We start from the raw sequence: 72,089 nt of genomic DNA, 5'->3' as shown, positions 1-72,089 counted from the left end.
ACCATCATCCCGATCACCAGGATAAGCACCATCATCCCAGTTGCCAGGAGAGGCACCATCATCCCAGTCACAATGAGAGGCACCATCATCCTAGTTACCAGGAGAGGCACCATCATCCCAGTCACCAGGAGAGGCACCATCATCCAAGTTGCCAGGAGAGGCATCATCATCCCGGTCACCAGGAAAAGCACCATCATCCCGGTCACCAGAAGCATCATCATCCTGGTGTCCAGGAGAAGTATCAGAAGCACCATCATCCCGATCACCAGGATAGGCACCATCATCCCAGTCACCAGGAGAGGCACCATCATCATAGTTACCAGGAGAGGCACCATCATCCCAGTCACCAGGAGAGGCACCATCATCATAGTTACCACGAGAGGCACCATCATCCCCGTCACGAGGAGAGGCACCATCATCATAGTTACCACGAGAGGCACCATCATCCCAGTCACCAGGAGAGGCACCATCATCCCGATCACCAGGATAGGCACAATCATCCCAGTTGCCAGGAGAGGCACCATCATCCCGGTCACCAGGAGAGGCACCATCATCCCAGTCACCAGGAGAGGCACCATCATCCCAGTCACCAGGAGAGGCACCATCATCCCAGTCACCAGCAGAGGCACAATCATCATAGTTACCAGGAGAAGCACCATCATCCCAGTCACCAGGAGAGGTACCATCATCCCAGTCACCAGGAGAGGCACCATCATCATAGTTATCAGGAGAGGCACCATCATCCCAGTCACCAGGAAAGGCACCATCATCCCAGTTGCCAGGAGTGGCACCATCATCATAGTTACCAGAAGAAGCGCCATCATCCCAGTCACCAGGAGAGGCACCATCATCCCAGTCACCAGGAGAGGTACCATCACCATAGTTACCACGAGAGGCACAATCATCCCAGTCACCAGGAGAGGCACCATCATCATAGTTACCACGAGAGGCACCATCATCCCAGTCACTAGGAGAGGCACCATCATCCCAGTCTCCAGGAAAGGCACCATCATCCCAGTTGCCAGGAGAGGCACCATCTTCCCAGTCACCAGGAGAGGCACCATCATCCCAGTTGCCAGGAGAGGCACCATCATCCCTGTCACCAGGAGAGGCTCCATCATCCCAGTTACCAGAAGAGGCACCATCATCCCAGTTGCCAGGAGAGGCACCATCATCCCGGTCACCAGGAAAAGCACCATCATCCCGGTCAACAGAAGCACCATCATCCTGGTGTCCAGGAGAAGTATCAGAAGCACCATCATCCCGATCACCAGGATAAGCACCATCATTCCAGTTGCCAGGAGAGGCACCATCATCCCAGTCACCAGGAGAGGAACCATCACCATAGTTACCAGGAGAGGCACTATCATCCCAGTCACCAGGAGAGGCACCATCATCCCAGTTGTCAGGAGAGGAACCATCATCCCAGTTGCCAGGAGAGGCACCATCATCCCGGTCACCAGGAAAAGAACCATCATCCCGGTCACCAGAAGCACCATCATCCTGGTGTCCAGGAGAAGTATCAGAAGCACCATCATCCCGATCACCAGGATAAGCACCATCATTCCAGTTGCCAGGAGAGGCACCATCATCCCAGTTGCCAGGAGAGGCACCATCATCCCAGTTGCCAGGAGAGGCACCATCATCCCGGTCACCAGGAAAAGCACCATCATCCCGGTCACCAGAAGCACCATCATTCTGGTGTCCAGGAGAAGTATCAGAAGCACCATCATCCCGATCACCAGGATAAGCACCATCATCCCAGTCACCAGGAGTGGCACCATCATCATAGTTACCAGGAGAGGCATCATCATCCCAGTCACCAGGAGTGGCACCATCATCATAGTTACCACGAGAGGCACCATCATCCCAGTCACTAGGAGAGGCACCATCATCATAGTTACCACGAGAGGCACCATCATCCCGATCACCAGGATAGGCACCATCATGTCAGTTGCCAGGAGAGGCACCATCATCCCGGTCACCAGGAGAGGCACCATCATCCCAGTCACCAGGAGAGGCACCATCATCCAAGTCATCAGGATAGGTACCATCATCATAGTTACCAGGAGAAGCACCATCATCCCAGTCACCAGGAGAGGTACCATCATCCCAGTCACCAGGAGAGGCACCATCATCATAGTTACCAGGAGAGGCACCATCATCCCAGTTACCAGGAGAGGCACCATCATCCCAGTCACCAGGAGATGCGCCATCATCATAGTTACCAAGAGAGGCACCATCATCCCAGTCACCAGGAGAGGCACAATCATCCCAGTCACCAGGAGAGGCACCATCACCCCAGTCACCAGCAGAGGCACCATCATCCCAGTTGCCAGGAGAGGCACCATCATCCCAGTCACCAGGAGAGGAGCCATCATCATAGTTACCAGGAGAGGCATCATCATCCCAGTCACCAGGAGAGGCACCATCATCCCAGTTGCCAGGAGAGGCACCAACATCCCAGTCACCAGGAGAGGCACCATCATCCCAGTCACCAGTAGAGGCACCATCATCATAGTTACCACGAGAGGCACCATCATCCCAGTCACCAGGAGAGGCACCATCATCTCAGTCACCAGGAGAGGCACCATCATCATAGTTAACACGAGAGGCACCATCATCCCAGTTGCCAGGAGAGGCACCATCATCCCAGTTGCCAGGAGAGGCACCATCATCCCGGTCACCAGGAAAAGCACCATCATCCTGGTCACCAGAAGCACCATCATCCTGGTGTCCAAGAGAAGTACCAGAAGCACCATCATCCCGATCACCAGGATAAGCACCATCATCCCAGTTGCCAGGAGAGGCTCCATCATCCCGGTCACCAGGAGAGGCACCATCATCCTAGTCACCAGGAGAGGCACCATCATCCCAGTTGCCAAGAGAGGCCATCATCATAGTTACTACCGAGAGGCACCATCATCCCATTCACCAGGAGAGGCACCATCATCCCAGTCACCAGGAGAGGCACCATCATCCCAGTCACCAGGTGAGGCACCATCATCCCAGTCACCAGGAGAGGCATCATCATCCCAGTTGCCAGGAGAAGCGCCATCATCCCAATCACCAGGAGAGGCACCATCATCCCAGTCACCAGTAGAGGCACCGTCATCCCAGTCACCAGGAGAGACATCATCATCCCAGTCACCAGGAGAGGCACCATCATCCCAGTCACCAGGAGAGGCACCATCATCCCAGTCACCAGGAGAGGCACCATCATCCCAGTCACCAGGAGAGGCACCATCATCCCAGTCACCAGGAGAGGCACCATCATCCCAGTCACCAGGAGAGGCACCTTCATCATAGTTTCCACGAGAGGTACCATCATCCCAGTCACAAGGAGAGGCACCATCATCCCAGTCACCAGGATAGGCACCATCATCCCAGTCACCAGGAGAGGCACCATCATCCCAGTTGCCAGGAGAGGCACCATCATCCCAGTTGCCAGGAGAGGCACCATCATCCCGGTCACCAGGAGAGCCACCATGATCCCAGTTGCCAGGAGAGGCACTATCATCCCAGTTGCCAGGAGAGGCACCATCATCCCAGTTGTCAGGAGAGGCACCATCATCCCAGTTGCCAGGAGAGGCACCATCATCCCGGTCACCAGGAAAAGCACCATCATCCCGGTCAGCAGAAGCACCATCATCCTGGTGTCCAGGAGAAGTATCAGAAGTACCATCATCCCGATCACCAGGATAAGCACCATCATCCCAGTTGCCAGGAGATGCACCATCATCCCAGTCACCAGGAGAGGCACCATCATCATAGTTACGAGGAGAGGCACCATCATCCCAGTCACCAAGAGGGGCACCATCATCCCAGTTGCCAGGAGAGGCACCATCATCATAGTCACCAGGAGAGGCACCATCATCCCAGTTGCCAGGAGAGGCACCATCATCCCAGTTGCCAGGAGAGGCACCATCATCCCGGTCACAAGGAAAAGCACCATCATCCCGGTCACCAGAAGCACCATCGTCCTGGTGTCCAGGAGAAGTATCAGAAGCACCATCATCCCGATCACCAAGATAAGCACCATCATCCCAGTCACCAGGACAGGCATCATCATCCTAGTCACCAGGAGAGGCACCATCATCATAGTTACCAGGAGAGGCACCATCATCCCATTCACCAGGAGATGCACCATCATCATAGTTACTACGAGAGGCACCATCATCCCAGTCACTAGGAGAGGCACCATCATCCCAGTTACCAGGAGAAGCACCATCATCCCAGTCACTAGGAGAGGCACCATCATCCCAGCCACCAAGAGAGGCACCATCATCCCAGTCACCAGGAGAGGCACCATCATCCCAGTCACTAAGAGAGGCAGCATCATCCCAGTCACCAGGAGAGGCACCATCATCCCAGTCACCAGGAGAGGCACCATCATCCCAGTCACTAGGAGAGGGACCATCATCCCAGTCACCAGGAGAGGCACCATCATCCCAGTCACCAGGAGAGACACCATCATCCTAGTCACCAGGAGAGGCACCATCATCCCAGTCGCCAGGAGAGGCACCATCATCCCAGTCACCAGGAGATGCACCATCATCCCAGTTGCCAGGAGAGGCACCATCATCCCAGTCACTATTCCAGTCACTAGGAGAGGCACCATCATCCCAGTTGCCAGGAGAGGCACCATCATCCCGGTCACCAGGAAAAGCACCATCATCCCGGTCACCAGAAGCACCATTATCCTGGTGTCCAGGAGAAATATCAGAAGCACCATCATCCCAGTCACCAGGAGAGGCACCATCATCCCAGTCGCCAGGAGAGGCACCATCATCCCAGTCACCAGGAGATGCACCATCATCCCAGTTGCCAGGAGAGGCACCATCATCCCAGTCACTATTCCAGTCACTAGGAGAGGCACCATCATCCCAGTTGCCAGGAGAGGCACCATCATCCCGGTCACCAGGAAAAGCACCATCATCCCGGTCACCAGAAGCACCATTATCCTGGTGTCCAGGAGAAATATCAGAAGCACCATCATCCCAGTCACCAGGAGAGGCACCATCATCCCAGTTGCCAGGAGAGGTACCATCATCATAGTCACCAGGAGAGGCACCATCATCCCAGTTGCCAGGAGAGGCACCATCATCCCAGTTGCCAGGAGAGGCACCATCATCCCAGTTGCCAGGAGAGGCACCATCATCCCGGTCACCAGGAAAAGCACCATCATCCCGGTCACCAGAAGCACCATCATCCTGGTTTCCAGGAGAAGTATCAGAAGCACCAACATCCCGATCACCAGGATAAGCACCATCATCCCATCACCAGGATCGGCACCATCATCCCAGTCACCAGGAGAGGCACCATCATCTCAGTCACCAGGAGAGGCACCATCATCATACTTAACACGAGAAGCACCATCATCCCAGTTGCCAGGAGAGGCACCATCATCCCAGTTGCCAGGAGAGGCACCATCATCCCAGTTGCCAGGAGAGGCACCATCATCCCGGTCACCAGGTAAAGCACCATCATCCCGGTCACCAGAAGCACCATCATCCTGGTGTCCAAGAGAAGTACCAGAAGCACCATCATCCCGATCACCAGGATAAGCACCATCATCCCAGTTGCCAGGAGAGGCTCCATCATCCCGGTCACCAGGAGAGGCACCATCATCCTAGTCACCAGGAGAGGCACCATCATCCCAGTTGCCAAGAGAGGCACCATCATCATAGTTACTACCGAGAGGCACCATCATCCCATTCACCAGGAGAGGCACCATCATCCCAGTTGCCAGGAGAGGCACCATCATCCCAGTCACCAGGAGAGGCACCATCATCCCAGTCACCAGGAGAGGCACCATCATCCCAGTCACCACGAGAGGCATCATCATCCCAGTTGCCAGGAGAGGCACCATCATCATAGTTACCAGAAGAAGCGCCATCATCCCAGTCACCAGGAGAGGCACCATCATCCCAGTCACCAGGAGAGGCACCGTCATCCCAGTCAGCAGGAGAGGCACCATCATCCCAGTCACTAGGAGAGGCACCATCATCCCAGCCACCAAGAGAGGCACCATCATCCCAGTTGCCAGGAGAGGCACCATCATCCGAGTCACTATCCCAGTCACTAGGAGAGGCACCATCATCCCAGTTGCCAGGAGAGGCACCATCATCCCAGTTACTATCCCAGTCACCAGGAGAGGCACCATCATCCAAGTTACTATCCCAGTCACCAGGAGAGGCACCATCATCCCAGTCACCAGGAGAGGCACCATCATCATAGTTACCAGGAGAGGCACCATCATCCCAGTCGCCAGGAGAGGCACCATCATCCCAGTCACCAGGAGAGGCACCATCATCCCAGTCACCAGGAGAGGCACCATCATCCCAGTCACCAGGAGAGGCACCATCATCCCTGTCACCAGGAGAGGCACCATCATCCCTGTCACCAGGAGAGGCACCATCATCCTGATCACCAGGAGAGGCACCATCATCCCAGTCACCAGGAGAGGCACCATTGTCCCTGTCACCAGGAGAGGCACCATCATCATAGTTACCAGGAGAGGCACCATCATCCCAGTCACCAGGAGAGGCACCATTGTCCCTGTCACCAGGAGAGGCACCATCATCCTGATCACCAGGAGAGGCACCATCATACCGGTTGCCAGGATAGACCTTTTACCCCACTCCCTTTTTCCCCGCTGAGCAGTCACCGCATCCCCCGTTTCTTGGCGCTGGTGGGGGTTTCGATTCCATTGGGGGAGCCACTGGCATGGGTGGAGACGGCGACAGTGTGGGAGTCCCTGGTGTGGGTGGAAACGACGCCAGCGGGGGAGCTCCTGGCGTGGGTGGAGGCGGCGCGTGTGGGGAAGCCCGTGGTGTGCGTGGAGGCGAGGCCAAGTGGGGTTCCTTTGATGCAGGTTGAGGCAGAGCCAGGGGTAGAGTCCCTGGCGTGGGAGGAGTCGGCGCCAGTGGAGGAGTCCATGATACAGTTGGAGGCGGTGCCGGTGGGGTAGGAGCTCCTGACGTGGATGGAGGCGGCGCTGGTAGGGGAGCACTTTGTGAGCGCGGAGGCGGCGCCTGAGGGGGAGCCCTTTGTGTGCATGGATGCGGCGCCAATGAGAGAGCTCTCGGGTCCAAGGAAGATGTTAGTCGGTTTGAACACCGGCCCACTGATGTTAAAAGCCGGCCCGTTCGCCATCTGCAGATTAATTAGACACAGACACAAGGGGTTACTCACTGTTGTGGTGGTAACCCGGGCCCCCGACTGAGTTGTGTTGGTGCTCCTTTTCCCAGCAGCCTGATTCAGTACTTCATTTAACCTTTCATACATTTCTTCCCTTTTTAGTTTTCTTTTAAGGAAAAATTAATCTTGCAATACTGTCGCGAAACGCTATTACTGGACAAGACGGCAAAATTGAGATCAGAGATGAAACAGGGATTATGTTGATGATGATGATTCTCTCTCTCTCTCTCTCTCTCTCTCTCTCTCTCTCCCTCTCTCTCTCTCTCTCTCTCTAATTTTGCTTCCTCCTGACGATTTTTTCCACCACAGGAGGGACTTCTGGAACGTCTTTAATCTTTCAAACCCCTTCTGTCCAAAGACACGTTTATTTATTTGTTGCTCCTTACAGACGATTTTATTAATCTCTCAAAGGCCTCTTGCCGTGTAGGAGTTGAATGAAGTCCATATCTAACCCCTCCAGTTCGAAAAGCGTCCCCTGGGCTGAATGAAATCGTCTTCAGATGGGGGGGGGGGAATTAACTGGAAAATGCGTCATCAGGCTAAAGGGGTTACTGCAAGAGGTCTTTTCCAGGTCATATCAAATCGTCTGAAAATACTAAGAATAAACTAAGCTCCTGCGTCCTCGGATGGAATGGGTTTAGGTAGCTACTTTCCGCTCCCGTAACTGGCTGGTGGACGTCACAAAATGGCTGTTGTGCTTGTGACTCTGGATGGGGACTTGGAAACCCGTGTAATGCAGTATAATACATCCGTTATTATTATTATTATTATTATTATTATTATTATTATTTTATTATTATTATTATTATTATTCATTATATTATTAGCAGTAGTAGTAGTAGTATTGTTGTGTATATATATATATATATATATATAGTGGTAGGTGAGGGCGCTCACCATCCACTCACTCGATGTATTGCTGCTCTCGGGTGTCTGCCCTTTCCTCTCTTCCATCCTTCTTTCCTTCCATCCTCTTCTGTCTTTCTATCCTTCATTCTTTCCTTGTCCTTCTGCCTACGGGTGACTACACTCCCTCTTCTGTCTTTCTTTCCTTCATTCTTTCCTTTTCCTTCTGCCTGTGGGTGACTCTACTCTGAGTGACAAGCCAAATTGTTTCCTGTACACCAGGAAACCATTTACTACTCTGGGTGGTAACCATATATCCAGATTTTGGCGCCTGGTGGTTTAGTGGGTAATTATTGCGCTCCAGCCGGATTGAGCCGGTGAAGGTTTATATCCAAGGGATGGTTGGGGTTGATTGCTCATGTAATGCCACTCAGGGATGAGTGAGGCTGGTCACTCTCATCTTAAATGTCGAGACCAACTGCCTAGCCCCAGGTTCCTACGCTTCTCATGGGGCAATGTAGGATTGGATATATATATATATATATATATATATATATATATATATATATATATATATATATATATATATATATATATGTATGTATAAGTGAAGGGGGACAGAGTTATCCCCGTACCCTGAAGATTGGGTCTATCAATGTGCGTGGATGTGGTACGATTGAGACTAAAAGGGAGGAGATTGGGAGAATGTTTGTGAGAAGAAAGCTGGATGTGTTAGCTTCGAGTGAAACAAAGATGAAAGGGAAAGGTGAGTCTAAGTTTGGAAGTGTGACGGGAAGGATGTCAGATCTTGATAAACGAAGAGAGAGAGAAGGAGTGACCTCGTTTGTGAGTCCGGAAGTGCAGCAGTGTGTGACTGAATGAAGGGGGTGTCATCGAGATTTATGTGGGTGAAAGCGAAATTTGAACGTGAGTTGTGGGTATTTGTGAGCGCATATAGGCCTGGTAGCGAAAGGGATGAAGAAGAGAGGGAGTCAGTGATGTTGATGAATGTCTGCAGAGTTTTGGAGCAAATGTGAATGTGGTAATAGTGGGAGATCTGAATGCTAGAGTGGGAAATCTAGCAGATGAGGGTGTAGTTGGTATGCATGGTGTGCCTGGAAGGAATGATGATGGGGAAAGAATGATAGAGATGTGTGTCGAGAGAGAGAGGGCGATTTGAGAAGATGTTTTTAAGTATACATAGGTGAGGCAAGAGGGTAGAAGGGTTGTTGATAGTGTATTGATTGACTAGGTGGTTGTGTCTAGGAATTCAAGAGGAAGATTGTTGGATGTGAGAGTTTTGAGAGGGGAGGGTGGAGGTGTCTGACCACTACCTGGTAGGAAGGAAAGTTGAGAGTAGGTATGAGGTGGGTGAGAGCTAGAAGAGTTGGGTGTGGCAGGGAGATTTTGAAAGTGAGTTGGACAATAGAGAGAGAATGATGGATTATCAGGAGAAGCTGAACGATGAGTGGAACGCTGTAATAGATCAGGAAAATGATGGTGTACAGGAGGAATGGCAGTTGTTCAAGAGTGCCGTGGTGGGGCATGCAGAAGAGGTGTGTGGTGTGAGACGAGTGGGTAGTGGTGTAAGAAGGGGACGTGAATGGTGGTGCGAGGAAGTAAGTATGGCTGTAGCTGAGAAGAGAAGGAGAAGAGTCACTGCGTGGAGGGTCACACAGAGGGACCCGCGAGGGTGGAGTCGGAGGATGAGAGAGGCTATGTGCCCCGCAGAGTTTGCCCCTTCTTGATTGATTGAGGAGAGACGTGCATATGAAGTGTACTCGTAGCTCCAGAGGAAGGATAGGGTGTCATACGAGAGGTATAAGGGAAAGAGGAATAGAGCGAGAAGGGCTGTGCGCGATGATAAAGTGGCAGCACATGAACAGGCTGTTGACTGGGAATTTTCAACAGAATTGGAAAATGTTTTGGAAGGAGGTGAGAAGGGTATGAAATGAAGAGTCTGGGAATGGAGGGCGAGTAAAAACAGAAGATGGAAGGATGTTAACTGAGATGGGTGCAGCAAGGAAGAGATGGGCAGAGTATATTGAAAGATTGTTAAAATAATGTAGAGGAGGAAGGGGAGGCTGAGATTGTGGCAGACGGAAGGGAGCAAGGAATAAATATAATGGGAAAGTTGAGTGATTCTTTGATCTCGGTGGAGGCAGTGTAGGAGGCCGTAAAGGAGATGAAAGCAGGAAAGCTGCAGGTATGGATGGGTGTGCTGTGGAATGTTTGCAAGATGGTGGAGCGACTGTTATTGAGCGGTTAGTAAGATTGCTGAATGTATGTTTTGTGAGCGGTATGGAGCCGACTGACTGGGCAATTGCGTGTGTGGCTCTGTTTTATAAAGGTAAGGGTGATATGTATAAATGTACTGGCTTTAGGGGTATAAGTCAATCGAGTCCTGTAGGTAAGGTGTATGGTAGAGTGTTGATGAAGAGTATTAGACAGGGTACAGAGGGAGTGATTGGTGATCAGCAGTGTGGCTTTAGGAAAGGGAGGGGATGCGTGAATCAGGTGTTTGCTGTGAGACAAATGTGTGAAAAGTATTTAGAGAAAGATAAGGAAGTGTGTCGTTCATGGATTTAGAGAAAGCATGTGATAAAACTGATAGGGAAGCCTTGTGGACTGTTTTGAGAATGTATGGACTTGATGGTAGGCTGTTAAAAGGAGTGAAAATTTTTATGTAAATAGTAGAGCTTGTGTAAGAGTGCGAAATACTGTGAATGATTGGTTTCTCGTGAGAGAGGGGCTTCGGCAGGGATGTGTGATGTCGCCTTGGTTGTTTAACATTTATATGGATGGTGTTGTAAGGGATGTGAATGCGGGAGTGTTAGGTGGAGGTTTAAGTCTGGTAAATGCTGATGGTAGAGAGTGGAACCTGAATCAGCTGCTGTTTGCACATGATACTGCACTGGTGGCTGATTCGGAGGAGAGATTGAAAATGTTGGTAGAGGAGTTTGGAAGGGTGTCTGAAAGGAGGAAATTGAGAGTAAATGAGGAAAAGAGGAAAGTGGTGAAGTGTGCGAGATTGGTAGATGGTAGAAGGATGAATATAGTTTTGAATGGTGAGTTGCTTGAGGAGGTAGAGTGTTTTAAGTATTTAGGGTCACTTGTTGCTGTGGATGGAAGAATAGACGTAGAGGTGAAGTTTAGAATGAATGAAGTAGGAAAGGTGCTGGGAGGATTGAAAAAGGCGTTTAGATGTCGTTTGCTTCGAACGGATGTAAAGAGAAGGCTGTATGAGGATGTAGTGGTACCGACTGCATTATATGCGACTGGCACGTGGAATATGGGTGTAGCAGACAGGAAAAGTTTGAATGTAATGGTGATGAGGTGTCTGAGTAGTATGTGCGGATTGACGCGTATGGATCGAGTGAGAAATGAAGTATGAAAGAAAACGAGTTATGTGGGAGATGGCTGATCGAGTTGAGCAGAGAGTGTTGTGATGGTCTGGGTATATGGAAAGAATGGATGATGAGTGATTGGTGAAAAAGATAATTGGATCGGATGTGAGACGTGTAAGGCTGAGACGTAGACCACAAATAGGATGGATGGACAGTGTGAAGAGAGCGTCAGATGCGAGAGGGATGCCTGTAGAGCAAGGAAGAGTGGCTGTGCATGATTGGAATGATTGGAGAGAAACTGTGAATGATAGATATAGATATAATTAGATAATCTTTTTATTTGGTCCATAGAAATACAGTTACAGAAAATTCCTAGTATACAAGATATGACCTAGCTCTTTGATGAAAAATTTCATCTTATAAGAGCCAGTGAATATTTTATATATACCGTATATAAATGTTTTCCATCATTGGATTATTCTGGGACACTGAGAGGCAATAGGCAATACATACATACACATACATATACATATACATATACATATACATATATACACACACACACACACACGCACACACGCATATATACATATATAAACATATATAGTTTCAAGTTTTGTTATGTTGATTGTCAGCTATATTAATTTTATTTACTGGCTTTTGATAACTAATTATTGTTGAGAATGTTGTACGGGACTATGAGCTACATATGATTTTATGAGGTACTTTTTTAGACTGCTTTTAAAGTTATCTACAGTAGTTTTTTTTACTATGTCGTCTGGCAGGGAATTGAATATTTTTGCACCATGATACCTAATATTACTCTGAGATTGTAAAGACGGCATGAAAGGTACAACTAAACGTTCTGTATTTCTATAATGGTATCTTGTAGGTGGAGTGGGTACAAAGAATGAGTTATTGTAAACAAGTCTATTAATGCATTTATACACATATACTGCACATACCAGTTCATTGATTTCTTTCATCTTAAGTATGTTATTATTATAAAATATATCATTCGTATGCTCGTAGCGGCCTACTCGTTCGATTGCCCTTATGATTTGCTTCTGAGCTGTTTCTAAAGGTTTCAGAGCTGTTTTACTTGCCGCTCCCCACACTGCATGACAATATACTAAATGAGTATACACTAATGAATAGTATATCAAAATCATTGACTGTTTGTTTAATTTATTCCTTGTTTGATATATAATGCCACAGTACCTTAATACTTTATTTCTAATTTGGATGATATGCTTATTCCACAGTAATTTATTGTCTAATACTATACCCAAAAATTTGGCTTCTGTTACTTCTTTAATGCTGTTATTATTGATAACTACTTGAACACTGTGATTTATTTTCTTATGTCTGTGGAATACAATAAAGTAAGTCTTATTTATATTTAATGTTAGCTTATTGGCTGAAATCCAGTGTACCACCTTAGATATTTCTTCAGTTAAGGTATTTGTAAGAGTGTTTATATTACTGTGGCTTAAGTAGAAAGTATTGTCATCAGCAAATAGTACATGTTTTAACCTTTTTGTTGCGTTTGTGATATCGTTGAGGTAGATTAAAAATAATACAGGCCCTAAGATCGAGCCTTGTGGCACCCCTACAGTTATTTCAGTAGTGGAAGATGTTTGATTATTAAAATAAACAAATTGTTTACGTTTAGCCAGATAACTCCGGAACCAGTCAAGTGCTTTCCCTGTAATACCATAGGGTGTCAATTTCTCAAGTAATATTGTATGGTCCACGGCCCTGAGAGGATATTCTGGTCTGAGTGACCAAAAAGTAATCGGATTATTCGAAACCTGTTCCTATTATAACTATGTATGAGTCTTGTCTTTCATTCGTGTTCTTATTCCTTTACCCCAGTCTGTCTGGCCAAGGCGACCTCTCGACCATAAATAAGCATCGGCTTCTGTGGTGCTGTCCAACAGGAACAATACAGTAAACACACCATTTGAGTAAACAGCATTACACTTTTCGTAGATGGCGCTTCGTTAGGTCCATTTCCCATGGTGAGGTGCAAAGAAATATGAGGACGTATGGCTCCCGGGTGGACACCACAGCTTCATTGCTCCACCAGGGTCCACAGTGCCACCACGTGTAGGCTCCTCGTCGGCACCATTGCTAAGAAGTGTCCCAGGCCAACGAGAATACTGGCCAGCGTCTAAACCAGTGACTCTCAAACTATGGGTCGCGACCCAAAGGTGGGTCACGAGAGGAATTTTGATGGGTCGCGGGGACATAGAATAGGCCTAATGCTTTCAGTGTATTTTATTTACTTAATTGAAATTGTAATTATCCTTATTACAAGATTAGCATATTCATAATAACTACGATAGGCTATATACTGATTACTCTCTCTCTCTCTCTCTCTCTCTCTCTCTCTCTCTCTCTCTCTCTCTCTCTCTCTCTCTCTCTCCTTTTTTACCCTGCGGGTCGCAAAGTCTTGAAATATTCCAAATAGGGTCACACACTAAAAAGTTTGAGAATTGCTGGTCTAAACATTCAGCCGTATTGTCTCTGGTTTCACAGGCTTTGTATCGCGTCTTCCTCTGATAATTTTCAGATGCGGGAGCCTCTCAAGGAGCGGCTCGGCAAGTCAGTCACGCTTAAGGGTTTTCCCATGTAAGTTCGCTCACTTTAGCGAAACCTTATCTCGCATTTATCTGGTACAACTGAGCTTGTTTGTCAATGCCAGTTTTTCTATGCAGCGTGGTGTTCTTTCTAACTATTTCCTGCCGGCTTCGGCTGGAGGGTTTGGAGGACGGAGGGCGCGAGAGAGCCTTCTTCTTTGTTACCCTTATCTCATTCTAGTTGTTCAGTTACTCCCTTACGAGCTGCCTAGCATGGTCCAACCAGCCTACTGCAATTATCATCTCTTCTTATGTTCTTATGTTCTTGGTCTGAATTTGGTTGTGCTAATGACTTTCTTATTATGACGAAGTTGTACAGACACAATAAACTGAATTATAAGTAATAAAATAGAGAGAAACTGGCTAGAAGAGTATGTGAGAGACGTGAAAAGGGAGAAGGGGAGGGGGAGACAAAGGATGAGACGGAATATTGGAGTAGAGAGATATATGAGAAAGGGGTGTAAGTTTGATCAAGGAGAACCAAATGGCAATGGCAAGGACGACATGGAGGGAATCTGAAAGTGGCCTCCTCTTACTGGACGAAGGCATCAGACCATAGATTGAGAGAAAATAAGAGAGATCAGGAAAAAGAATAACAGACACAAGGCACGACCTCTGACTCACTGGACGGCAAGCGTCACCGACCCATCTCAGCCGTATGTACAAAACAGATTCTCACAACGGGAACTTCTACTGAATAATGTGAAAAACATTCCTGATAACTTATAACCCGTTGGATGTTCTCAGAGTGGTGATTATAGTTCTTTTACTATAACTCGGCGTATATTTGCCGTTTCTTCATTTTGAATGTTTAAATATCGCAAGAGTATGGTGCTGGTCATGAGGAAGTGTTATGGAAAGGACGTGGGGCTGTATTATCGTCTTTTTCTGCCACTGTGCTGCGTGAAATAAAAAGGCAAAAGGACGGAAAATCTGCGCAACGTTAAGGTGAAAAAGGTGTAGTTGTATTATTGAACCAAACTACAGACGACTGCTTAAGAACACCTTTATGGATTGACAGTCCAGTGGCACTACTAAGTCATCACCATCAGGTAGGATTCAGCTTTTGTGATATATTCTTTAATACTGAAGTAGTTATTAGATTTTCATGTAAGGCCGCTCGCTAGAGAATCTCTCCTGAGAAAAATCGTGATGAGATGGCAAGAACTAAATATGAGAACGTCAGCGTACTGAAGGAGTAAAGTGGGTGTCGGTGTTAGAGTCACGGATCTCAGTGACGGTATCATGACTGGATGCAGCGGTGTACAGTGATGGACAAAAGTTGCTGTGCTATTCCACTGCGTGTGTTACACACGTAGGTCGTGTCTGACTCTTTATGACTTACATCAAACAGAATCATCTGAGGGCGGATAAACATATCATGCCTTAAGCCTAGGACCATTTACCCGCCGAGGAACGTGAGAAGTAAAGAAAATTAGACAAACTTGATTCCTTTGCTGTAATGAAGCTGAATTACTAGAAATACACTTGTACTTCTAAGGTAAGAGAAATGTAAATAATTCACTGTTTTAGAACGGTTTTGGATACTCAGTTTTATATAAGAAAATACTTTGGAATTATGAACACAATAGAATTTTCCTAATAATCCTGTTAATGGCTATGCACATAAAAAAAAAAAAAAAAAAAAAGTCACTACTTGATATTTTATCAGTACAAAACTACTGTACTTCCCTAAAAGTATGGGTGTACGGTTGAACAACCAATACATATCTAGCGAGGCTCGGAATATGACCTTGACCTTGACCTACTTTCACCAATTTCGAATTCTTAGATTTTCAAATCCTACTACACACCTGAAAAATTTGGTGATGATCTCTTGAGCGGTTGCGAAGTTATTATGGTAACAGACATACAGACCTTGACCTACTTTCACCAATTTCGAACTCGTAAGAGATTTTCATCCCTACTACACACCTGTAATATTTTTTTATGATATCTTGAGCGGTTGCGAAGCTATCGTGGTAACAAACACTGACCTTGACCTACTTTCATCAATTTCGACCTCGTAGATTTACATCCCTGCTACACGCCTGTAAAATTTTGTGATGATATCTTGAGAGGTTGCGAAGTTATCTTGGTAACACACAAATAAACCTTAACCTGCATTCATCAATTTCTAACTCGTGATTGATTTTTTTCTCCTTACTACGCACCTGTACAAGTTTGTTATGATATCTTGAGCTGTTGCGAAGTTATCGTGGTAACAGACACACAGACCCTGACCTACTTTCACCAATTTCGACCTCGTAGACTTTCATCCCTACTATACAGCTGTTAAATTTTGTGATGATATCTTGAGCGGTTTCGAAGTTATCGTGGCAACAAACAGGCCTTGACCTACTTCCACCAATTTGTTGCTCATAATTGTTTTGTTTTTTTCCCCCTACTACACCTGTACAATTTTGTGATGATATCTTGAGCAGTTGCGAAGTTATCGTGCTAACAGAAACACGGACATACGGACAGACGGACAGACTGACAGACGGACAAATTGAAAACAATATCAGCTTCGCCATTGGAGCTGATAATAACTATAATGTAATTATTAAACCACTAAATTACAGAGTTGCCAATTCGTGCTAAATGAAAGCTGCTAGGTCGGTTTCTAAAAGTCGCTAGAAGTCGCTAAACTAAATATAAAGAACACGTTAAAGTTAACAATGAAAACAGCTATAAGTAAATAATATAGGACGAATGCATGATTATCAAAGTAACGATGGTAGGAAAATGCGGTGTAGCGTAAATTCTACGATTAATAATTAAGTGAGCATCAGCACTTACTTTGAAGATGATTAAAATAAATCAGTCAAGTCCCATTCTGTTCGTGGGCTTCGACCTTACAATGATCATTTGGCTAAATATACGCCTAACATCAGCATTAGCGTGTGGTAATGAGATTACCGATAGAGCGAAACCCCTATAGTCCGGAAGCTAAAGCAACTCTGAGGACAGATTCAGCCTCTCTCTAAAGGTGTGTGTGTGTGTGTGTGTGTGTGTGTGTGTGTGTGTGTGTGTGTGTGTGTGTGTGTTATCAGCTTTCAGTGTTTTCATTTCTTAATGTTTTGTGAACAAACTGTTCTGGGATGCATAATTCCAACTGAAAATTTGTCTGTTACAAAAAGAAGCACCTTGATGTTTTGTATCGTTACTCTGTTACATCAATAGTAATCGTCGCTCGTTAATGATCAGTCTTTTGCATGATAAACGTAATTTTAAAACCAAGAGGAAACATTTTGTGTCGGGTATTAATATATATATATATATATATATATATATATATATATATATATATATATATATATATATATATATATATATATATATATATATATATATATAGGTTATGATAATTGCGTTTCTTAATCCTAAATGACGTGTGCATTAAATATCCATTCTCATTCGCTTCATGCCACCTGACACGAATAGCTGGTAAATGGTTCCGGACGAAATGAAGCTTCTCCGGGGAATTACTGACTTGTGAATTAGTAGGTGATTTTATACATGGGTACTAGACATCAGAGTGTCCATGTAAATATGATATCATGCTGCATCATATATTCATTGTGTGCAACTCTCGTCTGGGTTACGAACTCAGATGTGCCAAATCATTATCATTTTGACAACAGACTATTTTCCTATTAGGCCACCATAGTACAAATTGCTTTTTATTGCAAATTAATGATACGGGTTTTTTCTTTTCATGTTTAATATGGTCTAACACTTACATTAATAAAGGTTGTGTAGGATTTGAGAAAAACAGTATTATACACAGCAGCAGTCACCTCTGACCACCTATCATGGAGGGTGTTTTATACCCATTCTTGGACTTCCTACGTATCCAAACACGTAGTGCCACATCTATCAAAACTCGATATTGTTGCCACATCTACTGTGTTTGCCATAAGAGTCCCGACTACATTGTGCAGTAAAATGTGGTGAATGTTATGGTTGTGGTAATATGTGAACAAGTCCCCACTTCCTGAGTTACGGACTGCGCTGGGATAAGGACTGCCCTGAGATACGGACTACCCTGGGATACTGAAGCGGGTATCACACGGGGACCCGTGAACAATTTGTGCAGCACAAAACGGACGTCCAAACCGAGCTTGGACGTCCATACCCTATCACACGGTGGACGTCGACGGCCACCTTCTTTATCGAGTTCACCCCACGCGACTGGGAGGTCACTTTCAACTCCCTAGCAGACGACGTGTTTATCAGCAACAACAATGGACATGAACCAGATTGTAACTTTTGCAATGGGTGCTGCAGTCCTAACCCTGCAGGATGAGGAAGAAGCCTCTGCAAGAAGACAAAGGAGGGGGAGAAGGAGGGCATTGTGGATGAGAGAATGGCTCCCACGGAGTGAAGAAAGCACCCAGTATAGAAATCTGCACAGTAGTGCTTTCTTCCCGAGTATGCCTTTCGAACGTGCGTGGGCCTCTCTTGGAAACAATCAATCCACATTCCATCATATTTACATTTTGGTATATATGAAAAGTTTCTATGACAAACAGAAATAAACGTGCGCGGGCCTCTCTTGTAAACAACATTCGACATTCCATCATAATTAACACATTTTGGTGCATCTTACAATTTTTTGTGACAAATAGAAATATTACACAGCTACTTGTAAACTCCATAGAGAAGAAGGAGACTACCGAGTCGTGGACGTCCACGGTCACCGTGGACGTCCACGAATGGGTCAGGCGGCCTTCCATCCGTGGACGTCCATGACCCTCCCGCGGGGGCGAATTTGGACGTCCACGGTCAGTTTGGACGTCCACGAGTCTCCCGTGTGATAGCCCCTTGACACACCCAGGTTCCGGACCCCAGGTGGCATCTTCTCCTCACAGTCCTTCCTCGTTCTGTGGTGATTAAGTGTTATAGACTGTTGCTGTGCATGGTGTTTGGGCTATTGTTGTGCATGGTGTTTGGGCTATGGTATGGGCTATTGTTGTGCATGGTGTTTGGGCTATGGTATGGGCCATTGTTTAGTCATGTTAAATCGGTCTAGTCCAGTCAAGTTCAGTTAAGTCCAGTCCATAAGGGGATATACCTGTTCAGACGACGTTTTCGTTATTGACAGAGCTAGCACAATGAAAATTTAACACAATATAGGGGACAAAAACGATGACTTTTGAGCGCTTGTAATTGAAAATCGGTCAGTTGGTATTTGAATTAGAGCAGAAAATTAGGTTTCGTCCCTAATTTTCAACCTCCCCCCTTTTTTTCTAGCCTACTTCTCCAAGACTATTAGACCTACAATATTGGTTCGGGTCTCGTTGAAAGGGGTTGAAACGTAGATAATAAATATAGAAAATAATTGTTATATCTGTTCAGGTTTTGAAGTTTTGACCCTCTAAATGTCGATGACCCCTTTTGACTATTTTTGTCCTCAGAAGTCCATAACTTTTAAACTAAGACAGGTAGGGAATTTATTTTCAAATAAGTTAGTCTACATTCCACGCTCTTTCCCACGAGACGTCAACCAATATTGTAGACCTAATAGTTTTCTAGTCATAGAGCTCTAAAGGTGAAAAAGTTAAATTTCGAAAAATAGCATTCAAAGTTTTAGAAGTGATTTACAAACAAATAATGTTGCAATTTGATGGTTATAACTCTGGCACCTGGTCCCCTCTTACTGGCTAAACCCCAAACTCAATAAATCTTACAAAATATTAACCCCAGATATTCTACCAGTAAAATACTAAAAGGGTATCATGAAGCGCCACTCCACTCGTGTCGTCAGGATGAGTTGCCTAGAAGCTGCCAGGTAACATCAGCAATCAACCTCTCCCTGTCGTCAACTTCAGCAGGTTGAAAAAATCCTTGAAGATCTGCTGACGTTGGATAAAATGTCGAAGTGGGCGACGCTTCAGCACCTGTGGATGGCTTTGGCGAGGTTGAGTGTGAGGTAGAAGGCTTTGGTGACGTTGAGTGAGAGGTAGAATGCTGTGGTGAGGTTGACTGTGAAGTAGAAGGCTGTGGTGAGGTCGATTGTGAGGCAGAATGCTGTGGCGAGGTTGCCTGTGAGGTAAAAGGCTGTGAGGTAGATGGCTGCGATGAATGTGGGAGTGTGTCGGCTGGCCTTGTGGTCGCAGGTGATGCATGCCTCTGCACTCACTTCGGGGGCGATAAAAGATTCTCTCTTATGCGAATTCTGGCGGTCTTCTTGATCCATTGCTTCCTCCTCGGCATCTTGAAATGATTGAATGTTTGAAAATAATACGGAAAAAGGTGCCGAAAGCGGTGAATGGGAGCGAGGTGCGTGAAAGGCACCTGGAGTCTCATTCAGGTGCGGGATGGCACTGGGCAGTAGAGTCTGAGGCGACTGTCACGATCATGGTCTCACCGGTCACCGCCCTCACCATACATGATATGCCAGATAGAGCTTTCTGATTTATCTTTTGGTTATTTATTCTTAAAAAAAAAAAAAAAAAAGGAGGTATTTTCTTTGGATTTCTTCACCACACAGATGATGACACGTCATGTTCTCAACCTGTACGTCGAGAAGCGGCGTTCTGGTGCCCGGAAATTTGTGCAAAATGAGTCCATTTTCACCACTTTAGGGATGTTGGATGGGGAAATTTTGCCTCGGGGAATATTCTCAGATACTTTTGGCGCGGTTCTTGCTCGATTACGAAAAATGCTAGGACGGGTGGATTTTCGACCTCATGAACAGGTCTCAAGTCCTGGTAAGTCAAGTCCGGTCAAGTAAGTCCCACCCTCTGCCACCCAGTTAAGGGCAGCAGGTAGGGTCAGCAAGTTCTACCCTCTGTCACCCAGTTACGGGCAGCAGTTTGCCTCACCCTCTTTCACCCAGTTAAGGGCAGCAGTTTGCCTCACCCTCTGGCATCCAATTAAGAGCAGATGATACTGTGTTGTTGAGTGAAGACGAAGGGGAGCTGCAAGGCTTGGTGGATGAGTTTGGGAGAGTGTGTAAGAACCGGAATCTAAAGGTGAATGTAGGTAAGAGTAAAGTGATGGTCTTTGAGAGGAGTGAAGTCAGTGAATGTACAGCGAGGTTGGATGGTGAGGAATTGGAAAATGTGGGTACGTTTAAGTACTTGGGTAGTGTGATGAGTAAGGATGGAGGTTTAGAGGGTGAAATGCTTGAAAGGGTACAGTAGGGAAGAAAGATTGCTGGTTCTTTGAAAGCAGTGATAAGAAACGGGGAAGTGAGCATGGAAGTGAAAAAGTTACTACATGACAGTATTGTGATACCAACTCTAACGATTGAAGTGAAGCTTGGACGTTGTTGGAAGGACACAAGTCAAGAGTGAGAGCAGTGGAAATGAGTTTTTTAAGAGGAGCCTGTGGAGTCACATGGAGAGACAGGCTGACGAATGAGGATATACAGGAGCGTTGTGGTGTGGATGTGGTTGTGATAGGAAACGTTATGAGGAACACACTGAGGTGGTTTGGCCATGTGGAGAGGACGGAGGGTGAAAGACTGATGAAGAGAGTGTATGTGAGTGAGGTGGAGGGGGCAAGAGGGAGGGGGAGGCCGAGGATGAGATGGAGGGATGGGGTGGAGAGGTATATGAGAGAGGGGGGTGTGAGTTGGGAGCAGGGCAGTGAAATGGCGGGGGACAGGGCGACTTGGAGGCGATTTGTTTGTGGCCACCCCAAACGGGAATGAGGCGTCTGGCAATAGATAGATAGATAGTTTCTCCCACCCTCTGTCACCCAGTTAAGGGCAGCAGTTTGACCCACCCTCTGTCACCCAGTTAAGGACAGCAGTTTGACCCACCCTCTGTCACCCAGTTAAGGGCAGCAGTTTGACCCACCCTCTGTCACCCAGTTAAGGGCAGCAGTTTTACCCACTTTCTGTCACCCAGTTAAGGGCAGCAGGTAGGGTCAGCAAGTTCCACCTCTACCATCCAGTTAAGGGCAGCAGTTTTACCCACCCTCTGTCACCCAGTTAAGGGCAGCGGTTAGGGTCAGCAACTCAACCCTCTGCCACCCAGTTAAGAGCAGCAGCTGGTTCTCAATATCCCACCCGGATGATCAGTTGGTAAAGTCATGTTGGTAATGCTGATTTGGTAAAGTGAAGTTGGTAATGTTCAGTTGGTAAAGTCAAGTTGGTTATCCAGACTCTCTTGACTTGACTGTATATATATTTTCAAAGAGGCAAGAATATAGGCAGCAGCCAGGTAAGCAGAAACATACTCAGCACAGCAGTTAGGCAGGGAGGTATGATAAAATATATACAAACATTTCCCCCAGTTGTCATACTTACAAGCATCTTATCAGGCAAACACTCGTCCAGGCAGAAGTAACTAGCAGTCAAACACGCAACCAAGCAGGATCCCTAGAATATGCGCAGTCAAGCATTCGTGTATAAAGTTAAGCCGACACGAACACTGAGGGAGCAGTAACGAACATGTACGTTATGCGTCATCATCTTGAGAGTTAGGATAGGTTAAGGCTGCCGCTGGTGTTCCCCTATGCTCTGTTCACTTTACCTGGGCGAAAAACTGCCATCTGTCTCTTGAATAATAAGCTATGACAAGAGATTGACACTAAAATTTGGCGCTAATCACGAAAAAGTGCTATGGAAAGGATACGGGGCCGTAGTAATGGCTTGTGCTGCCATTGGGCAAGGGGAAATAGGGTGCCAAGGGACAAAAATCTCCGCCAAGATAAAGTGGATGGACTGTAGTGTAAACAGGTAACTATAACACATTGATGGCCAGATTTAGTCAGATTAGAGGGTCGAACTGACTAGTAACCAAGGAGACTCATTCCTTGCGCGTAAGGCAATTATATCCCCCCCCCCCTGTCTTTTCTGACCTGACGAAGATCCGTAACCCCTTTCAGCTTAGTTGATGGCCAGATGTAGTCAAATTAGAAGGTCGAATTGACTGGTAACCAAGGAGACTCATTCGTGCCTCATAACTAAAGCCCATCGATCTTCATGCAAACACTACTTACTGTTTGAGTTGTGGGAATGGTCCAGTTCATTTAGGTGAAAACAAACAGACTGTAGTTTTATTTCTTGCGTAATTTAACCACCAATTAATATATATGGATAAAAAATGTTATAATAGAGCAAACGATTTTTTTTTTACATGCTTGGTATCACTGCTGATTATTATCCGAAAAGATAACTTTCTATAGCATCAGTGAAGTTCCCCAATACTCTTGGTGATCGTGAATACCTATACTCTTTTCCCCTTAACTTGGCAGCTTATTTCCCGTTGTTCAGTGGCAGAAAAAAATGAAAAGAAAAGTATTACGGCTCCACATCCTTTCCATGGCACTTTTTCGTGACTAGCATCATATTTTAAAGTTTTGTTCCAACATTCAAGACGCTGAGATGGCAATTTTAGACCAAGTTAGAGTAAAAAAATAAATACGTATTGGAGAGGTGAAAGTATGCGTTCTTTGTGATCATATTGGCGAGATGTAAGCCACACAGATACACTGATCATACAGACCTTACGACTACAAGAAGATCCCGGTTTAGTAATACACACACACACACACACACACACACACACACACACACACACACACACATAGATAGATAGATAGATAGATAATCTATTGACCACAGCAGTACATAACATAAATATAAATATCACATGAGCAATACCTTTAGACTGTAGTCCAGCAAACAACGATCATTTATAGTGGTAGTCAGTAGTAAACATTCAAGATATTGTGTATTATTTTACAGGTCATCTCTGGTACAAATTGATTAGAGAACAACTGATCCATGGTATTGAACTGATATGTTTCTCTAACATTCTGGGTCAACGTACACTCTTCTACTACATGCTTCTCTGTCTGTATCTCACGACACAAACACAGCCGCTCTTCAGGAGACAAACAGCCTCGACCTCTCCTATTCCACCTCCCTGTCTCACACACTAACCGATGACTACCTGTTATGAATTTGGTAAATGATAACCAATGCTTTTCATCAATAGTATGTCTCGCAGTATAAATACTATGAACAGCATCATCGGCTTCAAACTAAAATATTTTGTTGTTCTTGATGACGTCCCATCCGTGATTCTACTGTAGTTGTTATCTTCTGACAGTCATTATTATTCGGTATATCCTCATCCAAAAACTCTGTCATTATCCTACCAGTATCAATGCCCATATCCCTAACTAATTTCATATAATGGGTCGTCATCATACATTGCTCTCTCCTACCACATCTTGCGAAAAAAAACTATGCTGTCTAGAACGAACCATAGTTGACAAAGGAGGGTAACCTGATTCTACGTAACATACATCATTGCAAGTTGCTCGTCTCATACCCAGCAACTGCTTTAAACACCAGTTATAAAGTTTAGTCATCGGTTTCAAATTGGCTCCAATCCATGACTCAGCACCATACAAAAGTGACGAAATTAATGCAGCATCAAAAGCGCGTTTTTTTACAACAAAGGTACATCATTATTCTTCTCGATAAATAAAACAAATTTATGTGACATTTTTAACTTGGCATGTAACTTGACAGCAGAGGACGCCGATCCGTCGCAGGTAAACGGCGACCCAAGGTACGTACCATATAAAATTCGCATGCCTCAACGACTAAACCATCCACCACCAACGGAAGAACGTCATCTCTGCTGCCATTTATCACAAAAACTTTCGTTATGGACTGATTAATTATCATGCCATACTCTTGACAGTATAACTGTAATAGTGATAATTTATTCAACATGTTTTTACGTGACGTAGACAACAGTACTGCATCATCCATCAAAACCAGAATATGTAACCACTTCAAGAACCCATCATAACAACTGTTTCTCTTAATCATACGTATTAATTCATCAACAAAAATAACAAATAACATACATGACGTAGGAGAACCCTGTCTCATCCCCAATGCAATACGGTACCCACCAAGGCGGTTCCTATCCTGTTACACAGTACATCGCAACCAGAGCCGACAACAGCACTGATCCACACCCTAATCGCCGAAGCACACGAAACAGAACATGTCTGGGAACTCTGTCGTAGGCTTGCTTGAAATCAATAAAAGTTACAGAAAGAATAAACTTCTTTTTCCTAGCCAAATCACATAACAAGCGCAGGCAAACGATTTGCTCGAGACACCCTCTGCCCCTTTGCGCTCCGGCCTGCTCTCTACATGCCTTAAACCACAAGCAAGTCTCGAACACAACACCATGTCATATAATTTTGCCATACTCTTTATAACATTTATCCCCCTATAGTTCATTATATCTGCTTTGCTACCCTTTTTATATATTGTACATAATTTAGCTCTGGTCCAACTTTGAGGATAATTTCAAACACAAATACAGAATTAGAGATACATGTAACATACAACATCCACTGCATTGGCAACATTTTCCTAACACCTTGTGGTATCCCGTCGGGTCCACTTGCTTCCTCAGACGTCAATACTTTTACCTGTTCATGAACCTCATTAGGAGAAATTGGGTCTTCTAATATAGGTACATAAACATTAGTTAAGAAATCCTCTATATTAGACACACACACACACACACACACACACACACACACACATACAAGGAGGAGGTTGATGATGATGATGATAATGTAGTTGAGAGGAAGGAGGATATTGTTAATGGTGATGAGGAAATGCTGATGATGACGGAAATAACAAAATGATGATGATGGTGAGGAGGAGGAGGAGAAGGAGAAGAAGGAGAAGGAGGAGGAGGATGCTAATATTGATGATGATGATAATGATAACCCCTCTCTCTTTCTCTTCCTTTCCCATGTTGATCAGAGGCGTGCCAGGGAGACTGTGGCACCTCGAGAGAGACTGCTGAAGTTAGGAGGGCGCCTTCACGTGGTCACACAGGCCCCGCTTATGGTGCTGGACAGACAGGCACTATCCAGACAACTAATAGGTGTGTGTGTGTGTGTGTGTGTGTGTGTGTGTGTGTGTGTGTGTGTGTGTGTGTGTGTGTGTGTGAGAGAGAGAGAGAGAGAGAGAGTCGAACCTGTTTGTGTGTGTGTGTGTGTGTGTGTGTGTGTGTGTGTGTGTGTGTGTGTGTGTGTGTGTGTGAGAGAGAGAGAGAGAGAGAGAGAGAAAGAGAGTCGAACCTGTTTGTGTGTGTGTGTGTGTGTGTTTCGCTGCATTCATTCTTCCACACATTGTACATCATGTTAAGTGCTTTCGTCTGTTACTGACAAAAAGGAATCCAGGTCAATGAATTCAAAAGTTGCATCATGTTGCAGGTGTGAATTCAAATGTTGCATCATGTTGCAGGTTTGAATTCAAAAGTTGCATCATGTTGCAGGTGTGAATTCAAACGTTGCATCATGTTGCAGGTGTGAATTCAAATGTTGTATCATGTTGCAGGTGTGAATTCAAAAGGTGTCTTATGCTACAGGTGTGAATTCAAAACTTATTGCATCACACTGCAGGGTTGGACGGTCACACAGCCTGTCTCCTGTCACATGCACGCAAAAGCAAGGTGAAGGGAAAGAAGAGCATCAGACAACACTTGCATACACCCATTGGCAACACCTGTACCGAGTTGGCTGTGTAGGTGGGTTGTGTTGCTGCGTTGAGTTGCTGTGTTGTGTTTGTGTTGTTGAGTTGCTACGTTGTGTTGTGTTGTGTTGGTGCGTTGTGTTGCCGTGTTATGTTGTTGAGTTGCTGTGCTGTGTTGTTGTATTGTGTTGCTGTGTTGCGTGACTCCTGTGAACAACCTGTATCTCGCAGGTTGTCAGGTATGAGGGTGACCTTCCCATTCTCAGTAGCCTTGGAGATTACTTAGGACCTCTCCCTTTGCGATTCATTCAGCACGGTACATTTTCACATCGTTTTGTAGTAAAGTGACATGATACAGGAGAGAGAGTTAAGGTATAATATGCCAAATAAATCGCTAAGGAAGAGGTGTGACTCAGCCCCCCCTGCCACCTGCTACTTCCAGATTGGGGAAAACCCGAAAGGTGGATCCCAGAATGACCCTCCCTTACCTGTCCCCGTATGACGTTGGAGAGGGGCGCCTTCACGTGGTGGCTCCGATATTATGTGGGTGGTTCCACTGCTCGTCTATGCCTGTGTCCCTCAGCTCCCTCCCCGCTGCCTGAAAGGATAATGGTGGACTGTGGGAGTGAGGTTCAACTCGTATTTCATAGGTTTACATTCAGATGAGCCGGAGAACACAACAACAACAGCAACTCCTTTTCCTCCTCCTCCTCCCACTACTACCACAACTGCTACTGCTGCTGCTACTACAACTACTACTACTACTACTACTACTACTACAATGAGATTTTAAACAATAAAATCCCTAGATAATAGCAAGAATCAACTAAAATACATCGTAACCGTGTGGAGGAATTTAAGGCACAAACATCGGTAAGAAAAAAAAAAGGAAAAATAAAGGAAAGAGAGAAAATAAAAATGAAAACTAGAGCGCCGTTAAATTGTCCAAGAACAATTTTGATAAAGAAAAACTTCCTATAGCCAATGCCTTCTACAAGCCGAGCTATAAAGGGACTTTGAGGTCAAGGTTACTGATCTTATGCACGTCACCTTAGGTCATCACAGTCTATAAGTCCACTAAGTTTGGTGCTCTAGCTTTATTCTTTCATGTAAAATCTGGTGACTTCCGTGTCTTCTGGAGCAGTCCAAAATATTGGAGGATGGGCGATCTCAGAGAATAATGATCCTATTTGAGCTATAAAAAGCACGGCATCCTGGCCACGTCCCAGGTATATGCCATAAAATATTCAGCCATCTACCTTACGTGGTTCGTGAGCTTTAGGGTTATTTATTTATTTTTTTTCTTTTCGGATCCAATCCAGGTTCCGGTAGTCGGATCAGAAGGATATTTGGTCAGATGAAGCGGCCAACCAGTACTATGGCAGCGAAAAGAATGGAGGCTGTAGCTCAACAGGTATGCGAATGGCAACGGTTTAGATCTTTCCTAGACTAATAATAACAGTGCTGACAAAAACTTCCCATAAAAGAACACTGAATGGGGTCAGCTTCCTGCAGTGATAATACACCCTTGTCCCTGCTTCCTGCCTCAGCCCCCTCAGTGATGGCACCTTCTCTTTAGTTATTCCTACTGTTTCACGCCGATTATATTATTCATCTTAAGTATTCGAGCTGGAGGGGTTTGATGCAGCCTTCATGAACCCCCCCACCACCAGGAGGTTCACAAAAGCTGAATAAAATCGTCTGGAGGCTGCAAGAATAAGCCGGAAAATGACGTCATCTTTGTGAATGGGGAAAATCCCTTCCTTTTGGCTTTGTGTCCAAAACTTGTTCCTTCCTAGATCAGTCCTCTCTCTCTCTGTCTCTGTCTCTCTCTCTCTCTCTCTCTCTCTCTCTCTCTCTCTCTCTCTCTCTCTCTCTCGTTTTACTTAATTTTTCTCTCACTTTCTTCTACCTTTCTCATTCGTATCTTCCTTCAGTCATCCTCTCTCTCTCTCTCTCTCTCTCTCTCTCTCTCTCTCTCTCTCTCTCACTTTCTGCCTTTCTCATTCGTACCTTCCTTCAGTCATCTCTCTCTCTCTCTCTCTCTCTCTCTCTCTCTCTCTCTCTCTCTCTCCCTCTCTCTCTCTGCGCTACTGCTTCACCTTCAGAACCACGCTGCCTGCCGTACGATACATCCTGCTGCGATCATTGTTGTTGTTGAAAGTAATTTAGGAACAGTACTGATACGGTACATGAAAATTACAGCAGAAAACAGTAACAGCAGGAAGAAATGTGAGTAAGACTGGGATATTATAGTGTTTTTACTCCATCTTGGCGTACAATTCCCCTTTCCCTTTCAGTATGCAGTTATAACAATATATAAACAGTAAAATGTGATGCTCATAACGAAGAGGAGCCGTGGAAACGATGTACAACTGTGGTAATATCTTTTCCCTCCACAGGCCTGCGTGAATTATGCTTTAAAAGAGTAAAACTCTGGCCCAAGTTAAGGTGAAAAGATTATAGTTGTAATAACTGAAGTAGTGTTACATTCTAGCTTACCATAACAGTACAGTACGCATGCAACACGTGTTATACCCTATTTACTCTAACATGGTCTAAAATTGCCATCTCAAGGAATACCGAGTTGTAACAGGATATTAACGCTAGAATATGATCCTAGTCACGAAGATGTGCTGTGGAAATGGTGAAAAGCCGTAGTATTGTCTTCTACCACTTTGCTGCGTTAGATATTACTGTGTTAGAAATGGTTATGGTTTGAAGACATTTTCGAAGTTTGATTACTAACGCAAAAATTGGTGCTCGGTTTGGCAATAGGAAAAATTTGCTCTACGCCGAGCTCTCCAGTCTCCTCCCTGCCCGCCTCTAGCGTCATTATCCGCTAGGTACAGATATCATATTTATAAAGAATCCTGCGCTTTAGGTGCGTTCATAATTGCTTCTTTATACTTTTATGTTGTCTCATACGGCTACCAGATGCTTCAGAATTAAATAAGAGGCAATATTAGGCGAAAAACTTTGAAAAAGAAAAGGATGTTTGGTACTAGCTGACTGTTATGGGGGTTTGTTTATCATGTGAAGGGGTTAGGATCTTTTATACATACGCTCCCTAGTGTAGAGGACACCCTTACCTCCACGTGACTTCCCTTCTCCCAGCTCTCCCTCCCCCTCACACCCCCTCCCCATCCCCACCACCTCCACATCACATTATTACTCACAATCGTTTTATTTCCTAGTAAAGCAGGTGGTGTGAAATGATTAACACATCAAACCTGTAACTGGAAAAACAGTGAGTTCGATCAGGACTGGTTGAACTCTAGGACACAGTTTGTTTTCCCCTGCGTCCCTACTCAAAGCTGCGGTAACCGAGAAGATAGGGTCGCTGGCTGGCTACGAGACTGCCGGTCTTACACAGCCAGGGTTCGAATCCTGGTGGTGGCAGATGATAAAATGAGTACCCAGAGGCGCAACTGCGCTAATCTGAAAAAATGCAGTAGTTTTGTTTGAGATGGAGGGATGGGGTGGAGAGGTATATGAGAGAGGGGGGTGTGAGTTGGGAGCAGGGCAGTGAAATGGCGGGGGACAGGGCGACTTGGAGGCGATTTGTTTGTGGCCACCCCAAACGGGATTGAGGCGTCTGGCAATAGATAGATAGATAGATAGATTTTGTATCAATAACCCGGCACAGGATCAAAGGCCAAAGTTACAGACCTGATGACGTGTGCCTTCTTTGCCCATTACCTGTTCTCCCAGAAGTACAGTTAGGGAGCTGGATGTATGTCTGATTGTTGCGTGTTGTATGCTGGTGAAAGGTGGTGACTTGAAAATGACTCCTTAATGATCCTCGTGGAGCTGATAGGTGTTAATTCTAAGCCTCTCTCTCTCTCTCTCTCTCTCTCTCTCTCTCTCTCTCTCTCTCTCTCTCTCTCTCAAACATCCATAACCCTAGAGTCAGCCTTATCCCCCAGTCGGACGGATCAGTGTTCTCTCTACGGAACATCAAGGTGGAATGTCGGCACCACAGGCGGTCGTTGCACCAGCTGTCGGCGCTCAGGTGGAGGCTGGGTGGAAGGCAGCCTACCACCGATGTTTCTCGTGTGGATGTGACAGCCCTTGTACCCTCTGCAACCCTCCACCCCCATTGCAATACCTGGTGAGTTGACTTTGTACCATCTGCAACCCCACTGTACCCTTTGCAACCCTCCTGCACTCTCTGCAACCCTACTGTACCCTTTGCAACCCCACTGTACCCTCTGCAACCCTACTGTACCCTCTGCAGCCAGAGAGAGAGAGAGAGAGAGAGAGAGAGAGTGAGTTAACATTTTCTCTGCTAGGGGTCTCTTCTAAGCTAAATAAAATGATCGAGTGGCAGCGAGATAAATGTATGAGTGGCGTAGTCGGGGTGAAGTTGATGGTCTTAGCTAACACACACACACACACACACACACACACACACACACACACACGGCCACGTATGTCACAGTGGTGGTGTAGGTGATTACGACACATAACACAGTAGCAACGCCTCCCCACTGCGGTTACCAAGCTCAAGGACAATGGTTTTCTTACATGCACCCTTCACTCCTCTACTTGCTGCACACACACACACACACACACACACAAGTTATACGTGTGTGTGTGTGTGTGTGTGTGTGTGTGTGTGTGTGTGTGTGTGTGTGTGTTAACACTAAGATATTCTCACAACTAACTCATTTTCATCCCAGACTAACCTAATTTTAGTCCCTGTGTTTGCCTACCCGTGGCCAGCAGAGGACGAGCGGATAGGAGGAAGACGACGACTATGACGACGACTAAGACTACGACGAGGAACGACCCAGATTGAGACAGAGAAACAGGAAGTGACAGCTAGGTAGGCAGCCATATCTCCCACCCCCACTATTATCCACACCCACCCACCCCCACATCTGCCCCTTGAATCTCCACCCACATCCACATCCATCCCTAACACATCCAATCAAACCCACACTTAGCACACGCACACTCGCTCCTAGCACCCACATCCACATCCACTTTGCTCCCCAACTCACACCCCTCACTTGTACCCACACCGACACCCATCCCATGCACCTCTACCCACATCCAAACTTAGCACCCCCACCCCCCACCCACCCCTCCACCCCCACTACATCCCCACTTAGCACCCCACCAACTCAACATCTCCACCACCATTTAGGATCCCTACTTCGCACTCACACACACACTACGGTCATCCTATCTTTTAGCGATTTATTTCGAGTAATTCTCCTCAGTCTTCTCATGTATGGTATTGATATTATTCTGCTATTAGCATACTCGGTATAAATTACACAAAAATACTATCAACGTGTCAAATGCAGAAATAAATCGGTAGGGAAGAGGTGTTATAGGAAGTATACCTGACGGGAATGCAACCTTAAATTAGTATTCTTATCCCACTCTGTCCTCACTCAGTTGCTGTCGTGTTCATTAACTTTATTGATTTTAACTTGTGTATAAGATTACTTGTCTATATGTGTTCATGAACTTGCCTATGAGCTTCGCAACTATGAGCCGATAGGCAGAAGGCGGTGCGCTAATTAGGCCATCCTTCCGGCAAAATCCAACACACACAAACCTTAGGCACTGAGGAAAATTTTTTTATGAAGAGTCATTACGAAAAGTCCTTATGGAGAGTCCTTAGGAAGAGTCCTTAGGAAGAGTCCTTATGACCAGTTCTTACGAAGAGTTATTATGAAGAGTCCTTACGAAGAGTGCTTTTTAAGAGTCCTTTACGATGTCCTTATGAAGAGTCCTAAGAGTCCTTGTAGAGTCCTTACAAAGCCTCCTGTATGCTAACCACAAAGCGGAAGTTAGTAAAACTAGCTACTCACGTGATATCATATATATATATATATATATATATATATATATATATATATATATATATGGAGCCTTTATGGTGCAGTGGTAGAGGGTGGGTTTCATACACGGGTGAGCCAGGGTTCACGCCCCGCCAGGGTAATAAACTTTGGGAGTGTTCACCCGACCACGTACTGCATTGGCGGACACAAGGGGTGCTGTGGCTGAACCAGTGTAGCTTACTATAAAGTATGCTTGCACCCAGTCGGCTTGCGCGGGCCGATTACACGTGGTTCACAGACTACACACACATCCAAAGCCACTCCAACACTACTATTACACTTACAAACACTTCTCACCCTACATACAATCTCAGCCAGACAGCCTAAGCCACTTGGTAGAGATACATTGGCTGTATCGTCCCCACTTGGTTGGGATAGGCCGGTCCTGCAGTGGATACTCAAACGGCTGATGATATATATATAAATATATATATATATATATATATATATATATATATATATATATATATATATATATATATATATATATATATATATATATATATATATATATATATATATATATATATATATATAGCTGAAGTTGTACATATGGCTACTTTTTTATTGTGTTCATATCTTTTGCTTGACTGTCACACGTACTACACATTGAAGTCAGAGTGAATAACAAAGTAAACATTGACAATATACGACCAAGCTATTTTTTCTTTCATGTATTTCCTTCCTTCCTTCCTTTCTTTTTTTGCTCTCTCTTTTTCTGTCCATCTATCCTTCTTCTTTGTTTTTCGCTTTTCATTTCCTTTCTTCCTTCCATCCTTCCTTCCTTTCTTAATCTTTATTGTATATACTAGGAAATGACGTCCACACTGAAGATGTGGAACGTGTCCGAGCTCGCCCGGTGCGAATTTTGACACAAACTAGTAACATTTCACACCTTAATGCTGTCAGAGATCTCCCCAAATGGCGATAGTAGCCCACAGAGATCTCCCCAAATGGTGAGGGATACTTTTTTACAGCCCAAGCTGAACATTTCTTAACACTCTTAAGTGAATTTCGGCTGAAGTAAGTTGTGGAGGCTTTCTTTATAGTTCAAAAATAATATGCCAACCTCCAGTTATCGGATGTTACCAGTAAGGCAAATCAAAGGCTTTTTGTTTTCTGTAAGTATAATGCTTTACAAATTAAAAATAAATATATTGCAGTTTTTTAATGAGCTGGTGTAATATACTCGATTCAGATGAACCAATATTTATGTCCACAACTGTAACACGCAATATGGATGTCTTAGAAAACATTGGGAGAAGCATCTTGAGATGGGCTGGCCACGCAGGGAGAACTGAAAGCGAGAGACTGACTATGAGAGTGTATGTGAGTGAGGTGGAGGGGAAGGGGCTGGGGGAGACCGAGGATGATGGAGGAGAGGGGTGGAGGCATATGGGGAAATGGAGTTGCAAAGAGGACAGCCTCGTGACGGAGGATATGGTTACATGAAGGCGATTTGTTTGTGGCCACCCCTTTGAGGATTAAGAAACAGATACACATAGATACTGCAAATAAAACTGTATAATACCTTCAGCTAGGTATGCATCAGAAATAGTTATTCTTTTCTAACAAATACAAAACCCATGACTTACTGAAATTTGACGGTCACGATATGATAGAGGCATTAAATAACAGAGCTAGTTTTATATATCAATATATATAAAAATATAAATATATATATATATATATATATATTTTTTTTTTTTTTTTTTTTTTTTTTTTTTTTTTTTCCCACTAGCATAACTAAGCGATGAAGTCAGCCTGAATAAGAACTAATGACAAAATTAGGTTCCATGCCACACAGTCGATCTACCCTGACAGAAAATTGGGGTTTAATGCAGATGCAGGAGCAATACAAAATAGTTACAAGGAAAATTGACTACACGTTCATTATGGACATATTAAAGCATTTATATTTTCTAAACCAAATATGATCTCATGTAAGGCAGGTATCATGGCGAGTGCAGTACGATACTCTCTCCGTTCAGGTAAGTACAGGTATACGCTGGACTGCAACCCGGCCCATCCATAGCTCAGACTGCCTCAACCTCAGTGGCGAGGCGGAAGGTGGTTGTGGTTATCTGAGGCGTCCTGGTGCAGTGGTGTATTGGACGGCCCGTGGACTGTCGAATGGTGGACCCAAAAGCCCGAGGGCACTTTGACAAGTACCTGATGCTGAGCGGTACATCCTAGTGAAGGTGAGTAACTGTTAGCTGGCCCGAGGGACTGTGATAACGATATGGTCTGCTGATCATTACAAAGGCTGACAGGGATGTTTTATAATGTTTCTAACTTATTCACGTATCGCTGTGTAGGTGCCTGCCGTCACTCCGTCCTTGAGCATGGCACACCACAATGGTGGGAATTGAAAAATAGTAGAACGTGTGAATTTGTTCCTGCTTTTCATTATTCGATGCAATACACCACCAAGTTCCATGGAACGACAGGTTTGCAGTTATAGCGTAGCGTAGGAAATTTTCCCGTATGTTGCTGTTGCTGACTCATATTTTTTTGGTTGTGATGGAGAATTAATCCCAAGTCTGTGAATCTGTCAGTGATGGCATATAAACATAGTAGTTATCGTACGCCATCCGTGGCGTTATTTTTCTTGCAGTATCTTGCTTGCAACCAACTTTGACACCAGCTGAAACTCAACAGTAGATCCTAAGGAAATGAGTTGGGTAAATAGTATGTGAATTAAAGAATAGCTTTGGTTTACTTTTTGTCTGCAACATCTATGAAATACTGTTGACAAAACTGCTGCAGTGAGGCTTAGCGGGTGCAGGCTACAGCTGTTGTGAGTAGAATGTCAATCTTTGTGTGCGCGGGGTGGGAAAACCGGAAAAATGGGTCTTCCCCGTCATAGCTTATTCTAAACGGCCTTCATATTCCCAACCACCATCTCGACCACCGTATTAGCCCGTGGTACAGTCAGGGAATCATCTGTCATCCCAGAACTGCTTGAAGATAGCAGAAATTCCTTCAGTTTGTTTTCTGTATTTTTCTGGCTACTTTCTAGGTGGTAAAGTACCTTCTCTTGCTGAAAAATTTTTCCGCTGTTATTATCATCACGTTCCTTAAGCCTACTTACGGTTGTTTGTTTCCGGTGCAATGGAAGAAATTTACTCAAAGTACTGAAAGGTGGATTTCGTTTCCCAGTATCCCAACTATAGGTTAGGTTGCTTTAGGTTAGGTTATATTATTAGGTACAGCTAAGCTAGGTGAGGTTAGATTTGGTTAAACACTTAGGTTAGGACAGTCCCCTCTGCCATTACGCTGACGAATCAAACAAGTTGTCACAGCAAAACAGCTAAAAACAATTGGGAAACAGATTCAACAAGAAAAGTTTGTTTACCATCCCGGAAATAATCAGGAAAATATAACAATCAGGAAGAAAAACTGACTTAGTAAGGTGCTTCTACTGCCTCAAATAAAGCATATGTTTACCGAAGATTATTTAAAACTACCGAAACAAGCAAATTCTTAAATGGACTAATGCATTCCTCCAATGGTAAAAGTTCAAGTATTATTTCTCCCAGTGCTCCTCCCTTGTCCTGGTGATGGGAGATTTCAATGCTGTTCTCACCGACGGGACCCCCATGCACCCACCTGCTCCTCTATTGTAGGCAGCTGGTTCCTCTCTTTTCCAGTGCTATGCTCACTTCCCCTTCCCTGTCTCTCCCCCCCCCCTCCTGATCTCCCCACCCCTCCTGATCTCCTCAACCCTCCTGATCTCCTCACTCCACCTGGTCTCTCCACCCTCGCTAATCCTTACTCACCAGGGGGTCTTCTCCCCCGGATTTAGTCATAGGGAACTCTACCTTTGGTGGTGGTGATGTTAGCCGTGGACCTTAGCTGACATGGAGGTCCGGATCCAACACTTTGGAAAAGGAGGGATGTGCTTCCTAGCAGAATTATCACTTAGTGCATTTATGCAGTGAAAAACCAAAAGCAGTATTAGTTTATTTTTGATTATAGGAGTACCATAATTTAAACACAAATGCAATAAGATATTTATTGGATGTATTTTTTGGTAAAGAACATTGTTCTTTTATTACAAATACTCATTAGTCTGCTGAAAATAGGGATGGCATAAGTCTACCAGGCCCCTCCCCCACATATCCGCACCTGCATAGAAAGGTAGTGACCACGTGCGTGTCATAAATATAATCATTATCTTTCCCAACACATCACCCCCGGCTTTGTCACCTAGCCATATAGGAGACAGGAGGTCCTTCAAGGATGCTTTCATGTCAGCTTTCCCCTCTGCTCTTTCCTTTCATCAGTATACTGAAGACCTCTCCAAATGTATGGTGGCCACCAGCAGGGTGGCATTCCATCTGTTATCATCACATTGCTCCTCAGTGCTATGGGTTCAATGATGGAATGTGAGACGGCTGTCCATGATCACAGCCAAGCATGGTGTGCATGGAAGACACGGCATATTGAAGGCTAAATGCTGTCTACACCAGGGTCCTCTTCATGACCAAACAACGGGCATGGTTCATCTTTTGTGCCAGTCTTACTTTCTCTACCTCGTCTCTTCACACCTGAACGGTTCATACACAATGCTGACAGGAAGGTCACCCCCCCCTCCACCTTTTCTATCCCTAGTGCAGAAATGGTCTTGAAATCCTGGAAAAGATGGATAAAGCCACTGCCCTACTCTTCCACTAAATTCTGGGAAATCTCTCGCCTCTCCTCCTTCTTCCAGTCAACCCAGAGTCATTCCACCAGCGACTACCGTTCCCTTACATCCTTCTGCTGCCCTTTCAGTGTGCAGGAGCTGACACAAATAATCTCCACCTACGCCCTGAGGAGGCGGTCGGCCTAGATCTGTACCTGAGTTCTTGTGCCAGCTACTGACCCTGCAGTTGGAACTTCTTCTCACCTTATACAGTGAACCCTCACTGTATCAACCAATTGGAGAAGAGGCTGACAATGTATCAGATAGTTTAAGATAGTTGACGTTCAGTAGGACTGGCTATACAGAACCCATGTTTTATATACGCAATATCTTGTCCAGTGGATACCTAATGGCATGATGCACGTTAAGTTTTATTTCAATTTTGTCTGGCTTCCTACTCTGTACCATGATACTATATAGATAAATATTATATACATTATTATCTCTGTCTAACTTTCTGTCTATTGTCAGATGCCTCAATCCCGTCAGGGGTGGCCACAAACAAGTTGCCTCCATGTCGCCCTGTCCAGCGCCATTTCACTGCCGTACTCCCAGCTCACTTCCCCCTCTCCCATATACCTCTCCATTCCATTCCTCCATCTCATCCTGGGCCTCCCCCTCCACCTCACTCGCATACACTCTCCTCGTCAGTCTCTCGCTTTTTATCATCTCCACATGGCAAATCCACCTCACCGAATTTCTCCTAATGCCTTCCATCTCATCCACATCCACACCACAGCTCTCCTTCACTTCCTCATTTGTCAGTCTGTCTCTCCATGTAACCACATGCTTCTCTCAAATAATTCATTTCCACTGCTCTCACTCTTGACTTGTGTCTTCCAACAAGGTCCAAGCTTCATTTCCATACGTTAAAGTTGGTAGAACAATACTGTCATGCAGAGACTTTTTTACTTCCATGCTCATTTCCCTGTTCCTGATCACTGCTCTCAAACAACAAGCAACTTTTCTTCTTTGTTGTACGCTTTCAAGCACTTCTCTTTCTAAACTTCCATACTTACTCATCACACTACCCAAGAACTTAAGCGCACCCACATTTTCCATTTCCTTCTCATCCAGCCTCACTGTACATTTAGTGACTTCATTTCTCTCAAAGACCATAACTGTACTCTTCCCTACATTCACCTTTAGATTCTGTTTCTTACACACACACCCAAACTCATTCACCAATCAGTAATAAACAACAGTAATTAACAAAAAATAGAGAAAACGACAATGATTACTTTTTGTTTGGCTTGGAGGACATGTCCCCGCCCTGTATCAATCCATGATTCTGTGTACTGTATAACAAAGTTCGGCTTAACAAGGGTCTGTCCAGAGAGGGTTTACTAACCGGAGCTGGCTCAGTTGTGTCTTCTGTGCACGTTGGAAACTAACTACCATTCTGTCATTCCCCAAACCTTCCATTGACCCTAACATTCCCTCCTCATACAGATCCATCCATCTCCTCTCCAAGGTCAGCAAGCTCATAGAGAGACTTTTGGCATCCAGACTTTCATGGTGGTTAGAGTTTGAGGGGAATTCGTACGAGAACCAGTGTGGTACCTGGCCTGACCAGGGAACATCAGTTGTATTGCTGCAACTGGACCATCATATCCATGGGACTTATTACAATAAGCAAGTAATGCTTACTCTCTTCCTGGCTATTAAGAGTGCCTTTGACAGTCTTTCACAGTTGCATTCTCCACCAACTGTACCAAAGTAGGGTTATAGGATCCTCTGTCACCGATCTGTGACTGCATCACAGGCTGTATATTTCAAGTGTGAGTCGGTATTGCCACTGTCCTTTCCCAGTCCATCTGTCAATAAGATCCCCAAGGGGTACCAGTTGGTACCAGCTCACTCAGGGATCAGAGGCAACGAAACTGCTGACACTGCTCCAAGGATGGCCTACACCTCATTGGTCCCTCTAGGACATAATGAGACAAGTGTGCTGCAGTTGTGGGACTCCTCACATGGCCTTTTACAGTACAGTACTTCTGACTTCTACCTCGGGACAATACTGGACGGGTTTCTCCCCTCACCACTGGGCCCAATTCCCGGACAGAGGTACTGACGTCTTTATGACCAGACTTCACACTCAATACACTCCCCTAAGTTTCCATTTAAATTGTCTGCGACTCTCCTCTGACTTTCTCTGCCCGTGGTGCTAAAATACTGGCAAGATTATCGCCCACCTCCTTTGGTGCTGATCTCGGTTCCACTCACACTGCATGATCCTCTGTACCAGGCTTCTGGCTTTTCAGGATAACATCGTTCGCTCTCCCAGCTTTACTGTCTGCTTACAGGCTTGACCTCTCTCAGTGGACAGCTGCAGTACACTTCTTTGGTCTCTTCCTTCGGAGCTGTGACTGTACGAGTATGTGGTCCAGCCATGCTGTGAATTAAACACCAGTTGTTTGACTGAGTACAGTTGTCTTTACCCTTAAATATCCCACCAACCAACTCACCAAGAACCAAAGTAATTTGGATATGGGAGGGGTGATACACATGCTGCATGGTTAAATTTTGTGTTTATCTGCATGACTGATGCATTGGTGGGGAAATTTGAATGACTTGTTGTTTTATATACTCGTGGTTAAAATGCAGTTGACATTTGTTATGTGTTTCCTAGCTTTTTCTCTCACCCCAGCCTCACCATCTCTGTCTACTCCTAATGTCCATGCAACATCACCCCACCATCCTTGTCCTTCTCCACCACTCCTGCTTCACCCCATCATCCTTGTCCATCTTCACCACCCCTGCTCCATCCCACCAACTTTATCTCAACCCACCGTCATCCTCCACCCACACCATCCCTGTCCCACCTCACCACCCCTACTCCACCCTTCTGTTTCTGTTGAACGCACTGGACCTGTGACAGGTGGTGTGGTGTAGTCGTGGTGGATGACGGAATACCATACGACCCAGAAAACAAAATGCAAAAGAGTGTTAAACTAAACAGTTTTATTTTTCTCTCTAGACCCTGGTCAGTGGACAGTTCCAGTCGTGATGCTGGATAATGTAAAGTATGGAAAGTGGCTGCGGAAACTGCTGCTCAGGCTGAATGGTCCCACACCTGAGCGTGGCAACTACATATACCCAGCCGAGTCCCTCTGTGCCCTCATTGGCTACTCCATCGGATTGGGTAACTTGTGGCGATTCCCATACTTCTGTCACCGTCATGGTGGAGGTCAGTACTGTGATACTGTTTTTTTTTTCTCCTCTCCATACGTCCCACCACTGATGGCTGACGGAGCCTGTGTTTACACTCTTCTGTCTGTGACTGTATACAGTACAAATTATCTACTGGATTCCAGAAGAAAGATAGGGGAGGATCATGAACAGCTGTACAGACCATAGACTGACGTGAATAAATTTTAGTGAAAGTATGTCAAAAGACAAGACACACTAATAACTGAGTATAGGATGCATGCAAGTTTTCAACCCCAACCACTTGACTGATAAAATGGTGCATTCAAGTACTTGGGTAGTGTGATGAGTAAGGATGGAACTTTGGGGGATGAAGTACGTGAAAGGGTACAGCAGGGAAGGAAGGTTGTTGGCACACTGAAAGCAGTGATGAGAAATAGGGAGGTGAGTATGGAAGTTAAGAAATCTCTGCATGATGGTATTGTGATCCCTACCCTGACGTATGGAAGCGAGGCGTGGACCTTGCAAGAGGGGAACAAGTCAAGAGTGAGAGCAGTGGGAATGAGTTACTTGAGAGGAGCATGTGGAGTGACGTGGAGGGACAGGTTGACGAATGAAGAAGTGAAGGAACGATGTGGGGTGGATGTGGATGTGGTTGAAAAGATTAGGAGAAATACACTGAGGTGGTTTGGACATGTGGAGAGAATGGAGAATGAAAGACTGACTAAGAGGGTGTATGTGGGTGAGGTGGAGGGAGGGAGAGGGAGGGGTAGACCGAGGATGAGGTGGAGGGATGGAGTTGAGAGGTATATGAGGGAGGGGGGGGTGAGTTGGGGGGAGGGGAGTCAAATGGTGGGTGACAGAGTGGCTTGGAGGCGTTTTCTCTGCGGCCACCCTTTGCGGGATTAGGGCGTCGGGCTATAGATAGATAGATAGATAGACCACTAGCCAAGAAGTGATGCCATTGCTCTCAGTGCATAAATGAAACGTGATACGGCAAAATTAGACTTTTTCAGGTATTTTGATGTTTTTAAAGTCGAATCTTTGTGCAGTAAGTTAATCCTGCCTTGTCCCTTCCTGTTCCATCACCTTGCTCCTGTCCACAGGGACCTTCCTGATACCGTACGTGGTGTGCCTGGTAATCCTGGGAGTACCACTGTGCCTGCTGGACCAAGCTCTGGGTCAGTATGTCAGCCTGGGACCCACACACCTATACACCTTCATGTGCCCTCTCCTTTCAGGTTAGTCCATGGCCCCACCATTACTGACAGGAAATATAGTTGTAATAAGTGATGCTGGTGAGCTCATACAGAGCTGATCATGAAAGTATCTGACAATAACAATAGCTTCAGCAACAAGAGCAATCCCTGGATGGTCCAACAGAGTTTTCCACAACCCGACAGATTTATTTGGTGAGTGTCAATAGAATTACTAATATCTGTGAAAGGGAAAAATAACACTGATGATCATATTGGGACCCTGTGTCCATTTGTACTGTAATTCTAAATCTAATGGTATATGCCATGAGCACTGTTTGTACCGAGATTTGTAATCATGTGTGCCCTTATGCGCAGGTGTGGGCTGGGGTATGGCGCTGATCCTACTGATGGTAACCATCTACTACAACATCCTGCTGGGATGGGTCATCATCTACATCGTCCAGTCTTTCTACTCCACACCACACTGGTCACACTGCTACGACAAAACTAGTGGGTACACATTCAACCGTTCTCATTCTTCCTGGCTCTTAACCCCTCAGTGTCAGGGTTCCAGGGCTTTCAGCCATGCAAAAGTCTGTTGTTTCTTTCAATATCACATTTCTGTGCGGAAGTCAGCTCGTTGCCTGATTGTTTGCACATGAAGGAGTTATCTCCTCTCCCACTCTGTCTGCTTATTCTCCCACTTAGCTAATTGGCCATGTGGAGAGGATGGAGAGTAAGAGACTAACTAGGAGGGTGTATGTGAGTGGGGTGAAGGGGGATGAGGGAGGGGGAGACTGAGGATAAGATGAAGGGATGGGGTGGAGGGGTATATGAGAGAGGGGTGTGTAGGTTGGGGGTAGGGTAGCGAATTGGCAGGGGACAGGGTGACATGGAGGTAATTAGTTTGTGACCACCCCTGATGGAATAAGGCGTCTGGCTATAGATAGACAGATAGATAAATAGCTGTTTTCTCTCCACAGGTCACTGGTGACTATGGATGGTTACTGCCGTATGGCAGTATCCTTGGTTGAGGATACACCATGACCTTGTAGTGGAGTTGACACAAAAGCTATTTTATATATCTTTGTGTTCATGCAGGGCATGGTCAGGAGGAGGGTTGTCATTCCTTGGGCAGCACATGGAGGCATCAGGTACCTCCATCTCTCTCATCTCTGTACGAGAGACGAATGGCTTTTTGGTCCAGCAAAGCCTGTTTTTCTGTGTAGCTTTATTCATTTGTGACATAAACTAGCAGGTTTTCCAAAGATGGTTACCGGGAGAACGTTGGATGGTCATATACAGCCCTCATTGTTATCAGCATACTAAAGAGATGGAGGAACTAGTGTCTCTGCATCCTCGATGTGAGCCTGTCAACACAATAACATGGTAATTTTATAACAGATGGGAGCCGCTTAGTAGATTGCATCACACACAACATAACACAAGCAGATGAAGCAGCCAAAACATTCTTCGAGTGAGTATTCTGTTGTTTTATTAGTGTTTTATGTATTTTTTATCAGTGTTAGCTCTTCTAAATGATGCAATAACCGTGGTATGTATGTATTTATCTCAGTTCATGTCGATGATCCACTGCAACAACTGGAAATGTTGGGTGGTAGAGAGAGAGACGCAGGTTAGAGCTTGAATTCTGATCTGACCTGTGTCTCTATCCCACCCAACATTTCCACAGACTAAATGTGAACCTCAGCCAGATTCGAGGGGTTTACTCTGAGAATATAGACCATAATCTGCATATTTGTCTCCCCTCCCCACCAAACATCAGGCAGGAGGTGCTGGGAGGCATGTGGGAAGACCCGACCCAGCACAGACTCAACTGGTGGCTGGTGGGCAGTGCAGGGTGTGCTTGGTTCTTGATAGCTGCGGTCTTGGCTGTTGGCATCAAGAACAGGGGCAAGATTTTATACTTCACCGTCATCTACCCATACATTATCCTCGTATTCCTCATTATGATCAGTGAGTGGCATTAACATGGTAATATACTGGGTTAGTTAAAGAGACCGAGGATGTGATGGAGGGATGGAGTCCAGAGGTGTATGAGAGAGGGGGGTGTAAGCTGGGGGCAGGGCAACAGAATGACAGGGACAGGGTGACATGGAGGCGATTTGTTTGTGGCCACCCCTTACGGGATTAAGGTGTCTGACTATGGATAGATAGATAGACAGATAAAATCCTTCATTCATTCACCTTGGCATTAAATTTGTATAGTAAATTGGAGGGGTCAATTTAGTGTCTTCATTCTCTTTAGCCTAATACAGTGTTAGTACAGTAAAATGCAAAGATTAGTTTAGGTCCTTTCATTGGTCATGGCTTGATACTAGGACTGTTTATACCTTAATATTGTACCTTACGTCTTTTTGTATTTGTACCATAACTAGTTCCACTGACTTGGACACAACTTTCCTTAGACAAAACTCTTCATAACACAAGCGAGGAGGGTAAAGGCTGGCTGCACCTGGAAATGACACCCAATCTGACACACCTGGCTAACTTCACCGTCTGGACTGATGCTGCTGGCCAGATGTTTTACTCTCTTGGTGTCGGGTTAGGGGGCATCACCACTATTTCCTCCTACAACACCTTCAACCATAACTTCATCAGGTAAGAATGAATGTATAATGCTTAGCGTTAATTTGTTGCGAGATATAATTTTGGTCAGCCTTGAATACAAATCATGTTGAATTAAGAATCGCTTAAGACTTTGCTTGGGAGCTGCAACAAATTAGTAAGCTGAATTTCAAATACAAATTATTAGTTATGAATAAAACATGGCTTTTGTAATGGCCAAGTGACTTGTCTTGAGCAAAACACACACACACACACACACACACACACACACACACATATACCTATAGGAGCCCCCACAAACTGGAAAAAGATGTCAATTGCCACCGCTCGCCATATAACCTAATGTAAAATGCAAAAGTCAACTTGAATTACCTTCTGTTAAACAATTTTTGTGTTACTTTGCAGAAAATAGGATATTTATTGATTAATGCACATACAGTGGTAGAGAAAAAAAAAATGGTTTATTTTTCAAAATATAGAAATGGAAGGTTGTCGTTTGCGTCTATCTCAGTTTTGGGACAGTCTCCATGCGATTATTAAAAATGTTGCCTGAGTATTGATCACTGTCATGTTTTTAGGTGTTGGGTGTACTTCTGTAAGGAAATATGGTAAATGGGTATAACGAAATTGTATCACATAAAAAATCAAGGAAATATGATACTTAAACATCTGAAGATCGTATGAACCCACTGAGCTCCATCATAGGGGCTTTCCCATAGGAAGCGACGCGTAGTTTGTGTTTCCGCCGCCAGGGGCTCAGGGCGGCGCTGATGATATATGACCCACATAAACAAACTCGTGATCTCTGTTTACCGAGAGTGACTCGCATCAAGATAACTTTGATGTGAATCATGGATGAATGTTCTATCGCCGATGTGGAAAAATGGACTGCAGCAGAACTGAGAAGTTTCCTCAAAGCAAGAGGAATAGTAAGCCTTAAAAATCTGGGTCGTTGATCTCGGGCCCCGTACGATTTCGGTCGTACAGTTCTTACTATTATTAACTGTATAATGGCTAGAACCAAGTCAGGATTTGCCAAATGAAAGATTACGATCTTCGGAAACCGCATGATAAGTTTTTCCAACAAATGAAATTCATAACACTTGGTAAAAAAGTGCTGAATGCAAACACAAACAGTAAGCTTTAATGGCTTTTAGTAGACTATATGAAGAGCTTTTCAGGATCAATCTCATTTAGAGCACCAGTAAAATATCTAAGATGAATATAATACTGGTATATTGCTTTATGCATGTGAAATAATCCGATAGGAAGTTTTTTAAAGGAAGGTACACCAGCTCTGGGAGGTTGTGACCACATGCTGTTTAATGATCTGGCGAACACTGACAACTTTCGTTATAATAAAGTGCCTGTCATCATCAGTGCAATGGAATGATGATTGACTGGATGTGTGACTTATTGCCACAGGATTTTAAGTCGATAGTTCTACTGTTTGGCCTTTTCATGATCAAAGGGTTGGCAGTTCGAGCCCGCACCAGGGTAACGTATTTCTGATGAGAGATGTACGTTCGTAGCAGTCTCTCCTACGATCTCTACTTGCCCTGCAGAGCTATATGGACTACTGGTCCTACTTCGGGGGATTCGTGCTTCTGGATCCCTCCCACCCAGTGCTGTTGTTGTTGCTTAATCCCAATCTGCCTGACCATGCCGACCCTCCCACCGTAGATAAGCGACCGCCCAAGTGGAGTTCCCTACATCATTGGTGTGTTTTCATCGTGGTGTATTGTGCTGTGTGGTGTTCCATTATATGCTTGGTGTCAGTCATGTGGGCCAATTCTACAAGCAGGGCACATGTCGTCTGTGACTTCAGTCAGCCCAAATCTAAACTGGTAGCTTTGGAGGGTTGGGTGGTTTCCTGATCAAAACCTAGTTATGTACACTCTATCAGTTCTAATGACATCTCTGATGGGTAAATATTGTGGAGGGGGAAGGGACTTGTAGTGGTGTTCTGATCAAGGTCTTGTATTCCCCACTCCATCTTTTCCGAAGTAAGGGAGATGAAAAGAACAGAACCAGGGGATTAACTGTGCCAAGGAAATATCATGTATTTTTTATTCAAATATTAACAGAGCAGCATAGTTAACTTTAGGTATAATTTTTGCTAATATGAAATGGTAGTGAAAAATACACAGCTGATAAAGGAATGTTTACTTACTTTGTTTGGTGATATTCTTTGTGTGTTACTCAGCAGCTTTCGTCAGGGTTTCTCAGATTCATGAACACAGTAGGTTTAACAGAAAATAACAAATCACCAGGTTCATGAATAGAACCACTGCCTACTGTACACTGAATGGTCCATTCACAAATAATCCCAAAAGAGGATAAGAGTATGGATGAGTGCACAGTGGGATGAAGGGGAAAACAGTGACCGCGAATGATACCATTGATCCATGACTTCATGTGCAAGGAGGAGACTGATTATCACCCATGTTGTAATGCGAGCGGAGTGGTAATGTTTTCAGTTGTGAGGTTGGTTGGCTTGCTGGCTTTGTTTGTGTGTGGGTAAACAAGATATCTCATGAACGGATTGAGCTATCAACATTAAACTTTCAGGGTATCAAGATATGGCCAAAATCTTGGAAGAGTCAGAAAATTGGCACTTGGGGTCAAGGTCAAGGTCACCATAATGGCTGCCAAAGGTCAACTAGTTGACCTTTGGTGACCTAGACCCCAAGTGCCCGTTGTTGAACTCGTCCAAGATTTTGGCCATATCTTGATACCCTGAGTGTTTCATGTGATAGTTCAAACCGTTCATGAGATATCTTGTTCACCCACACACAAACAAGGCCAGCCACCCAACCTCACAACTGAAAACATTACCACTCCGGTCGTTTATATACCACCCGCGTTGTGAAGCGAGCGGAGTAGAAATGTTTTCAATTGTGAGGTTGGCTGGCTGGCTTTATTTGTGTGTGTTTTACATCCTGAAATTGCGTCAGATTAGAACTGGGGGTGCAAAATTATGTGCCAAGGCAACCTTTCCAGCTACGCGGGTAGCGAGATCCCGGCGTGAGATGGCTTCAGGTTTTTTTTAGTTATATCTATACAGTACATCATGTTCATGCCTTCTTGTTTCTTTTTTTTTAAGTAAATGAAGTCGGGGCTTATTTTTTTATTTTTTTATTTCGCTAGCTAACCTTCCATGTTGTTGAAAGATGTACACATATTAATGGGAACGCCGTGGTTGATGTCTTACATCTCTTTGTGTATACAAGATATAACAGTGAAGTCTGGGCAGAAGGAAGAGTTTGATATATATTCCATTTAGAAACTGAAGAACCTTTTACTCTGTACACATCCTTCCCCACCAGGTTGATGGACTTAGTTTGCTGTGGAGAATTTGTTACTGAACTTCCTCCCTTTAAACCTCTCAGCAAGCAAACCAGTGTCACTTATGCATGTGGCGTATTTTCCAGTTGCTTCTTTATTTGTAAGGCCTGATCAGGAGGTTGTAATTTAAACATCAAGATCTTTATCTTCCAGAAGCTTTTACCTCACTGTAGCTCTGGTAGAAGTAGATGAGACAGTCTGTTTGATTTTATGCAGTTATCAAAGATACTGCTCTTATTGCCATTATCATAATACTACAATGTAAAACCAACAACACAGATAATTATATGTAAAAAAAAAAAAGTACTGTATAGGACACATATAATGAATATTATTTTTACGGTACTAATGAAAATGTTGCAGAACCAATAATTCAGAGTGTGAGAATGTTTTGAGATATAAACATAACATCTCAATACATGGCAGTATGATAATGTCATACTACTATTTTTAAAGGAAAATGCACCACAGACACATATACAATATACTTATATATATACATAAATTATGAATATTTACCACTATGTGCGGTACTGAAAATCAAATCCAAAATTTTATATATTTTCACAAACCTCTTTCCATGACATTTGTATATGCCTTCCATTCCGTGTAGGTCCATCTGCCTCCTTCATATATACTCTCTCAATTCCTGCTAGGGATGGGTTTCTGCTGTGCCTGCTAGACATGGTGACTTCCCTTCTCTGTGGATACTACTTCATCAGCCTGACAGAGACTCAAGCTGCCTCCAACCTCTTCAGAGTTTCATCTGCCTTCTTGTCAGTCCTGGACACTCAGCCCTGGTCATCCCTCTTCTTCCTCATGGTCTTTGTTCTGGGATTTAACAGTCAGGTTGGTCTGCCAGGAAAACGAGAAGATAATATCCAGGAAGGTGTTGAAACAAGGTCACTTCACGAAAGCAGTTTAGGAGTAGGCTTGCGTCATACATACGGTAGTAAGTAATATGGAAGAATAAAAAAGCACTTAAGTGATGCCCCTTAAATCTCCCATTGCAGTTGATGATGGTGGAATCAGTGACGACCATTCTGTTTGACCAGTTCAAGCAGCTGCGACGGTGGCACCTCGGGGTTGTGGGGGTGATATGCGGTGTGTTGTTCCTCCTGGGGCTGCCCATGTGTATCGCTGGCAAGACGGGGCTGCAGGTGTTTGATCTGATGGACCACTACATCCTTCGATACTCCATCTTCATCCTCACACTCTTCCAGCTCATCATTGCCGGGTATATTTATGGTAAGTGTATGGAAAAAAGGTGAAGTTTGAGTAAACCATATGAAACGTAGGAAGGTCATATGATCCATAAGGTCGTAAGGTTAAGATAGGTGTGGGGAAGGTAGGTGAAAAGTAGGGGAGTTACTTGATGTTCCCCACTGAGCAGACCCATCAAGACTACGCACCTTTCACTTACAGCCAGATGAAGCACATCATTAACAACCTCAAGCACTCATCTGCCTGTGGACCAGACAACATAAGCAACATTCACCTTAAACACCTAGGACCACAAGGCATACAAGCACTCACCAACATATCAAACTACAGCTACTCACACAACATAATACCCAACATCTGGAAGCATGACAATATCATCACTATCCCTAAACCCAACAAAGACCCCACGTAATCCTCCTCACATCGCCCCATCACACTCCTCTGCACCCCCTCTAAAGTCACTGAACGACTGATACTACAACTAGTCACACCTCACATTCCTCTAGCCCAGTCACAACATGGCTTTAGGCCACTACACTCCACAAACACCCTTCTTACCGACCTTACACACAGAGTTTTCGATGGCATGAATTCAGCTAGGCCACCACACAGAACACTCCTAGTCACACTAGACATTAGCAAAGCTTTTGATGCCATCCCCGCCACAACCTCACAAACAAAATACTCAACACAAACATGCACAATAACACAAAAAGATGGCTGGCAAACTACTTAGCAGGCAGATGTGCACACGTAACATTTGCCGGTCAGTTTTCTAACATCAGAAACTTCACAAACGGCGTCCCCCAAGGATCTGTTTTGTCCCCTACACTCTTTAATCTATACATGCACGACGTACCCACACCCCACACACCACAGATACACATAGCTTCCTATGCAGATGATGTAACACTTACATGTACACACCAAAACGCAAACACAGCTGCACACATCATTCAACCTTACCTCAACACACTACACGAATGGTTCACCACAAACAGGCTCAAAATAGCCCCAGCCAAATCTACAGTGACTCTTCTCACAAAATGGACAGCAGAACACAGTCACATCCCACACCTCACCATAAACAACACTCCCCTACCACACACACACACACACACACACACACACACACACACACACACACACAAAATCCTTGGTGTAACATACAATACATCAGTGTCATTTAAACAACACATCACAAACATTAAAAATAAAATAACACCAAGACTCAGTGCTTTGAGGTCACTTGCCCATACAACATTCGGACACAACAAAGAAACCACCACCACAGTATACAAACAATACGTACGTTCAGTGATGAATTATGCAAGCCTTGCCTGGGCTTCTAACCTGACCAAAACACACTACAACACTCTACAGACCATACAGAACAAGGCCCTAAAAATAATCACAGGCTGCACAGCTACTACACCCACAGACTACCTACACCAAGAAACCAAAGTCCTCAAAGTCAAGGATCACCTAGACATGAGAGGCACCCAGTTTCTTGCTGCAGCCTCCACAAACCCACAACATCCACTACAGTACATGGCAGCACATCCACCCACACCAAGGAACATCAAAACAACACCCAGCATACAATACCATACACAAATACTGTCATCTCTCCCCCCTCGCCCACCTCAGACCATCTTCCAGAAGCATATCCACACTCAGATCACTCGCCGCTCCATTCAGTCACTTAAAGACAACACACAGCTGCATGCACGGCCTCCTGACATCCACCCTTCTGAATCCTATCTTCCTCGTGAGGACAGGGTCCACCTGGCCAGGCTGAGATGTGGGCACCATCCAGCCCTCTTAAGCTACCAGAAGAGGTTGGATGACTCCGTCGCTGATGCCTGTCCAGGATGCAACACAGCACCCCATACTATTAAGCACATTATGGAAGACTGCATTGCACACAATCACCTACGCCAACAACACAACATACACTCTTTGAGAGCTCTGTGGGAAAGCCCGGTCTCGGCCATGGCCTTCCTAAGGGACTCGGGGCTGTTCGGCCGGACTGCCTAGGGAACAACTACTATTAATACTACCTCAGGCAACTTCCATTGCAAGGTTGTCCCGTGCAGTGAACCAATATTCCTTTGCAGATGACAATACCTGACCACAGCGAGGTGCTGGGAATAGTGTAGAGGTTTGATTCCTGGATGGATGCCGCATTTATGTCTCCACCCAGGTAACAGGGGCACCATAGCAGGCTCTGTTTTACCCTGTAATTTGGTTACATGTACAGTATATGGTTACCACTCAACATTGCATGTGGTCTCCTGGGTTAAAGGAAAACATTAGGCTAATTAATCAGTGTACAGCCACCTGAAGTGGAAAGGAGAGTTGTAAAAAGTGACAGGAGGGAAAGGTAAAACTAGGTAGAGAGGAGGAGAGAGACAGAGACAGAATGAGAAAGGGAAAGGACAAAGTAGCAAGCACTGCCTCAAAGTGGAATGCAGTCTTAATCATTTTCTGTCCCCACGGGTGTTATAAAAATTGATCATCATGAATTGGATGTTGCCGACCCTTTTGTGCCATGTTCAGGAGTGGCATTGTTGACTCTGAAGCACATTTTTCTTAGCGTTTTATTATACTCCTTACATCTTTATATTCTTTCACGTTATTCATATATTTGTAGTTTCAGAATAGTTTCCCTTAGTAATGTGCGAGAGGATAAAAATACTTACTATGCTGAGGATGAACTACTCCAAAGTCTCTGGTGCCACCTAAAAAGCGGCCCTTGATAATTTGGCTTTTAAACCTCATTTGCCCCAGCTGCTGATCCCCCTTACTTGCTGCAGGGTTTGACAACATGATGAGGTGGGTTCGGAAGGAGATGCAGCAGTGGGTACCGGCACCACTGTACTACTACCTGTACATCACCTGGCGCTACATAACACCACTTTTTCTCGTGGTGAGTGACAAGGCAGTGGTTCCTATCCTTATTTTGGCCACGGGACTCTCTAGCATCTCATTAGAATTCTCCGTGTATCGCCTGATTTCCTCAAGCATCATCTGGTTTTTCCCTTCATTGCTTGACATCCCATACCTCATTTAACCATCTCACATTTCGTCTAACCTCCTGCCCTCTTCACATTTCATTTATCTTTCCCATACCTCACCTAACCTCAGATATTCCCTAACCACTACATACATCCATGAAATCTACCCATACTTTCCTTAACTTCCTTATGTTTTAACTAACCTCCCCATAGTTTACCTAACCTCATACTTCACCTGACTTTCCCATGCTTCACCTAACTTGCCCACGCTTCACCTAATTTCCCCGTGCTTCACCCATCCCCATACCTCATCGGACTCTCCCATATTTTCCCCTGTCATCTTACCACATCCTCACTCTCCCTCATACATCCCCTGTTGTCTCCGTTTTTCCCCTTCCATACTTCTGTTTCCCTTCCCATTCTTATATTTGGACTTGTGCAGAGAATGTATGAATGGGTGAATGTTGTTGTTGTTGTTCCAAATTCATCTAAATATGAACCTGGTGGACTACAGGCTCAAATTGCTGATTTCCTGCAGTCCACCATCCTCGTTTTGATGCCCAGCTTTATCAGTGCTACCACATGAAGGCGTCCCTCACCTGACCTTGCATGTGGAAGTGAATGAGATCCCTTCCAGGCGAACTAAGAAAAGTATGGAATGAGGCCCCAGGAAGGAACCTAAGAAATGAAGGACATGGATGGGATGCTGTGGGAGACTTTTCATCTTGGAATGTCAGCCATCAGTTGAACAAGGCTGACCCATGCCAGTGTCGATGCGCCTTTCAAAGAATATGTTCTGTTGTGGCCAGTAATATCAGGATTTGTTTTCTCTTATCAGCTAAAGTGCGTTTTTTTGTTGCTTTTTTTGTGAATGAGAGAGGTCATGATTGGCTGAGAACAGTTCATTTGTTTAGGTTAAGACATCAATTGCTTATCAGTATTATGTTGAAAAAATTACAACATTGCCTACTTAGATAGTCCAGAGAGTGTTGAGCACAATGGGGACAGAATTTCCTTGCCTTCCCTACGTTTCCCCTATCATTCCTTTGATTTGTTTACCTACTTTCCTTCTCCATTGTTTCCCTTCTGAGTGAATCTGCCTTCTTCATGTTTTCTTCCGATAGCCTATCATAGTCTTTGGATTGCTCACATGTCTCTCTAAATTTCGTGATATCCCCACACCTTCCATCACATTTCACATAAGTTTTCCGTGCCTTCAGATTTCTTGTGACCTGTGTCCCTCCCATCTTCATCTGACTTCCCCTTGTCCCTCCCAACTTCAGCTACTTCCCAGTTCATCTTAAACTCACCGAGGTAACTTCCTAACCTCAACAAATTAACCACATCTCACTGAAACCCATGTAACTTTGTCTCTCTTCTAACCCCCACCTAACCTGTTACATCCCCACTTAAATTTAGTGTTTATTCTGTTTTGTTTGTTTGTTTGTTTGTTTTTATCCTGTTTCTCCTTCCACCCCCATAAGGTACTGCTTGTGTTTACGCTGTGTACTGATAATTGGTCCAAGGAGCTAGAGGAGGGTTCCACATCCTTTGCAGTGGGTCATGTCATTGCCATCTTCCCATCCCTTCTCCTGCCGATGTTCGCTCTCTACTTCTGCCTCACTCGAGGGGACAAGGTAAAAAGTTCTGGAATCTCACATAATTGATCCAGTATGGGTATAATGGTAATAAATTTGTTGATATTGTCCTTCTCTTGTTGCATATGCTGTGTTTGGCGATTGCACCAGACATCTGTAAAATGCCTGGAGATCTAGTTGTAGTTAGGAGTTAGGCTGACAACCATGTTTTACACACTGCGGGTTGTAATCCTCTAGAGATGATTGCAGTTTTCTGTTTAATGGTTTCCTGTAACCCAGAAAACCATTTACAACATTGGGTGGTAACCATATAACCACATCACGGGGTAAAGTGGACCCTACTAAGGTGCCCCTGTTAACTGGGTGGAGAGATGCAGATTTAGCATCCACCCAGGAACCAAACTTCCGCACTTTTCTCCGCCTCGCTGCTGCAAGGGAATATTGGTTCACTGCACGGGATGGCCCTGCAGGGGCGGCTGTGTGCCCATGGCTGACTGATCTACTTAGCCAGACAGACTGTGGTTGATGAACAACAACAGATCATATATATCAGTATAAGTATTATTGCATTAAGTACAACAGTACCTGCATAACAAATACACAACCCCCCCCCCACACCCAGAGTGTGAAAGACCTGATGAAAGCAGACCCATCCAACTTCTGCCCTGAATTTCGTCGCATCATCCGTGACCCTGTGAGGCGGCCTGTGTACGGCCTGGACAACAAAGAGGAAACCTCTGTGTAGGATTACATCGCTACCATCTCCACCATCAGGCTGTGTACTACTTCACCATCATCAGGCTGTAGTGAAGTCATAACAAGACTGTGTAAACTTCACCAACAGGCTGTGTAAACTTCACCAACAGGCTGTGTAAACTTCATCACCAGACTGTGTAGGGATTCACCAGCACCAGCTGGCTATGTAGGACATCACCAGGTTGTGCTGGATTTCACGGCCAGGCTGTGTAGTGCCTCGCCAGTAACGTGTAGGCCCTTGCTTAATAATGACGCTCATCACACAGTAGCCATTGACAGTGTGAGAGTACCTCTTGCACTCCTTTCAACCTCATGAACGTGCTTCAGTTCAGTGAATTGCTTAACTGTAAAGTAAAAAAAGTATAGGTTCTGTGGACAGCGCTGGTGGTGGCGGTTTTTGGTGGTGGAGTATATTATTGGCTCGTATTCCCGTCCGATAAGGAAGCCCCTTAATACCTCCTCCTAAGCGATTTGTTTTATGTATTACACCTTACCACCCTGTTGCGTTGCCATTCTAATATCACCATACTTTGCATAAGAAACGTGCAAAATTGTATGAACCAGCTGTATCCAAAAATAGGTCGGTAAGGAAGAGGTGTTAGGGAGCTTCCTTTACGACAAGATTACAGCCCATTGTCTGTAAATAATCCATCTATCTATCTATCTATAGCCCGACGCCCTAATCCCGCAAAAGGTGGCCGCTGACAAAACTCCATGTCGCTCTGTCACCCACCATTTGGCTGCCCTCCCCCCAGCTCATTCCCCCCTCCCTCATATACCTCTCAACTCCATCCCTCCACCTCATCCTCGGTCACCCCCTCCCTCTCCTTCCCTCCACCTCATCCTCGGTCACCCCCTCCCTCTCCTTCCCTCCACTTCACCTACATACACTCTCTTAGTCAGTCGTTCATTCTCCATCCTCTCCACATGTCCAAACCACCTCAGTGCATTTCTAATTTTCTCAGTCAAATCCACATCCACCCCACAACGTTCCTTCACTTCTTCATTCGTCAACCTGTCCCCCCAAGTCACTCCACGTGCTTCTGTCATGTAACTCATTTCCACTGCTCTCACTCTTGACTTGTTTCCCTCTAGTAAGGTCCACGCCACGCTCCCATACGTCAGGGTAGGGATTGCAATACTGTCATGCAGTGACTTAACTTCCATAATCACCTCCTTATTTCTCATCACCGCTTTCAGTGAAGCAACAACCTTCCTTCCCTGTTGTACCCGTTCAAGCATTTCATCTCCAAAATTTCCATCCTTGCTCATCACACTACCCAAGTACTTGAATGTACTCACATTCTCCATATCCTCACCATCCATCTGTAATTAATGCCAGAATAAAACTCAGACTTGGACGTAATGGACTCTTCCTTACCCCAGATTTTTTTTTCTAGCACCTCACCGGGCTAACTGTAATATTCTAATTCAAGAGGAAATAAGAGACAAAGACTTAACTGTTATATCTGGCTACCGGGAAGAGTGGCGTTAGGACTGCTTGCCGAGATGCCGGTGATCAAACGTGAGATTCAGTGTGATAACTCACTGCATGAGGGGGAGCGGGAGGCAGAGAGAGAGAGAGAGAGAGAGAGAATCTGTGACCGAAGGAGAGAGGGGGGTGGAGGAACTCTGTAATTGTGGTCGGGAGGGGGGTAGACTCCGATTTTTTTTTTCACAACTCATTTTAAACACAAGCTCAGATTTCTCTTTCGGTTAAACATCAGTAATAACAAAAAAAAAAAAAAAAAAAAGCTCTGGAGTATGGCACAACCAAAATTAAAATCTATATAATAAATAAGCTCATAACTTCCCCTCTCCACGTCACATTGTAGGCCTGTAATAAATGTTTTGTGTGCGTAGCCCCTATGTAAACAAAAGCCAACAATCATATGACTGAACCAAAACATAGTATTCGGTGGCGTTGTACAGCACTTAGGGCGGTATTTTCGTACTTCTAGGAGGCTCACTAACACCATTTCCTAAGCGACTTATTTTACTGATTACACATTGCCGTCCTCTCGACTTATTTTACTTGTTACACCAAGCCGTCCTCTTCTGTCACTTAAATCATTCTCATATCGCCCTCCTCTGGGTAAATAGCGTACAAAACGGTATTCGCTACCCGCACTGAAAATAAATCAGTAAGGAAGAGGTGTTAGGGAGCTTCCATAACGGCAGGGAATATGGGCCTTCGCGTTGAAGTCTGGCTTAATTTGAAACCCTTCAGTTCGAGGACGCCATTTTCTTTACCTCCAGACGATTTTTCTCATTTTAGGGAAAACTAATGCAGGTCCTTTCTAGCTGAATAAAATTGTCGGATGTTAGAGAGGCGTCATAATAATAAATGGATAAAAGAAGTGTGGAGTCGAGGAGTGGAAGGGGTGGTGAAAGATTAACCCGATTCACGTTCACGCTAAGTGTTTGCGTAATTTTGTAAACATAAATAAATACAGACAAAAATTTACCCACAAATGCCCGTTGAGATCGAGGGTTGAAGCTTCGAGACAGCTCAAATCAGACTGTCTCGAGCTGCAGTTTGAAATGGTTTGCCACGAAGACCGAGAATAGCCAATATCGCTGTGTGTCGGGATGTGTGAAAGGTGACTCTGTGATGGCCAAAAGTAGCTATGTTTTTCTGTATAGTGTTGTTGTCTGAAGTGTTTGCCACGAAGACAGAGAGTAGCCAAGATCGCTGTTTGTCAGGATGGTGTTTGAAAAGTGTTGCTATGACGAGCGAAAGTGGCTAATGTTTTTCTGTCAAGTGTTGTTGTTTGAAATGTTTGCTATGAAGACCGAGGATCGCCATTAATACTTCATACGTCAGTGCTGTACAACGCGTCGGTTTCGTTATCCTCTTCAATCGACAGGCTTCATCGTCAGCGAAATGCCAGGTCAGACATTTTGTTCTGCGGAATGTTGTACCTTTTTCTCGTTGATAAAGCAAGTTTCCTATCGCCTCTTGCTGCGCGATTTATTTTCCTTGATATACCTTGCCATCCTCTTCTGAAGCTACTTGAATCGCTCGATCACCAAACTCTGTATATATAACGTGCAAAACGATATTAGCCATCCATCCAAAAATAAATAGGTAAGAAAGAGGTGTTAGGGAGTCTCCTTAACCGACGAGAATACGAGCCGTTATCTGTTCATATCTGACCTTGTGCTGTGGGTCAAAACTTAACCCCTTCAGTCCTATGACATCTTCTGTTGTGGTTTATTCTTGCAACACCCACACGATTTTAGTCAGGGAGCATCCTCGTAGTGAAGGGGTTAATGAAGGCCACAGTCACCCCCCCCCCATTTCGAAGAGTATCGTCTGAATATATAAAGAATAGTGACATGTATCATCGGAGAGAAGGGATTATTTATTTACTTATTTATCTTGTTTATTTAAAGACGAGATATTTAGTTTAGGAACCAATCATATTGAATTATGGAAATCGTCTCGGCCAACGTCTTCAATTAATACACTTTGCAAAAAAAAAAAAATCGTTTGTTTACCAAGGAGAAGAGTAGGAGGAGGAGGACGACGGCGACGACGACGACGACGACGACGACGAAGATGAAGAAGATGATGATGATGATGATGATGAAGAAGATGAAGAAGATGAAGAAAGAAGGAAAGAAATAAAGAAAGAAGACAGGCATAATACTGAAAAGATTAACTCAGCACAAGATCAAAGTTCAGACTGATTCTTGATGCTCTTGATTTCGCTTCCGATGATGGTGGTCGTGGGTCCTAGCGTGGACGTGGGTGGGTCTTAGCGTGGGCGTGGGTGGGTCTTAGCGTGGGCGTGGGTGGGTCTTAGCGTGGGCGTGGGTGGGTCTTAGCGTGGGCGTGGGTGGGTCTTAGCGTGGACGTGGGTGGTTCTGAGCTTGGGCGTAGGTTGGTCTTAGCGTGGGTGGTGTTCTTGGGGGTGGGCGAGGGCGTACATTCTCGCTCTTGCCGCCCGCCCATTCGCCCTCTTGGGGTTGTATTTCTCACTGCCTGGCGGGTGTAGAGGCATCTAGGGGTGGGGGAGGCAACGGAGTTACTGGCCTGTGTGAGGGTGTAGGGGGTGGGGGAAGAGGGTCCGGTGCTGAGCTGGTTTGCGTGTCCTAAAGTGTTGAGACTAAGGTTTGGGTGTCCTAAAGTGTTAATAAGACTAAGGTTTGCATGTCCTACGGCTAAAGGGTCAATATTTATAAAGGTGTAGGACATGTGAGACTGCAGTATTGGTCCTAAAGGTTAATTATAATTGTTGCCAAAATGAGACTTCGTTAGGCCCTATGCGTGTCCAATATCGTGAAGGACAGTAATTATAGTGGTATTGCCAGAAGCGACGGTATGTATGTCCTGAGATTTAAAAAGCCAATATTTGAAATCGAGTTAATTTGTTTATTGATTCTTCGGGAGAAATGAAGTCTCTGAATCCGAAGTGGAGATGCAAGGTGAGGAAATGGAAAAATGTGAACGCATTTAAGTGCTTGGGTAGTGTGATGAGTAAGGATAGAAGTTTGGAGGGTGAAGTGCTTGAAAGGGTACAACAGGGAAGAAAGGTTGCTGGATCTTTGAAAGCAGTGATAAGAAACAGGGAAGTGGGCGTGAAAGTAAAAGAAAGAAAAAAAGTCGCTGCATGACAATGTTGTAAATCCATTTCAAACGTATGGAAGTGAAGCTTGGACCTTGTTGGGAAGACACAAATCAAGAGTGGGAGCAGTGGAAATGAGTTAACGGCGAGGATCATGTGGAGTTACATGGAGAGACATTTTAACAAATGAGGAAGTGAAGAATCGTTGTAGTGTGAATGTGATTTAACAGAATGCGTTAGGATAAATACATTGAGGTGGTTTGGCCATCTGGAGAGACGAAGTGAATGAGACTAACCAAGAGAGTGTATGTGAGATACGCGGAGGGGAGGAGGTGGAGGGGGGAGACGGAGGGGGAGACTGAGAATGAGTAGAGAGGTATGTGAGAGGGGACGTTTAAGCATGGGGGAGGGTAGCGAAATGGCAGGGAACAGGAAGACATGGAGGCGATTTGCTTCTGGCCACCCCTTCGAGATTCAGGCTTCTGGCTATAGGTAAATGGATAGACAGATTCCAACCGGGTGCTGATAATATGAAGTTAGGGTCTCTGTGTGCTAAGGGTTTTAAATTGTCAGTTATTATCGTGCTAATTTCGGCACGAACTCTAAAGCTAGTGTCGCTGATGTCTTCGTGTCCTGAAGTTTACGACCCATATTCTTGTCGGTTAAGGGAGCTTCCGAACACCTTTTCCTAAGCAATTTATTTTGTAACAACTTACCATCCTATTCTGTGTGACATAAATCCTTCCAATATCACCATACTCAGCATAAATAACGTACAAAAGGATATTTACCAGCCACATCCAAAAATATATCGCTAAGGATGAGGTGTTAGGGAGCTTCCTTACCTGACGAGAGGTATTCATTATCGAGTTCATTTGTGTACTGACTCGTTATCAAATCATTAACACCGTATGTTCAGTGCATCATCACCTCACTAACCACACGTTCATCATTAGTGTAAACCTTTAAACATGCATCTGGTTATAGCGCCCTGTATTGATATGGACCACTTGTTTGGGTTGCAGTGTTGTTGATGTGGACCACTTGTTTGGGCTGCAGTGTTGTTGGTGTTGCGGTCTCAGTTGAAATACCAGGATATCAGTGTTGCCATCAAGTGTGTTATAGGTACCCATGTCTGTGAACAATGTTGCTGTGAGTGTTGACATGCCTGTGATTTTTTTGTGTATGTCTGAGTCAAAAGTTCAGTCTCATCACATCTCTCCACATTCTTTTTTTTTTTCTTCTTATTTGAGTTTTCTGCTAGTGGTAGATAGTGGCGACCACCATCCACTCACTTAATGTAGTGCTGCCTATTTCTTCCTTCACCTTTATTGTTCTTTTTCTCTTCCTTTACCTTTATTGTTCTTTTTCTGTCTGCCGTCATCTCTTCCTATTTCTCCCATCTTTCCTGTCACGTTTTATTCTTCTTTCCTTTCCAGATAACGTACTGAGTGACAAGCCGGATGGTTTCCTATAAGCCAGGAAACCATTTACAACGCTGGGTGGTAACCATATTACCAATCCTTACGAGTTCCCTACGTGTCAGCAAGTGGTTTGGCTGAGGGTTAGTGCCCCTCCCCGTAAAACAACTAGCTCAATGACAAACATCCACCCCTTACCAGATTATGGCGTCTAGCAATAGATAGATAATTTTCGGCTTATTGTTCTTAAACCCTCGTGTGTTCCTTACTACTGTCTTGAAGTTATTCTCTGCTCGTGAAGTCTAAGGTATTCCCCTTTCTTCATGCTCCAGCTTATAGTGTCTTGGCCAGAGGGGATGGCCAAGGAGGTACTGGCCACCCTGAAACTTATCTGGCCAGTCCAAGGGCCACCCCAAAAATACACCCAGCCACACCTTACGATTCTTCCTTGGCCCATCCCTTCATTAATCTTAGACAATCCTTGACATCCTCATTTCCAGACTCTTAATTACTCTTCTGTTTCCGCCTTAGATGTCTTTGCTTTCCTTGCGTTCTTTCTTCTTTGTATTCTAGGTAGTCATCATTCTCCTTTTTTCTTTTTCTTTTTTCTGTTACCCCTAGGATACCTTCCCTGTCCGTACTTCCTGCTTCTTATTCTACTTATATTTTGAAAACTTGGTGTCCTCTCTCTCTCTCTCTCTCTCTCTCTCTCTCTCTCTCTCTCTCTCTCTGTCACAGTATGCCCCTCTCCCTTTTTCTCAAGCCAATACTATTGTCTTTTCTTTATTTTCAAGCATATACTATTCTCATCTCCCATATTCTCACACCTGCTGACAGACAGATACAGATAGACAGACAGGGAGATACTGAGAGAAAACGAGAGACTGAGAGAAAGAGAGATACTGAGAGATATTGAGAACTACCGAGAGATACATTTACGGTATGGGACGGCCTTCTGTCTCTCCCTGTCCGTCAGTCACTATATCAAGCTTCAAATTTTGTCCTGGTTGGCCCATATCCTCGTCATATTCAAAGATTTCCGGTGCGCAGTCAGCATTAATTAAATTTTGCATCGTATATTAATATTTTTTTCTTTTTCTAGCACGCATTCATTATTTATCAATATTGTATGGTAGATAAATATTCTTTTCTATGTTCGTAGTATCAAAACAATTTACAAGAATGAGGCTACAGAATATTTTGCGCGCCAAATTTAAAAACAAAAGACTAACAAGAAAGCCTTCAAGCTGAAATACGGACCACTAATACCATACTTTATTGTTTTGTTTTTGTTTTAGTCGACCTACACCATTTTGGTTAGAGAAATAATGGATATATAACGTTATGAACCTACAATAGTACTGGCAGTCAGGCAGGCAGAAACGAAGCCCAATGCGGGAAAAGACAAGTGAGCATCATCCTAAAAGGTTTATGGATTGTCCCTTACTGAGGGATATTACTGGCTCTATATGTTGAACTTAGCACCAGATGGCCTTACTGCCTGAGTCCCATTCATATAGAATTATCAGAAACAAAAAAAAATGGTTATCTTTGGCTATATACAGTATATATATATATATATATATATATATATATATATATATATATATATATATATATATATATATATATATATATATATGATCCCTACCATTCCAGTGCTATTAAAAATGGTTGTTTGGTTATAGATATCCCTACCTTTGCTGCTGCCGTTGTAATATTAATAACTTTGTTCCTGAGGCGGGGAGGGTAAGGGGGGTAGGGTGGGTGTTAGTGCAGCCTAGCCACTGTTGTTGTTGTTTTTCGGGTTTTTGTTGTTGATGTTGCTGTTCGTTGTGTTTGGCCATGAGCGATGCACCTGTTGTTGCTCCGCCTCCTTGCTCTCCCTACGCATCTGTAACATTAATGACAACTCCTGTGGTCAGCTGAGCTGGTGGGGGAACACACACACACACACACACACACACACACAGTGATAGACTTATTCTGGGACAAAAAAAATCTGAACAGACAAGCCTGTACCTACGACTTAAATACAGGAGCCGCCGTTCAAAACAATACACCAGTTGAAATATATGGGCATAAAACGTAAAATGACAGGTTTTTGGAAGACTTTTAACCCCTTCAACTAATTTTTTTTTAATTGGGCGTTTACCAGAATAAATGGACATAGAAAATGCGTCCCCGAGCTGAATGGATTGATGGGGACCGCCTCTAACTCCCATCCTGAGAGTCCCCCATAAGCTAAATATAATAACCCGGCTCAGTGGTTCTCAGATTTACCGTTCTATGGCTCTCAAACAAAACAGGGATCCGTTGCCCCATTTACATTTTCATTTGAAGAAACAAAACAACCTCGCTCGAACGAACTTGCTTGATATAAAATCTTATAAACAGAGGTGACTTGTATTCACGTCAAAGAATACTCAGAAAACGAACTAAAAACTCAACGACATTTTTTTACTGCCAGGTTGGTTATCATTAAGAAACAATAAGGGTATAGAAGAGATCATCTTTTACGTCAAACAGAGTACAATGTTTCCGTTCCTGCTGATGCTTAGCAGCTTGGAAAACTGCTTTGTACAGCATGGCAAACGAGACCAACAAACACGCAGACAACCAGTCTGGTGTAGTGTCCCAATTCCACCCCAATCTCCGCCCGGCTCTTCTCTCTGCTTGTCCTCTGGCAAATGAGTCGCTAGGAATTCATCCTGCATTGCCTTGAGGTGTGTTCTGCACGAGATGGTTACCTCAAGAAAATTATTACAAGTTCTCTCAAAAATGAAGCCGGAAACTTAAGATTACTCATTAGCTCCCCTGAGAAATAATCAAACACTCTAACCCCTTGTTTGGAAGCCACTGGTATGGTATTAGCTAGCATAAAATATAATATACGTCCTGGGACTGAACGGGTTATTTTTTACTCATTTTTTGCTTCCAGTATAGTGGACATATATGGTGAACTGTCCCTACACATTAAAAATCTGTCAGTGAGTGTGCATTTTCATTCTACGTGTTAATGTTCTCCCACTTGTTACACTGATTGGTAAGCAGATAATACATAACCCACAACACATCGCCACCCACAAGCGTTCAGTATCTAGACTACATCATTACACCACCACAACACCATCACAGCATCACCACACTATTACGTCCATAAGAGTACACACCTGGCGGCAAGTCAGTAGTGCGGTATTTTCTTAAACACCTGTCACATACAAGAGGTTCTTATCATGTCTTCCGCTCGTATTCTTCTTTATTTATGAGCAGCAGATCTTTTAGCAAATTTCCTCCAGCAGTTTATTTTATTTGAGTACCTTGAATCCCTTTGTATTTATAAAGATATATATATTTCACAAGAGAATATTAAACAGTAATATGCAAAACAAATCTTTAAGGAAACGACACAACGAGGTCCTCATTGCCAGAAGGAATACTGCTTCTAGTCTCCTCTACATCAGTCTCCCTGATATTAAAAAAATGGATGTGGATTTATTTTTTGATGCCTTAGAGTAGTATATTCAAGAAAACTTTAAAAACATAATGTATGAATCTAAATTTAATGGACGAAAAAACATATATCAGTACCTACAAATACCAATAGAAAAAGTGAGAAAGAAATATTATCCTAGAAGTGACTTTACACACACACACACACACACACACACACACACAGATTGGAAAGGGAAATTAATGAACATAAAAGTGACATACGAAACACACACACACACACACACACACACACACAACCGTACACAGAAACAGTCACATTTATGAGTACACAGTTACAGACACGGAGAAAAAATGCACACAAAACAATACACACACAACCGCACACTCCCACCGTCCCTCCCCCTCCCCAGAGCCATAGTTTGCAGATGATACTGTGTTGTTATGTGAAGACAAAGGGGAGCTGTTGTTATGTGGATGAGTTTGGGAGAGTGTATAAGAAACGGAATCTAAAGGTGAATGTAGGGAAGAGTAAAGTGATGGTCTTCGAAAGAAGTGAAGTCAGTGAATGTACAGTGAGGCTGGATGATGAGGAAATGGAAAATGTGAGAATGTTTAAGTACTTGGGTAGTGTGATAGGTAAGAATGGAAGTTTAGAGGGTGAAGTGCTTGAAAAAGTACAACAAGGAATAAAGGTTGCTGGTTCCTTGAAAGCAGTGATAAGAAACAGGGAAGTGAGCATGGAAGTGAAAAAAATTACTACATGACAGTATTGTGATACCAGCTCAAACGTATGGAAGTGAAGCTTGGATCTTGTTGGAGGTACAGTTGTCAAGAGTGAGAGCAGTGGAAATGAGTTATTTGAGGGGAGCATGTGGAGTCACATGGAGAGACAGACTGACAAATGGGGAAGTGAAGGAGCGTTGTGGTGTGGATGAGGATGTGATAGGAAGCGTTAGGAGAAACACACTGAGGTGGTTTGGACATATGGAAAGGATGGAGAGTGAAAGACTGACGAGAAGAGTGTATTTGAGTGAGGTGGAGGGGGGAGGGAGAGGGAGGGGGAGGCCGAGGATGCGATGGAGGGATGGAGTGGAGAGGTATATGAGAGAGGGGCATGTGAGCTGGGAGCACGGCAGTGAAATGGCGGGAGACAGGGCGACATTGAGATTTGTTTGTGGCCACCCCTTACGGGATTAAGGCATCTGACAATAGAGAGATAAATAGATAGATTTTCTCCACGTCTTCCCCTCATCCTCCTCTCCCCTTCCTTCCCTTCCTTCATTTCCCTTCAACTTCTCTACCCCTCCCTTTCCCCTCCCTCCCCCCTCCCTCCCCCTCCCTCTCCTCCTCCCCCTTGTCAACCTCTCGGCCTATCTTTCTCTTTATGGTACGGGAAGGTGAGGGTAGGTGGAGGGGAGGGGAGGGAGGAGGAGGGAAAGGGAAGAAGGAGGAGGGGAAGGGATAGGGGGGGAGTAAGAGGTGTTTGGGGGAGTGGGTGGGGAGGGGCAGAGCCCCTATTCTATGACCCTGACTTGTGTCCTTCCAACAACGTCCAAGCTTCACTTCCATACGTTAGAGTTGGTATCACAATACTGTCATGTAGTAACTTTTTCACTTCCATGCCCACTTCCCTGTTTCTTATCACTGCCTTCAAGGAACCAGCAACCTTTTTTCCTTGTTGTACTCTTTCAAGCACTTCCCTCCCTAAACTTCCATCCTTACCCATCACACTACCCAAGTACTTAAACGTACTCACATTTTCCATTTCCTCATCATCCAACCTCACTGTACATTCACTGACTTCACTTCTTTCGAAGACAATCACTTTACTCTTCCCTACATTCACCTTTAGATTCCGTTTCTTACACACTCTCCCAAACTCATCCACATAACAACAGCTCCCCTTTGTCTTCACATAACAACACAGTATCATCTGCAAACAACAGTACAGGGAGTTTCCAGACACTGCCCTCTCTCACTAGGGCCGCTCCAACAGATGGGGAAAAGGAAGATGGAAGATAATATGTGAAGAAGAAGGAGAGAGAGACTGAAAGGATCAGCACTGTCTAGTTCAGTGTCCCTTTGATCCATCTCTCTCTCTCTCTCTCTCTCTCTCTCTCTCTCTCTCTCTCTCTCTCTCTCTGTATAATACTGATAGCAATATTGCTGACAAATTTTAGTTTCAACGGACAGTTTGATCAGTACTAAATCATCATCATCATCATCGTCGAATTATTATTACCATCATCATCATCGTCGAATTATTATTACCATCATCATCATCTTCGAATTATTATTACCATCATCATCATCATCATCTTCGAATTATTATTACCATCATCATCATCATCATCGTCGAATTATTATTACCATCATCATCATCTTCGAATTATTATTACCATCATCATCATCATCATCATCATCTTCGAATTATTATTACCATCATCATCATCATCATCGTCGAATTATTATTACCATCATCATCATCTTCGAATTATTATTACCATCATCATCATCATCATCATCATCTTCGAATTATTATTACCATCATCATCATCATCATCGTCGAATTATTATTACCATCATCATCATCATCATCATCATCGTTGTCGTCGTCGTCGTCGTCAGTGTGTCTCCCTCTAATATTTATGTCAGAATACAAAAAATACGAAAAGGAAAATAATAAAAAGAAGACTGCCCCAAGAAACGAAGCTTGCACCATTTCATTTATAATTCAATCCTTCCTTATTTTCTCCTTCACTCTGCAGGCAAACTTTGGTGTTACGAATATAGTCTTTCATCTGACGGAACAGGGCTACTTCTATAACTTGAATGCTGTCCTGGCTTTATGAAATGTGACGAGCCTTACTTATGAGGCTTAAACGAGTCTTCTTGGTTACTAATAAAATTGGCCTCCAGTCTGACTACAGTTGGTTATGAACTGAGTTGACGTGTTAGGACTATGTCGGGTTTGAACTAATACCCTACAAACGCTTTTCTTTTTTCTTTTCTTTCTTTCTTTTTTTATTTTTTTATTTATTTATTTTTTTTTTCGCCTACGAATTACCTCTGGATGTAGAGAGATTTGAAACATAAATGGACTTTATTTTATATATGAAGATCTACATGAAGTTAGGAAAAAGAAAAAGTCCATTGTATCCAGCACGCTTCTTTACCAGAGGGATCTGACTTGGGGTGAGGGTACTAGGCGACATGACCTTAACTTCGTCTTATACACGAAAGTACAGGAATTTTTAGGAGGGGCGTGGGACAAGAATTAGGATGCAAGAGGGGAAAAAGAAAAAAGGTGACCAGAGTGAAAAGTTAAGAACCTGAATTTATTTCCTTACACATGTAGCTTTTTATGGCGCTTTCGGTTAAGAAATAAATACATTCTACCCAGCCTTTCACGTTTGAGTGGGCTGTCGGAAAGAATGAAGGATGCTGCAGTACGAAAGAAAGTGTGTAGGTAGTCAATCATTAAAAGGGGATGAGTTTTATTCTTTTGTTTAGAGCAAACCCTTCGGACAATTTTGGATGTAAAAGAGGCAAATTCTAGGTAAAATATCACATATAAGGCGTGAGTTTGCTTATGTGAAGAAAGTGGTCAATGTAAAATAAACCTACTTTTTTATAGACGCAACTTTATCGGCTGCTTTTTGATGTGAACGGAAGTATTTTAACAAGCCTGCCCTGCTTGCGACTGCCGTGAGTCAGGATGGAGGGTACTGGAGGTAAAAAGTGTAAGTAGCCAGTGAGTGAAGAAAGCTTATACATTCAACTTTATACGATGCTTCGGAAGATAGACGAACGTATTCTATTAATCCTGTCAAGCATGAGGGACGGTGTGAGACAAGATGATGGTGGCTGGAGGGGGCCTAAATCCCACACCGGTCAGTTAACGCCAGCCTCACCTTCGCCCACGGCCTCCGGATCCTATGGCCTCCTTGAAGTGCGACTCCTTAAGACCCCCTGCCCGTGATACCTCGAACCTTATGTCAGCCTGTGTTACGCCACTGGAGATAACGGTATGCAAATGGAGAAAGATGGCTGGAGCTTACACGGGAACTCTTCCACTGCAGATGCCTAGTAAAATGTACATAGTTTGTTGCCAAGCTGAAGCACGAGTCGTATTTATTATGGCAGTTTTACTAGGAAACGCTTTCACCGCAGATGCCTGGTAAAATGGACCTGATTTGCTGCCATGCTGAACCGGGAGTCGTTTTAATAAGTTTGCTTTAGCTTAACCGCTTCAGCACGAGAACGTCATTGTAACTTCATTCCTGATGCTGCTGAACGATTTGGTTCAGCTTAGGAGATGCCCAATGGTAGTGATGTGTAATGAAGGTTATAACAAATACCCCTTTACCAACATGACGCATATTGTTGTCATCTACAGACAATTTTATGTCACTAAAGACGAAGCTGGAAGGATTAGATGTAACTTTCATTAATCGTTGCGTTATCAGAGGTCATCCTAAACTAAAACAAAATATTCTGAAAGTTTTGTTTATAAAGGCTCCATGATGCTTGCATGCGTCGGCCTTGGTCACCTGATGGCGGCTCTCCTTGTTGCTCGATGTCCGGGTGCCTCCCTATTCAGTCCCTTATCCCTCAGGTCACACTCTATGGCCTCGTTATAGAGTGTGACCTCTTTAATCTATATTCAATATTTAATTCAATTTTAATGACATAGGAAAAATGTGAACATAACAGGAATACATTAACAAGGACGTCCCTGTTAGGCCATTGTTGATAAGAGTATGGCCGTGAAGATAGCAAGTTGGAAGTATCTTACTTGAGAAAACTTTCCCAGCAGATAGCCTTCCTTATGTCCGGACTTTGGGAGGTGGCTTAACCCTGGAATCACGCCACGAATATCACTGCCTGCGACTGTATCTAAAACTTGTTGTCCCTAAGCCATCAGTGTTGTCGAAAATCCCTGGCAATTTTGTCTGGTTCTCGGCTTTTCTTATATATCGTTAATCTTGACCTAGTTTAAACCTGCAATGATCTTATTTACCTCCGCCAGGAGGTATATGTTTTTGCCCGCGATGATTGGTTTGTCTGTTTGTCCGTCTGTCTGTTAGCAGGAATGCTCAAAAAGTTATGGACGGATTTTGCTGGAGGGGTAGAGTATGATCTAATGAACAATCGATTAGATTTTGGTTGTGATCAGAAATTTTTTGTTTCTTTGTTTACACAATATCTCCAAATTTTGTCAGTGAATTTCATTGAAATTTTGTGGATGGGTGGGCCATGGGCCAAAAAAGAAGCGAATAAACTTGGGGGCGGATTCGGGTCCGGATCAGGATCCGGAACCTACCGAACAGTATCTCCAGAAGTTCTCAATGAATTTCAATGAAAATTTGTGGAAGGGTGTGCCATGGACCAAGAAAGATTTCTTTAAATTTTAAGGCGGATCTGTATCCAGATCCAGCATTAGCGGAGGTATGCACTCTGTGAGAGCCCCTCTAGTTCTACCTGTTTCTTCCTTCTTTGGGCATACCCGAATTCCTCTGACATTATATTTCCTGGGTTGTATTCTCGCATGCACCGTCTTTTTTTTTCTTTTTTGGAGGGGGGGGGATGTGTGGGCCGGATTTCCTTTTGTTCATGCCCTAATTTTATCTTACCTTGATTATATCCTGTCTTGATTCTGTTTTGCCTTGGTTATATACAACCTTAATATTATTCTGCCTTGGTTATATCCCACCTTGATAGTATTCTGCCGTGGTTATATCCTGCTTTGATATTATCCTGCCTTGGTTTCATATCTCTTTTGGCTAACCCGGTTTCTCTTGGCGTTGTCCCACATGCTGTTCTATCTTTATTTGACAGGTGTGTGTGTGTGTGTGTGTGTGTGTGTGTGTGTGTGTGTGTGTGTGTGTGTGTGTGTGTGTGTGTGTGTGTGTGTGTGTGTGTGTGTGTGTGTGTGCGCGGGCATAAATGATTTCATGCCTAATTGTATCTTTACAGGAATGAGTCATGCAAGCACTGTCAGGTGTATTAAGCCATTTTTTAAAATACATATCTTTAATTTTATTAATGGTTTTGGCACACACCATTTCATTCGGTAGTGCATTTCACTGATCAGCTGCCCTATTTGGGAAAATTAATTTCCTTACGTCTTTATCACCTCTCTTTTTATGCAGTTTTTTGCAGTGTCCTCTTGCTGATGCTTCCCCATAGGTTGTACACTCATTTATGTCTATTTTCTATTTCCCTGTGATGCATTTTATGTGGCATAATCATGTCTCCTCTTTCCCTCCTCTCTTGTAATGTTGGTAGCTTCAGTTTTTCTAGTCTCTCTTCATAGCTTAGATCTCTTAAGCTTGGTACCCATCTTCCAGCTGCCCTTTGTACGTTTTCAGTCTTATCTATAATTTTTTTGAGTTGTGGATTCCAGACTATTGATGCCTACTCTAGGATTAGGCTAATGAAAAATGTGATTATCTTTCTCGGCATGTCTTCATTTAAATATGTAAAGGCTATTCTCATATTAGCAAGCAGTGTATACATGTTCCGTACTTTCTCATTGATGTCGTCAGCCGGAGATAGTCTGTTATTGATTATCACTCCTACGTCCTTCTTCTTTTCTGATATGTGTAGGGTTGAATTTCCTTGTTTGTAATCCCAGTCAGGTCTTTTTCCACTTTTACCAAACATGATGACATAGCATTTCTCCACACTGAATTCCATTTGCCATGTATTGTTTCCATTCAAGAAGCTTATTTAATTCTTTTTGTAGCTCTCTACAAGAGTCTGTGTTTGTAATTCTCCTTTGTATTTTAGCATCATCAGCAAACATATTTAGATAGCTTCCATATCCAATGTTGCTGTCAATGTCATTTATGTATACTAAAAACATAATTGGTGCCAGCACTGAGCCCTATAAAACTCCACTGGTCACTTCTCTCCGTGATCAGTAGTTTCCCCTAAGTACTGATCTCATTTTATTTTTTCTGAGAAAATCTTGCATCAAACACTACAGGCTGCCTTGGATTCATCCTTGATGGTACAATTTTCATAAAAGTCTTTGGTGTGATACTTTTGAAATCCAAATAGATACTGTCTACCCATCCTTCACATTTCTGTGGTGTTTCTGCAACACTGTCATAGTACCAGGTAGCTTAATAGATTAGATACACATGATTTTCCCTTTGTAAAACCGAACTGTCTTTCTGTTATCATATTGTAGTGTTCCAGATGGATTACCTATTTTTTTCTTATCAGCTTTTCTAATACCGTATCTTACTTACAACACTGGTCAGAGATACCGGTCGGTAATTGAATGGATTCTGTCTATTCTCTGTCTTGAATAGGAGAACTATATTTTATTTCTTCCAGATACTAGGTAGTTTTCCATGACTTAAGGATTCCTTGAATATTAAATATGTTGGTCTGCTTAACTCTACTGCATATTCATGTAATACCCAACCTGAAATTTCGTCAGGACCATTTGTTTTTCCTTTGTCCAACTTGCACAACTCTTCCTGTACCTCTTGCTCCGGTATTCGTATATTTCTTAATATGTGTGGGCATCCATCTTCCATATCATCTCCCTCAAATCTACTTTCTTTTGTTAACATTGCCAGTACTCCACCTGTGACACCATCACTAGCTCTCACTACTGCCTCTGCATTAGCTTCCCCTTTTGTCCTTCATTCTCCAGTCAGTGTAGTGTCTACTTCCACACATTCACCTTCCAAACCATTTACGGGAATACAGATAACTGGCTCGGCATCCCCTCCACAATCCCTTTCCTGGACAATCAGAAATATTCAAACTTCACCAGGAATGACAACATGATTTCTATATATGATTTCCTGCGTGAGATCAAAACAGTTACTGATAACCAGTGATTACTACCAACCCCCTGAAAATCTTCTAACTCAAAAACCGCCTTGATCAGGGTAAGACACCTGTGGGTGCTGGCTTGCAGTCGGGTTACTTTGATGAATGCACGACGTTTGACGATTTCTGTAAGGAGCTGGTGGACTTCTACTGTTCTCATACGAAAGCAGGCCCCCTCATTGCCTTTTTCACGCTCCTCAGAAACATGCTAGATCAGTGGTTCCCAACCTTTTTGGTCCTGTGGCCCCTCGAGAAAATTATGAGAAGCTCCATGGCCCCTACATAACTCAGATCGTATATTTATATATTTTTAATATTTGATATTGTGCAGACAGCTAGTATACACGTTATTAAGGTAGTTATACACGACGTGAGTTAAAGATTTTATAGTAAAATAATGATTATACATAGCAAAAAATGTGGAAAGAAGTAATCCTTTTAATCCTACTTAAACTCTTATCCTTATTTTATTAAAATGATTATAATTTTAACAAAAATAACTTGAAAATTAAACCTACTTTGCTTCAATGCAAGTAAAAAATGTATGACTAAAGACAGGAGTAGAGCATGTTTCCTACATGTATTGATAATATATATTCATGGATGTAATTGTCATTCACAAAAGTGAAAAATACTCTCGTTAAGACAGTTCCCAAGAGCTCAGTGAGAACGCTGAGCCTGCAGATTTTGTACCAGTTTGGAAATCCGAGGCTTAGTGACACTCAATGAGCAACGGATGTCATCTTCAACTTGCAATCGATTACGTTGTTTATTTTTAATGTTCAGCAAAGCTGAGAAGCCTGACTCGCAGAGGTAAGTAG

General features: G+C 44.1%; 2 protein-coding genes across 2 annotated transcripts in view; one reads left to right on the top strand and one right to left on the bottom strand.

Moving 5' to 3' along the window:
* The first annotated feature begins 34,454 nt into the window (after positions 1–34,454).
* Positions 34,455–54,417, top strand: LOC145406002 (sodium- and chloride-dependent neutral and basic amino acid transporter B(0+)-like). The gene is made up of 12 exons (XM_080277189.1): positions 34,455–34,587; positions 40,057–40,266; positions 41,333–41,467; positions 41,801–41,935; positions 42,830–42,902; positions 43,212–43,402; positions 43,855–44,047; positions 48,019–48,211; positions 48,376–48,610; positions 51,406–51,518; positions 53,091–53,243; positions 53,827–54,417. Exons 2-12 carry the CDS (start codon positions 40,086–40,088, stop codon positions 53,947–53,949), a joined length of 1,725 nt encoding a protein of 574 aa, XP_080133315.1. The 5' UTR covers positions 34,455–34,587; positions 40,057–40,085; the 3' UTR covers positions 53,950–54,417.
* A 17,511-nt stretch (positions 54,418–71,928) lies between these two features.
* LOC145406049 (zinc finger BED domain-containing protein 5-like) overlaps positions 71,929–72,089 on the bottom strand; it is a 1,647-nt gene continuing 1,486 nt past the window's right edge. Inside the window, exon 1 of the mRNA XM_080277236.1 lies at positions 71,929–72,089. This exon is cut by the window's right edge and continues 1,486 nt beyond it. Coding sequence (XP_080133362.1) covers positions 71,929–72,089 — 161 coding nt within the window.

This window comes from Coenobita brevimanus, chromosome 69, assembly GCF_032717465.1.
Source record: "Coenobita brevimanus isolate Jiangsu-jjx chromosome 69, ASM3271746v2, whole genome shotgun sequence".
In the NCBI taxonomy this organism is placed as follows: domain Eukaryota; kingdom Metazoa; phylum Arthropoda; class Malacostraca; order Decapoda; family Coenobitidae; genus Coenobita; species Coenobita brevimanus.
The sequence above is the reverse complement of the archived record's forward strand: the minus strand, read 5'-3'. Positions and strand labels throughout refer to the sequence as shown.

What these genes read in the sequence shown, in the direction of transcription:
- LOC145406002 (XM_080277189.1), top strand. Translation starts at nt 40,086, where the DNA reads ATGCTGGATAATGTAAAGTATGGAAAGTGGCTGCGGAAACTGCTGCTC. An exon ending in CATGTGCCCTCTCCTTTCAG is followed by an intron (nt 41,468 to 41,800) that starts GTTAGTCCATGG and finishes CCTTATGCGCAG; the next exon opens with GTGTGGGCTGGGGTATGGCG. An exon ending in TTCAACCATAACTTCATCAG is followed by an intron (nt 44,048 to 48,018) that starts GTAAGAATGAAT and finishes AATTCCTGCTAG; the next exon opens with GGATGGGTTTCTGCTGTGCC.